The sequence below is a fragment of the Pristis pectinata genome, chromosome 12, assembly GCF_009764475.1.
Source record: "Pristis pectinata isolate sPriPec2 chromosome 12, sPriPec2.1.pri, whole genome shotgun sequence".
NCBI classification, from domain to species: Eukaryota; Metazoa; Chordata; class Chondrichthyes; order Rhinopristiformes; family Pristidae; genus Pristis; species Pristis pectinata.
The window spans coordinates 55,411,726-55,483,814 of NC_067416.1; the positions used below are offsets into that span (position 1 = coordinate 55,411,726).

The following is a 72,089-nucleotide window of genomic DNA, read 5'->3' on the forward strand; positions in this document are numbered from 1 at the left end:
TGGGGCAAGCTGCGGTGAGAGTTTTTGTGCTGCAAGAAGCCCAGACCAATCACAGTGTAACGGCTCCACCTGTATTCAGTTTGACAGTAAGAGGTGGCGTTGTCTTCAACTTTTAGATCTCGAATTTCCAGCTTAAAAGTCATCACTGTTTGCCTGACGGAGTCTAGAAAGTAAATAAAAGAAGACGTGACTGGGCATCACAGGCGAATCACTAAACGGGGATAAAACCCGGCAACTGTTTCAAGATCTAAACGGACTGGAGCAGTTTTATGTTAAACCCGCAAATTATTGGAGTGCGTGAACGGTACTTACGGCATAAACAGAGATATAGAGACAAAAGCAGGAGCATTCTTATTGTTCAGTTCCCGGTGGCGAATGTGATGGGGACCTTTAGCCCACTCCTGCAGACTGTGCCTCGCGTTCGGACTGGAATACCGATTTGCTTTTCACGCGATGGTGTGCAGGAAATTACCAAAATGTCCCAGTCCCTTGCAGTGTCCTGTTTGAGGAGAGGAGAGATTTAAAAGGAGAAATTTCAATACGAGGACTCTGCTTTCTCTCTCCGAGACGGATGTGAAATCCCCTCCCATATTTGTCTGTCGTTCAGCGGGGTGCGGCTGCTCCTCAGTTTGCAGAGGCTGCAGCTGCCCTGTGTTTCACAGCAAAGAACCAGGTGGTTGTTACAGGGACTATTTGTTTGATGAGGTTAGGCATCAGCCGAGGAAAGCTGGAGAGGCCAAGAAATCTCCTTTTCCATCCATGGAAAGAGATTGCGAGACCGAAGTGGGCCTGAGAGCTGGGATTACTCTGAATGGCTGCTCTTTCCATCAGCAACGCCGTGAAAATGACATCAGCGACACAAGGCCTAGTCATTGAGAAAGGCTGCAGCGATTTACAAACTGCGAACATCGCGTAGGGACCAAGGAAGTGGGTTCAAGGCTCGGATTATGGAATAAAGCAGCACGTGTCTTTGACTTAATAAGAACCTGGATATTAAACGCAGGATAAAGCGGTTCATCTCCTTAAAACTATTCTAACTTTTAATAAAATCGGGGATATCTACTTCCCCGCCCACTCTGTTGACTTATTTCGTGACCAAAACTTCCATCGGTCTCAACCTTGGGTATTCAATGATATAATGCGCACTGGTCTCTGGTACAAGTTATTGCAAAGATCTCAGTCAATTAACAAATAGCGAGGTTATTATCCAGAGACCTCATCTGCCGAAATTAAGGTTTATCAGAATAAGGAAAGAAACCTTTCCCGCATCTTTGCTCCCAGTTAGTTTCTGTATGTTGATTTCAATTCGTATTTCCTGATCTCGCCAAGTGCCCAATTCAATACCTCCAAGATAGCCCAGCTCCGGAAATCCGTCCATATTTCACTGCCTACGATGCTGGGAGACAAATTGGCATCTAGGAGATCTGCACTGGTTTGAATGTTCGGTCTACAGAGGGAAAGGCTGAGCAGAATGAATGACATTTCCCGCTTCGAAACATTTTGTTAACAACGTGCTTGCAGGAATAAGGCCCCTTCCTGTCTTCAGAACAACGTTTCTGACTTCTGGCTGCTAATCCAAGTATGTCGCCACCAAATACTGTGTCCGATAATCACTCTACCTGTAAACGGTGTTATCATTTGAGTAAACGCACTGTCATTTTTACTGAGTGTTTTATTTCTTCTCATTGGCTGCTCAGAGGGAACCTCTAAACACCCCTCGCCCCTTGCTTCCAATGGACAAGCGTTTGTCGCTGTTCTGGGCAACGCTCGCTCTGGTGCCCCCCCATTTAGAAGCTCTACGCTGAAACAGCGTAGATACTTTGCACATGAATTCACGACTAACAGGAGTAATCATAACTTCTGTGGCTGAAAACTGGTGGAACAGGGTTTATGTTAAATTGTTAAAAATCCATAAGTTTTAATTTTCCAAACTGGATCGCATTCCGATGACTAAAATTAAATTATAAATTAATTCCATGCAGCCACTGCTCCAAATTCGACAGATAAATCATGATGTACGTTTTTCCATTAATTCCATGGAGGGGTTACCCTTTATGAAATGTTTATTCTGAATTAAAACAAAAAAGAAGAATGGAACAGGGAAAATAAGTTACTCTTTGGAGGTGCAGTGGCGCGGCTAGTGGATCCGCTGCCTCACAACGCCAGAGACCTGGGTACAAAGCGGAGGGAGTTGCTGCCAGCTTAATGGAGTACAACCGTTCCAACTGTTCTAATTGCGAGTCAATTCAAACAGAGATTTCAGAAACGTGATAGCTCATTGGTTGTCACCTGACAGGACGTCTATAAGTTCAGCCGCATCCCTACTTTACAGCTGAGACTGAACGTTTCAGAGCTTATCACGATGACGGATCTTCGAACTGAAACGTTAACTTTCCGTTATTTTTACATATTCCGCCTGGCCCATTGAATATTTTTTTAAAAAATCTTTATTTCAATTTTACATCATCTGTAGATTTCTGATTTTCATTTGCTCCTTAAGCGTTCAGTTATGTTCTATATTTGAACAACGTACACATGGCATTGAAGGGGTATTTAAGAGCATCCTTCAACTGTTCTCTGAATTTAGACTGCGTACCGACATAAATGCATGTGTTAGTGCAGGAACTCAGAATCTCCAACATGTATCCGCTTTCTTGGAGAATAAACTTCGGGTCATTGGAATTAGAACCGCTCGGATAGATGCTACCGGTAGTCTGCACAAGTAGAAAATTTACAACATACGTCAACCGCAACAGAATAAAACTCCAGGAGATCGCCATCAGTAAAATGATAGACTTTCTCCTGCTCTCCATCTCGGGGTCACTCCGTTTGTCGCCAGTGTTCTGAGCCCGGAGCCTCCTACGAACTCGACTAGCCTCTAGAATCTGTTTGATCGTCAGAATACTGAGCAGTAAAATCAGAAGGAAGGGAACGCATGGATTTAATAAACGGTGCAGCCATTCATACACTCTCCATGCAATTGAAGTGTAAAAGATTGCTCTAATGCTGCAGAACCAAGGCACATTATTAATGATATACATGGGTTCATATTCGAAATACAGAGGGACGTTTCTCAAGCACGCCAGTACACAAATGGTCACTATAATTACAGCCGCTGTTTTCTCTGTGCAGTATCTCAGCTTCAGCGTTTGGCTGCCGATTGCTATGAACCGATCCAACGTGAACGCGACCGTTAACCAGACGGACGTGTCTTTGGAAACCCAGCTGAAGATAATAACGAGACTGCAGGCAGGAGTGGTGGAGAGGAAACTATCCGGGAAATAAATAGCCCGAAGCCGGCTGAATACGACAGCGGTGACAATGACGAGGATATCGGCCACCGCCATGAACAACAGGTACCGACTGATACACTTCGAGAGGCTGCATCTTCCTTGGGATAGAATGACAATCGTCGCCAGATTAGCTGAAAGGGAAAGGAAGAGCTCAGGTAATTAATAATCAATCAGGCCCCCATTTTGGATATCTGATTCTTGACATTGCTTTAAACATCTCAATTAGATGGTGAAATGACTTAGTAGATGCTAATTGTAGAACAACAAGGTAATATGATACAATCATCAGCAACAGTAGAGGACCCAACTTCCGTTCAGGAAACATCGGTGGAGATGTAGACAGCAATATAAAAAGCGGGCGAGTTATTGTTTTCCAAATTAAGCATCCCCAGCCAATGCGGGTATTATATTTATTGACCTATTGCCAATATGTAATTTTAAATTGTTGCCTTCCACGTTCATTTGATCCGTGGATAAGGAATCGCAAGAGACGTAGACTCATCGATAAATCGATTTCCAAGGAGTTAGCAAATCATCAGAGGTGATTTCAGAGTGGCACTTGGACGGAGAAAATTCTGAATTCCACTTGTAAATATAAGGCGATGCCATAAATCCAATTATTCTTGCAACCACGCCAAGACAATATCTATACAATAACTGCCTGGCATTAGGCGAATTGATTGAATTCGTCATTTATTACGATCACGGGGAACAAAGAATAGAGAACCGGGGACGACACTCACTGCAGAATGATGTGACCGAAAAATGTAAAATTGATAAAATTGCCGTATGCGTATTCAATCACAACGCAGTTGAACATTGATTATCCACACGCAAACACTGTCAGAATTTACCCGGAACTCCGAAAGAGGCAAGAAGAGAATAATAAATGGCGAAGACCAGTCCATTCCCAGGTGCGTGCATTTTCTTCCGTGAGGTTGATGCTGGCAAGCCAGCTCTGAAGAAGGCGTTTTCAGATATCTATTTATAGTGGAGTGCATCCTCTGGAGCGTAAATTAACTTGCATCGTCATTGTTGTTATGCATGATATCCTAAACAAAGAAATAACAACAGATAATTTCATGTTCTTGATGGTTAATACAATGGAATTCATTTATAGTTGTAACAACGTTGTTTAAGTGACCGACGGTTCAGATAAAATTGATACAATGTGAATTTCTTGAAAAATGTGTGCGATAAGTAATGAAATGGCTTTTGAAAATAACAATGCGCAAGTGAACATTCAAAATGCCCTCAATAAATTGCACTAATTGCGAACATAATGGTTGTGTGATTGAAGGTCGAAGGAAACAATGGTGGTAAACTGCTTAATGTGCAGAAAATTTAATATTTTAACACGGGAGTCAAATGTACATTGCATGCCAGGAAGTATCTCCACTAAAACGACTATTTTGCTGGATATTAATGATTTGGACAGTTATGGAGGGCATGACTTTCCAACGGCTGGCACCGATTTTTCAGATTTGTCGATAGCCAGCATCCTTGCAAGGAATCGACAGTGAAAGTCGAGAATTGTAACTACTGGATTCATGGAAACCATGCAAGCTTTCTGCCCAGTTGCATAATACAACTACTCATACACCTTGCAGCTTTGAAACCGGAGGCCTGGTTATTCAAAATATTTTTTTCAGAAAAGCTGCAGATACTGGAAATCTGACATAAAAGCATGGGGTGCCATGAAAATTCTCGGCAGCTCAGGCAGCATCTATGGAAAGAATGATCACGTTATTGGTCAATTGGATACTCACACATTACTGCCACCTTGTAGAACAAATAACATTTTTGCCCCGCTGTGTTCGATTCATATGTGCTGTTTTAACGCCCTCTGCCGCCATCCATCCGTCATCACCATTCTTATTCCACTTGTATTAAGTTTGTCAAACAGAGACAAACGAGACTCTCACTGCACAGAGATGGAAGACGAATTATTGAGAGATAAATATGGTTTTATGGTTTCTGTGCTAAAACACGTCCGCCAGAAATCAAGTTGAGAGATTATTGAAGGATATTAATAGCACATGCAGAAGTTTCTCCGATCCTTGCCATTCACCCCACCAGACTCCGCAGTCAATGGATCGTCCTTCACAATTTCTACTTGCAAAAGCAGTATTCAACCACGGTGCACTTTCCTATCCCTTTCCCTTTCAGCATTTCGAAGGGATAGCTCCATTCGCAACTCCCTGATCCGTTATTCCATACCCATGTACAACTTCCCGTGGACGTACACTCCCTTTGCAACCCCAGACCGATCCACACCTGTTCTTTCACATCTTATCTTCCCACCCGCCAGGGACCCAAACAATGTTCCCAGTTGAAGCAGCCATTCACGTGCACTTCTTCCAGACTCATCTCCTGCAGTCGGTGTTCACAATGCAATCTTCTCAGACTAAACAAACTCAGATTAGCTGACCGCTTGGTAAAGCACCTACGTTCAATCCGCTGGGGTTCCGCTCAGCTTCCCCTTGCCTGCCACTTTAATTCTCCATTGTCTTCCAGTTCTGAACTCTCTGTCTGTGGGCACTTTCACAGTTACAAAGAGGCCGTACACAAGCACTGGGAACAACAGCTCATCTACCCATTGGATACGTTTGAATCTCTAACTTTATATAATTCGCTCTTGCCTGTTGCATCAGTACCGGCAATTTTACTTGCCATACATTTTACCGCTTTGTCTTGCTCTATATAGTCTGGCCTGATGAGTATATTTCAGTGGGCCAGTCTACAGAACTTTAAACAGACCAAACAATATTAGCGGCGTATTGCAAAATAAATGAGACATTTGCCCTTTATTGCCATGTTATTTCCGCAAAAAAAAAAACATTTTGTCTAATCACTGCCTTCCGTTACGTTCTGCGTCACTTAAAATAAGTTGTTTCTCTCTTTCTCCGTTCTGAATACGTTTCCCCATCTGAAAATTTGATTGTTAGTCTTTCCACATTTACTGCCAGATCTGCTGACTTATTCCAGGATTGTCCGTTTTTATTTCAACTCTCCGGAGTCTGCAATTTTTTTGTCTCATTATTTTCATTGACTTGAACATGTGACCACATCATCTGGGTGTTGCAGGACTCCTGATCTAATCCACTCAGATATTCCCTCATGTGAACAGCGCTTTGAAGGAACTGTGGAGTCGACTGCAAGGAACCTGGATTGTCTTTCCTTCAGGTGTTGTTTGGACCACTGACGGATGTTGCTCCAATAATTCACTCTGCCGCACGGCCGAGGTTAATTTGTGGAAAACAAACACGTTGGCATCTCATATCTCCAATCAGCCTGCAACTTTTCAATTCTCTCTCTGACCACACTGCAAGGTTTATTGTACAACTGACTAATGTGGGAGGAGCTTTCAACTTGGCCTCACAGACGGAATGAAGTGAACGTCAGCTTCAAATTATCAACCTCCTGCTGATTTTCAGAGCACGAACCCGAGACCTTGAAACCGCATTGTGCTTCGAGGCACTTGGAGCGCCGCCCTGCGTTGAGAAGCAACAACGTGTAAAGTGTTTCAGTCAGGCTCTGACGGACGTTTACCGAGAGCATTCCAGTACGTTAATCCGTCACCTGAAATTACGTTCTTGGTATCTGAGTGGTGGACTTCATCTTGAGTTCTATTCTGTGGATCAGTTTACCCAGTGAGTAACGTAAACACCACTGCAATATTGCGTTCGTTGATGTAAACCTCCTCGAGGCTCCAATGAATCTTGGACATTGACCGTGTCAGATCATTTCTGTGGTTCGCCTCTTAAGCCTTTTGTTTTCCATTTTAAAATTCCAGACTCCTTCAGTCATTCCGTCGTGCAGATTCCTTCGCTGCTAACCAGAATGGAGTCTCTCAACATCAGCTGCGTTTTTCCAGGGAAATACGTGGGATTACATTCAAACTGGCGATTTCATCAGACAAACCAGCAGCGGGAGATCCACTTCAACGATGTGGATCTCCGGCGGAAGGCGACATTCCATTAGGTTAAATATAGTAGCAAACACCTTTACCCTGGAAATTAATGATGCAAAAATTGAAGAGAGCAGCAACTATTTCTATCAAGCTCAGTAACTGTTGTTCTCCACTGTGGCAAACCTGGCTACAACGCTGAACAAAAACTGCCCTTTATGGTTGACGGTGGAACAAATAAAGCAGCAGAAACAACCTGACCTTTGCAGTTCACAACTCCGCCTCGCACTCGCAGGCCTCAACCTTTACTTTATACTTTATATTATTGTTTGCCGGCAGATCGACACCTGTTTTTTCACGTGATTGTTTAAATTGTTGGAGGTCTGACGTTATTTCTTTTAAGAACTTCCAAGAGAACCGGATGCTTGGTAACCGACATGAATAGCACAGTCAATCTATGTCCCACCACGACCACAACGTTAAACAAGCCCCGCGATTCCACTTACTGTCATATGCAGCACAGCTGATGGAAGGACCAATGCAGTTCTTCACTCCCCCAGACATAATCTTATAGCACCAATGGCAGCACGTCTTCAGATGCTGTTGTGTATGACTCCGTAGTGAGATACCGAGACAAAGTCTGAACGATCCATTACAAAATCTCCCTCAGGGCCTTGCCAGACACAATTCTGCAGGACAAACTCTTCAGAACGTTTATAACGCTTAATGAGCTATTTATTCAGTATTTCCTCTCAAAAACTGTACATTGTTCACAACATATACAGATGGCACAATCGGGGCATGTCTTTCTGTAAGTTAGTCGTCTGATGATTTCAATACATTTTCTGAGAGTGCAGCAGCGCCACTCGTGTTTGTTCCGTAAAATGCATTCGTAAAGCATTTGAGAAATTGTTACACGGGACCCAGGCCCACGGTGCCAGGGCGACACGATTCTATACTGTTGCCCTTCCCCACAGAGCATTTACGGTGGCTGCGCCGAACTTCGATGCGATCATCAGCACGTACACTTGCACCTTTGAATGAGCCAATCGGCAACATTTGTTTCACACTGTCACCATAGAACCATAGAAGAATACAGCACAATGCAGGCCCTTCGGCCCACCATGTTGTGCCGACCTTCTAACCACACCTAAGACTATCTAACCCCTTCCTCCCACATATCCCCCTATTTTAAATTCCTGCAAATTCTTATCCAACAATCTCTTGAACTTGACCAACGTATCAGCCTCCACCACCACCACAGGCAGCGCATTTCATGCACCAACCACTCTCTGGGTGAAAAACCTTCCTCTGACATCTCCCTTGACCGTCCCACCCATTATCTTAAAGCCATGCCCTCTTGTACTGAACATTGGTGCTGGATGTCCACTCTATCTATCCGTCTTAATATTTTGTATACTTCTATCATGTCTCCTCTCATCCTCCTTCTCTGCAATGAAAACAGCCCTAGCTCCTTTAGTCTCTCCTCATAATCCATACCCTCTAATCCAGGCAGCATCCTGGTAAATCTCCTCTGCACCCTCTCCAACGCCTCCACATCCTTCCTATAATAAGGCGACCAGAATTGGACACAGTATTCTAAGTGTGATCTAACCAGAGTCACGAAGAGCAGTATCCCAGTTTCTCGTGTAATCATACTGACATGGAGCACAGCACGGGTCCAATGGAATAGCGTGTCCAAACAGAACATCAAAGTACCCATTTGTACGTCACGTTTTATCCATTCATTCGAGCCAACTGTAGATAGTACTTGAGTTGTAATCACATGTCCAGCGACGGATCAGTCCATATACAGCAAGTATCCTGCGGGCGGCCGAGCTGCATTTGCCACCCTTTCACTTTGAGGCGAAAAATCTCCTGACGTCAATGAACGGAGCTCGTGCACAATCGCGGAGCGCAACTGGTTGACATGACAGTCTCACTTGGAATCAAATAAAGAGAAGTGTCTTCAGTTAAAATGTCTTTCCGTCTTTGGAATGTTGTGCCCTGGAGGACGAGCGTTGCTCAGTCATTGATTGCATTCAAAGCAGAGCGAAATAGCACTGGACATCAGAATAATGAAGGAGAATACGGATGGTGCAGGAAAGTATCACTGCTCTAGGGAGTTGCTTACACGTTGACTGGATTCACACATCTATAATCACACACACAATAAATTAAAGGGCAAAATAAAATAACTGATAATAATAATTTATCATTCTCTTAATTGGATGGAGTTGTTCATATCTTCTGAAAAAATATTTCTTTTTCAATCACCTGTTGAGTTTCACGTTATCCGAAAACTTGGTGTTTATTAGAATATTTCAGCCACTGTAAGGTGCATCGCTCTGTATTTGTCGCCCCTCTTTGACTCACCATTGAAAGATGAGCCACACTAAAAATGTCCAACTGGATGTCATTCCATCCCAGCAGCTGATGAGCGATAACATAATGCTGCCGCTAGGTACTGGTTACCTGATTTTACATTAGTCACCAAAGAATGCTGAACTGTGTGCAATCGCATTCTGAACACCTCGGTCGGGTTAACTATCGGAGGAGGAAAGACAAGTCTGAAGACATCTAAGTAAGGACAGGGATGGAATAATATATTCACTGTCAGGATAATGTAAAATATTGCACAGGTCAGCACCCATCTGATATAAATGTTGCAGGACCTTGTGAAAAATAGGCATATGAAGGCCCAGTATTAAAAGCAGTAAGGCAATGTTTTATCTTATGTTCATGATATTATGTTCTTCAATAGGTAACGTGCTCCATAACAATGTACACAGTGGTTATACCGAGTGGGATAGAATAGATACAATACCTTGTGAATAGAGACAGGGTCCAGTGGGATATCAAAGGAATTATGGCAAAAATTAATAATAATTAGGACAGAGCCGTGTCCAAGTTCATCAGAGAAAGAGACCAGTGTGAAAATATGAACAAGCAGGACCAAACATGTTGAGAGCCTTGCGACAAATAGGTTGCAGCAGGGTCAAGCGGAGAACAGGCGAAAACAAGGTTTATTGTGACGTAAGTAACTTTGGGGCTTTGTTTAATGTACACAGAGTAAAGGCGTGGTGTAACATGAAGTTCCCTGTGGTATTCATGAGTTCAGGGCCCTGAACAATATAATTGGAAACTAAGACCATAACAGCATACAGGAGATATGGCTTTGTGTGATAAGATTATCTGAAGGGGAGATTTGTAAAAACAAAGACTGAGATAATTCAATCTAATTTTAGAAGTAAATATTCACTATGTTCTTGATAGGTACGGGGTCTACTGTAATACAGAGACAGGACGCCGCATCATATAGACGTAGAGCAAGGTTAGAGTATATAAACAGGAGCAGAGAACATTGCATAATAGAAACTGAGATAGCGCACTGCAGCAGACGTACAGAGGCAGGGCCTGATGATATTTCTAGAGTAGCGGTGCCTTGTGATAGAAAGACAATGACCGCATTTATATAACACATATAGAATCACTGTGATATAAACAGGTACAAGCCTTGTGTAATCTAGTCAGAGAGAGTGTCCAAAACAATAAGGGATAATGTCATGTAAAGACGTTCAATGAATTACATTGTATGAACATAATTCAACATGAAGAAGCAATTCCTGTGGTGTATTCGGTTGTGAAGGGCTCAGTCTAACATGAACCAGGACAGGGCTGAGTTACCAGAGCCATGGTCTAACACTGTATAAGTCGTGGAAGGAGTAAACCACCTCAGCCCACCCAGCCGTCCCGTCATCCACCTCTTGCCCCGAATGTGGAAGAGTTCGATATTCCCACATTGGTCTGCTCAGTAATCCAGCGTCCAGAGTGGAAAGAAGGCATCCTCGCCCGAGGGACTTCCTGATGAGAGCAGGACAATATGTACAAAGAATTGTGCAATAACACATGGGCCATTCAACGAAATATAAACAAACAGAATTGATGAGATGTTGACTGGCACGAATGGGAAGCATGAGTTCATAGCTCCACCCTCTGGACAGACACAGCGCCCAAAACTCTGTACAACATCCAAAATCCTGCAACTAACAGTCGGTGACACGAGAGGGCGGCAGATGCAGGGTCCTGGTGCGTTACTTGTGTTTTCCCAGTTGTGCAAAGTACTGAGAATCCGCAGGGTCCTAACACTCGCATCATGAATCGGCAGCGCGCCCACAGCACAGGCATGCAGGAGCACGCAATTTCCGAGCATCCAAAACGCGATGAAGTCACAAGGCTGTTGGCTGAATTGGTGGGTTATGGACTGACAAGGAACGAGGATTTTTAGCTTCGGCTCGTGCGAACAACTACCCCCGCCCCCAAGCCCCGACTGAAATGTTATGAATATTTAGAACTAAAGGAATGGGTTTGATTGCATGTTTCATAAGAGAAATCTTTGGAAGTTGAGATGGATTAGTATGAATATCCAATGCGTCAATATCTGTATGAACATAAGAAAAGGTGCCTGTGTAATATAAACAAGAACAGGACCTGTAAATTCAGAAACCGGCTGGTTTAGTATAAATAAGGACTGGGTCTGCAAGGGCTTAGACAGGGTACAGTGTGATGCACACATACAAAGCCTGGTTTAATATAAATAAAGACTGGTCCGAATATAATACAAAGAACTGTTCGCACTCCATGGCACTATAACTGTTAGTTTATGTTCAATAAAGGAGAAGAATAAATATTTATGAACTACCAACATTTCTAGCGTAAATCGGACAGAGGCAGGGGCAGGCCTAGGAAAATTCGGACACTGAATACCCACAGCAGCAGAGTCTGGATCAACTTCAGGAGAGACAAGACCTTGGATCGGAATTACATGATATTTTCCATTAATCACAGAGGACAAATACGGTTCTTTCGGAGCAGAAACAGGAAACAATGTAGTCAGAGTTATTCAGGACCAATATTAATAACTACAGAGGCAAGAGCAATTGAGTAAATAACAAAGGCAGTGTCTGATACAGTAATACACTCTCTAACTTTGACACTATGTTGCATACTGTGTTGACAACACAGGCCGTATCATTGGTTAAAAAATATATAATCATGGATTGGGAACCCGATAATCATGCGTGAGGATCGGTGACTGCAGATACAATTTCTTTAGGCTGATGTCCAACAAGACGGTTAAGCCCAACTTCAAGAGAAATAGGGGATAATTGGAGAACTGACTAGGACACGGCGAAAGAAATGAGAGATAGAGATTGATGGAATCAGTCTTGGTTCGGTGGAATATAGTGGGTTCCACTTCCAAGTTTGGGACCACAGACACTAGGCTGATTCCTCAGTGTCACTAGTGCTAGACAGTACCCTCAGAAATTTGGAGCTTTTCAGATGAGGTATTCCCTGGTGTCCTCTATGCTTCTAAGTTACATGAGAAGACAGGAACATATATTACATGTTGGTAAAGGCGATGTGTAACAATGGTGAAGAGATGGTGTAATTTAAACGAAGAGCGTAATTAAAAGAAATATCGTCTGGTCCAGCACAAATAGTCTCATCATAATGACTTAAACAATTAAGACACATAACATAACAAATAATTAAACAGTTATAACAATGTAAATATAATCAGAGACAACAGAACATACACAGAGTTCGTCTCCGCGGAAAATTAACAAACACGGGACTTGGGGTAATTCATGTTAAGAGCGCCTTGGGTAATACAAATGAAAAAAAGGGTCAAATCTGCAAACAGAGACACTGCTTGGACAGAGACAGGTTAACATACACAGAGATGGGATCCAGAGTAATGTAGGTCGTGGCATGGTCTGACGTAATAACATGAAGAGGCTCAAATGTAATGTGGCCAGAAACAAGGTTTAAACAAAGGCCGGATATTGTGAGTGGAAAGTGGAACTGGGTATACAGCAGCATATGTAGAGATAGTATTATCTGTGTAAGCAATGGTTAGTGCATTGGTCACTCAGTTAAGGCCTGGTGTAATAAAATGTGTGGCAGAGCCAAGTTTAGGGGAAATAGTCAGCAAAAGCTCCAGGTATCATGAACAGTGGAAGGGCAACTTCCGTAATTAAACAGAAAACGTCAAGTGTAATGTAAATCAGCAAACGCCCCGTTGAAGCATAATACACAGAAGACCACGGACATGACCCAGTGCAGTAACATGTTAAGCTAGGCCGAACTTAAATTAAACTGGTACACGGACTGGTTAAGTAATATTGAGACAGGGCCCTGGATTGCATTGTTCTGCTGTTTACATTGTACAGAACCATGGCCATTTTGACATGTCACTTCTGTCATTCGTTTCCAGATCATTGTTATATTTACTCGACAATTGCCCTCGTTAAAAAAAAAACTGACGTTGGAATGAGCGCTCGTTGTTCATGCATTGTAGAGACCTTTACTGCATTCTAATTACGGACACATTTCAAACACTACCGCAGCGGCTCCAGACCGGTCTGGGCAACTCGCAGAACAGACATCTTAATGTTCCCTAATATTCTATTGGATGTAAGTCACAGCTTGTTCTGTGTGCAGAAAACAAAGTCTGATGTTACTGTCCGAGAAACTTCAGTTCAATTTGCACCAGCTGCTAGTATGCTTAAATTAGCCCCTCTGGTCAGATAGGGTCAATGATTAATTAATTATTTTCGTTTATGTGTTTACTTCTGCCGGCAGCACAGCTGGACGCAATGGAGGCGTTGATGAAACTAATCTCAGAAATACAAGTCCCAGATTAGAATACAGAGAGACAGAAACAGAACAAAATTGTCCCCGCCAACGCAGAGCAGATTTCGAGAGAGCGAGATGCAAATCTTCAACCCATCCAGTAGCAATGGTGAAAGGTCCAAATGGTCTTCTGTCAGTTAGCGTAAAATAAAATGGGGATTAAATCCAGGCTCATATTGGGTGAAGTTTCCCAGTACTCAGCGGGAATGGGAACACACCAAATGGGGTGCAGGGAGATTTCCTGAAAACCTTGCTCTCTCTATGCAGCCTTTGATCGGCCTACCTGCTCATATCTTGGAGCAATGGCTTTACTGAAATCCTAAATGACAATGTCCAAGAGAATAATTTCTCTGCCTGAATTTCAGGCATGTGCAGAGTTACTGGGAGTGTACGGCATGAGTTTTGCACTAATATGTAAACTGTGCGTGCAATGCTCAGGCAGACGAAAACTCTTCTGAATCTGACCAATGTTGGAATCGCCCTGGGAGTGTTTGATTGTATAGGTGCCGTGGGAATATTTTTAGAAGCATAGAGGATGGATCTTTACTTTGTAAGCAATCCCTGGAAATGATTGATGAGATATTGTAGAAGAATTGGTTTTCGGTATCTATCCCACATCATGTGTTTTGGATATCTTTTCGGGCATTTTCAGGAGCCTCACTCTGAGCTGAATATGTTCTTCCACTGCCCGCGAGCATTTAACGTGGTGCTGTGGTCCATCCTTGGCGCATCTGAAGAGCGCTGTTCCTGCCTCAGCATATTTGATGGAACAGATTCAAGGTACTCTGGCTCTGTATCCAATCAAGGCTTACCCAGCCCTGGACGTAACCAATGAGATAGAGTCGTGGAGCTCCTTATCTGTTTATAACAAGTGCTTCCGTTTCCTCTGGAGGATTTCAAGGGAAAGTGCTGATGGAGATCATCTTGTATTTGACCAGTGATGTTAATGCCCACGGAGTGACTGGAGAGGAGATGCCGAGAAAGCTCAAATGGGATCACCTGACCATTTTCTAAAGATTTTATGGGCAGAAAACAGCAGGATCGTTTTTTCTGAAACTACAACTGAATAATAAAATGAACACACAATATGCAACATGATTTCCGTTTGCTGGATGCAATGAAATCGTTAACACTGGTAGGTTTACACGCACGGGCGCAATATAAATGTGGGCGAATAAAACATTCTTGTCAATCTCAACATTCATGAGTGGGAGAGAGATGACTAGTTCAGGAGGTCACATCGTGTCACTCTGAACTCAACATTGGTCAATGAGTAAAATCCCTCTGTCCTGTTGCTGAGTAACACACGCTCCAGACACCAGTGTTCATTCCAGACATGTTTCATATTCGACATGTATCCACTTGCTTTTATCCAGTGACCACAGAGAAGAGTTCACTCCATTAACACGGAGTCAGTGTGCGAGTGACGGACGATTGTGGACACATCCGGCCTTCTTTGAGCAGGAGGAAAAGCTATCTATGTTGTGTGTGACTTCCAGTCATTCCCAGTATCTGAGCTCCCTTGTACATCTGTGTCAGATAACCACCAAATTTGGATTTAATCTAGAATCTCAGGGTCTCTGAAAACCATTGTAACTGTGGCAGCCAATCCCAAGCAATACCTGCCGCGCGTTGTCCACTCGCTCAGAATTTGTAACCATAACAATTCAATCTGAATGATGCAGCAGGTAGCCAATTAGAACTTTCGTTGGCAGTATGACACATCTGTAACTGGGCAGATATTTATCTTGAGAGGCTGCATTCACCAAAAGCGATAATTCTCTCTCTGAGCAGCGGGCTGTAACCAACTCATTAATTTCTTTGCACAGAATCCACAGGTGTTTCCTTTCGGTTGCATTCTGAAATGACAGTAAAATGTTGGACTTTGAAGGAGAGATGCAGACTGTGGATCGATAGAAAATTAAATGCGATAATTCCATCAAATATCAATCCTTCCACAGTGCAGTTCTCGTGGAATCATACTTATAAAGCAGGACCATGGATAATCCCGTATTCAAAACAGTGCAATAACAATCAATTGGTGGAAGTGTGAGCTGTTAATATATGAAAGACAATTTTACCCTTGTTTATGTCATATCTCACTTCAGTCTTGCAGAATAAAGTGGGGGAGGGGTTGACTGGTCTCACATCTGCATCGTGTGTGACTGATATGAATAAGGGCAAGGAATATAAGAAACATTAATGGATCGGCCAGTCGACCCCTCGAACCTGTTCCTCTCTTCAGCTTGTTCATGGCGGATCGTCCAAATTCAGGCCCCTGTGCAAACTCCACATATCCCTTGATCCGTCTTCCCCATCTAACTCTTTTATAAACATGTTTAAACATTTGGCATTTAGTTTTATTTTAATTCTTATTCAGTGCACCTCTCTCCCATGTTCTGTGGGCAGACTCCAACATTTCACAGTCCGCCACGAGCAGGAGCTCTCAGTGTTACTGAACGGAAGCACTTGTGGATTCTGTACAGAGAAATTAATGAGCTGCTTCCAGCTCGCTGCTCAGGGAGAGAAAGCTAGTGATGTTGATTACTAACCAACGACTCCTAAATCTGCCCAGAAACACGTTTGTCATTCCGTTAACACGTGTTGCGATCGGTTACCCAATGGATCATTCTGATTAACAATGTCATGTTGCTGTTCTGAGAGCGTGGACAGAAGGCAACTGTGGATGGACTGTGTGGGAATAGGAGTGAAATCAAATACAAAACCATTAAGTATATTTAGAAAAGTTTTAGATTGAGTTCTTGGGGGCACATGGATAATTGGGCGAAAAGGAACAGGGGACAGAATTTGGATGATCAGCCATGATCAAATTCAAGGGAAGGACAGAGTCGACGGGCCAAATGGCCTACCCCTGCTGCATTCCACGTGTTTCTGTGGAGCCGTTCCTCGAAACGCATGCAATCTAATTACAGTATGGTATCTGAGCATGCGCCGCATCGTACTGTATGTGGGACCAAATGATTAGGGACAGAATTTAAGACGGAAAAAAAAAGAAGAATGATGATGTTCTCTTATTTAATATTGGATCCGTTCAGATTATTGCAGAAGGCCGTGGGAGCTTGACTGGTCCCACAGCTTTTAAGAGTGTTATGATACGTAAAATGGACAACAGAAAAATTACAGGAGGCGATTAGTCAACTGCGCGGACCAGCTCTGCACTTCAGTCAGATCACGCCAGACCCTGTCTTAGCATCAGTGCTGCTTCTCGTCTCATTCAACGGACCACTTTGCTCCCTTATGATTTAAATGTCCGTCAGCCTCAACCTTGAATTTATTCAATGTTTCTGCATCCATAGTTCTCTGGAGTAGAAAACTCCAAACTGTCACAGCACTCTGACAGAAGTTCCTCATCATGTTCGTCTTCATCGGCAATGACTTATCCTGAAACAACGCCCCCTAGTTCTGTACGCTCACTGGAGGAGACTGCCACTCAGCACCGTCAATCCTCTACAGAATTGTGTAACTTTCAATAAGACCATCTCTCGGTCTTCGAAACTCCCTTGAGTTTTTGTCCCAAACTATAACACATTTCTTTAAACGTCAACCCCTCACCTAGAAGTCAACTTGGTGAACATCTGCACCGCCTCCAGTAGAGGAATTCCATGCCATACACATGGAGATCAAAACCATTCACAGATGTGGTCCAGCCGGACCATGTAAATCTACCCAATGTTTATACTTCATAACACGTCATAGTCATTAGTATGGAATGTGAGCTATCAAGACTGATTTTTGTGGTACCCCATTTGATACTGAATGACAATCAGCAAACGACCCAACTCTCCATTTCCTCTGTTTTAGACATTCCCTGATCCACTCCAATGTATTCCCCCAAACCTGTAAACTCTTATTTTATGCAGTAACCCCTGTTGCACCACCTTATCAAATTGTTCTGCAAATCTAAACACAGATCAGGAAGCAATTTTATCCGCACTGTTTGCTCGGACAATTCCATTCAATGTGTTCAGTAACATTTCCTTTTCAGAAAACCACGCGAACTAAATTCTCTTCTCACTCATAGACTCCAGTATTATCCCCATGACAGATGTTCGGCTCTGTGGACTGTCATTCCCTGAATTATGGCTTCTTCTTCCTTTGAACCGTGATGCTACTTTGTAGATGTGGAATCCACTAGACGCTCTTCAGAACTCACGGGTGTTTTCATAGATTAATCCAAGGTCTGTTCCGAAAACTACTGGAGATAAGTCCCTATCTTCGTAAGACTAGCGATGGAGGGGTGATCAGTCTAAAATATAGTGATTAAAAGCAGGATGTGATATAAATGCAAACAGGGCGATTCGTTCGACAGACGAGAGCACATTATGCAAGGCCTAATGCGGAGAGAGGGAGTAAGTAGGCACTTTGCGATGCAAAGACACAGAGCGCCATATGAAATAAAAAAGGACTGGTTCTTGCATAACGTGAGAGGAAAGAAAACAGAATGGTGTAAGAAAGGTGCAGATATTTCTGTCATAGTGAAGAAAGAAAGTGAATTGCATATGATGAATGTGAATACAGCCATAAACACACCCAGTGTGATTTAAGCAGGTACGCAGGAACATGTTATCTAAACGATTACAATGCATTATGTAATATGCGGAAATCTTAAGTCCAAACAAGTATGGAGTGACAAGGCAAAATGTGTTGCACCAGACAGGGGAACTTGTGTAATATAAAATAAGACCAAGTGTTGTTTACAAATCTAGAAATTCGAATCCTGACGTGACAAGAAATTTGCAGGTAACGTCTAATGAATTGAGACAGATCCAGTGCAATGGAAACTGAAATACTGCCTCAGATAACGTCAGTGGATTCAAAGCATGAAAAACAAAAGGCAAAGGAAGAGCTCAATGCAATGTGCAGGGTTAGAAAGGAACGTTAAATAAAATTACAGAAACTTATGTGATAATTTCAGAGTTGACGTTGGGACGAGAAACCAACATTTTGCGTCGTGTGATGTACACTGATAGCAGATTATGATGCAATGCAGGCATAAATTATGCTAAATGCTTGAGATGCAGATAAAAGAAGCCAAATACGATGTTCTGAGTCCTGGATACCTTCGTAATCTTCATATGGGCATGATTTTATCTATCCATAAAAAAGGTCAAAATTGACACGCATAAGAACAATGACTTTTGAATTACCAACGTATATAGCGCAGAGCAGAACAACGTTATAACAGGTACTGCTAGGCCTCACCGTCCCAGAGATACGGGTTTCACCCTAAATTTTGGTACGGTCTTGCGTGGGTGTACACACCTGCCCTCGGCCCACCTGGGTTTCCCTCAGTTACTCCGGTTGCCTCTCAGATTCCAAATACCTTCTGGTTTGTGGGTTAATTGACTACTCTAAGTAACAACAAATGTAGGTGGTCGGCAGGGAAATCAGGGAAGAATTAATTGGCATGTACGGTGTACAGGATTAAAGGGAATTGAGGTTTGAGTTAATTATATTTTTCCGAGAGCCACTAGCGTCACGCTGGGCGAAAAAAAATTTCTTCAATATGGTGAGGAAATATAACATAAAAACATGAGGTTTGGGGCCAGTATATCACAGGGTTCGGTTCTAAGGTTATATAAAAGGGCACAGGGCTAGTTATGATACAAACCAGTGCAGGATCCAGTCGACTACAAGAAGAAACAAAGCTGAGTCTGATATAAACAAGCACAAGGCACAGGATCAGACACATCTTGGCAGATGCAAGCACAACAAGATACAGAATTAAGGTTTGATGTGAGATGGTCTGCTTTGCTCTGCGACATGGGATATACATGGAATTACGATGGTCTTGCAAATACAGAGACCTGGTTGCGTGCGGCCAGGACTAGCAGCTCCACGTTCCTGAGTTTCGTTATTTTCTACGTGATCGAGATAGGTGTAAAAGAGGTAGTGGGGTCTCACTCCTGTGAGAATGTCATAGCAGTATGGAGGACACACTGGAGAGGTCATCCACAATGAGAATTTTTATGGACTTCGGAAATAAGAAAGGTGCAATTATGTTGATGGGGACAACAGACCCCCCCCCCCCAATAGCCAGCGAGAGGTTGAGGATTAGACATGTGGACATATTATGGGAAGGTGCAGAAACAACAGGGCTGTCATAGTGGGTGACATTGCATTCACCGTTATTGATTGGAATTTCCTTAAAACCAGCGGCTTATATGGGGGGAGGGGGTTCTTCTTTGCATCCATGAGGGGTTCTGGAAACAGTTTGTGGTGAGTTCAACTGGAGGAGAAAACATTCAGGACCTGGTTTTGGAAAAATAAGCCAGGCCAAGTGACAGACCTGATGGTGCGTGAACATTTTCAGAACAGTAACCATAACTCATTATGTTTTAAGGTAGTTATGAGTAAGTATAAAATGGAATCATACAGGTAAGTACAAAACTGGGGGAGTGCAAATTATGGCAGAATGAGACAGGAGCTAAAGGGCGTTGATTGGGAGCAGCTGCTGTCGGACTAGTCCATGTATGGCCAGTAGGAGTTGTTTAAAGACCAGCTGATCTGAGTTCATGGTTGGCATGTTCCAGTAACGGGTAAGGAGAAGGATGTTCAGGTAAGGGAACCTTGGATGACCCGCCAGGTGCTAAATTAAGTCAGAAAGCAAAAGGAAACATACGTAACGTTTAGGAAGCTAAAATCAGACTGGGCCCCTGTAGAAGATAGAGCTAAAGCAGTCGATTACGTAGGCCGAAGGGGGCCACGAAATATTCGTGGCGAGCAGGATCAAGGATAATCTCAAGGCAAGTTATATTGACATTAATTAAAAGGTGATATCTTGTGAGAGGGTAGAACCGCGCAAGGATAAGGGTGGAATTTTGTGATTGGAGTCAGAGCACGTGGCTAATGTACCAAATTAGTACTTTGTGTCGGTATTTCCCGAGAAGAAGGATTTGGAGGATAGTGGAAACAGAATGAGGCATGCTAATGTGCAGGGCATTTTGGGATTCAGGAGGAGGTGGTTCTGAGTTTACTGAAAAGCATTAAGGTGGATAAGTCACCAGGGTTTGATGGCATATATCTCATAATATTGAAAGAAACAAGTGACAAGATTGATGGGACTTTGACAAATATCTTCGTGTATTCACTATCAACAGGCGAGGTCCCTGAGTACTGGAGAGTACAAATGTTACGCCTTTGTTCAAGAAGGGAAATAGGTATAACCCATGTAACTGGAGGTCATTGAGCCTCACGTCAGCCGAATGGAAACTTTTGGAGAGGATACTAGGGGATAGGATTCATGGCTATTTGGAAAGGCATGGTCTGCTTAAATACAATAGGCATGACTTTGTGCGGGGCAGTTTATGCCTTACAATCTTGATTGAGTAGTTTCAGGAGGGTAAGGCAGTTATCAACGTGGGCTTCAGTAAGGCATCAGATAATGTCCCTCATGGTAAGTTGATTCAGAAGATAAAGGTGCGCTATATCCAAGGTAGATTTCAAGTTTGAATTCGGAACTGGTTTGCCCATAGAATACCGAGAGTAGTGATGGAAGGATGTTATTCTGGCTGGAGGTATATGACCAGTTGTGCTCCGCAAGGATCAGTGCTGGTAACCCTGTTGTTTGTGATATACGATACACATTGATAATTTGAATGAATATGTAGATGGTTGGATTAGAAAGTTTGCAGATGACACCAAGATTGGTAGAGGTATGGACAGTGAAATAGACCATTGAAGAATACAGAGGGATATAGATCAATTACAGATATGGTCATAGAAGTGGCAGATGGAGTTTAATCCGGGCAAGTGTGAGATGTTGCGCTTCGGGAGGTCGAATGAAAGGAAAATGTATGTAATTAATGGTAGACCCCTGCATAGCATTGAGGTACAGAGACATCTTGGTGTCCAGCTCCATAATTCATTGAAAGTGGCTACGCAAGTGGATAAGATGGTAAAGAAGGCGTATGGTATGTTTGCCTTCATTGGGAGGGGTGTTGAGTACAAGAGTAAGGAGGTCATGCTGCAGCTGTATAAAACTTTAGTCAGACCACACTTGGAGCATTGCGTGCAGATCCTGTCGCACCATTAGTGGAAGGATATAGATACTGTGCAGAGGATGCACAAGATGTTTACAAGGATTTTGCCAGGATTAGAAGGTATAAGCTGTCAGGAGAGGTTGGACAATCTTGGGTTGTTCTCCGTAGAGCCTCGGATGCTGAGGAGAGACCTCATAGAGGCATAGCTAGGGTAGACAGTCAGAATATTTCGCCAGGATCGGCCTGTCAAACAGGCGAGGACATGCTTTTTAGGTTATAGGGGGCAAGTTTAAAGGCGTCGGGAGGATCAAGTCTTTTATGCAGAGAGTGGTAGGTGCCTGGAGTAGGTTACCAGCCGCCATCCTGGAAGCAGGCAGTTTCGTGGAACTTAATAGGGTTTTAGATGGACGCATGAAAATGAAGGTAAGGAAGGGATTATGAATGATACACAGGAGGAGGACATTTAGTATAAATTGGCATCGACATCGGTGCAACATCGAAGGTTGAATGGCCTGTCCAGTGCTTTGCTGCTATATTTTCTTTGTTTTAGTGAGGCTTATCTTATATCCCTGGACGGACCCCCGAGAATATACACTCTAAGTACCACCATGATGTTCTCCTTAATCAATACCGTAACTCCCCATTCTCTCTAACTTTTACCTCTATGACGACGGAAGCATATCTGCAGCGGAACATTGAGCTGCCAGTCCAAGCGTTCCTCAACAATTTTTGAGTAACAGCTGAAATATCAGACACCCAAGTGCCGATCCATGAGCTGAGCACCTCGCAAACCTGACAGCCTTCCTGAAGTAAAATAAATTCTGTTTAGCTGATTGGAGCATCTTCTATCCATGCGCTCCGCCGGCCTCATCTGCCTACTAAAACTTGCTCTCTTTAAATGTTGTTTATTAATCTGTGACGATATTTATAGATAAACATATTTATATCTATTTATTTGTTATGATCTGTTAGTTATCTGTAACCCTACTGGCTTTGCGTCCAATCAAAGCTGCTGTGGAATACTACCACAGAAGGTTTCCAGTCTAATATCTGGTAATTTCTGTTATAATGTGATGCAAAAAAGGTGATAATAAACAGGAATATGATTTGGCATGGAATAAACTTGGATAATAAGGTTAAGCACATAGAGGTGGTCGCAGAATAAGGATTTTCTTTTTTCCTGGTTAACTTATTTCATTCAATATACAGTTAAATGCTTTGGGATTCGGTTAATCCTGTCCATCTGTATTTCACCCCCCTTTTTTGCCCCCCTATTTTCTCTTTAAGGACACACCCGACACTTTCTCTATTCCTGAAGAGACTAACCTGTTTTATTTTCTCGATAAATAACATATACTTTTTTTTTTGACCGGTTCTTGACATCGCTTAACATGAAGGGTGCCTTGGATTTGCTGTCGCTATCTTTGACAGAGACTGGAACATTTTGGCCTTAGGATTTCTCTTTAAAATGACTCCGAGGCCAGAAGTCAACCTACTTGCAAGTAGCTGCTCCCAGTCTATCTTTTCCAGGTCTGACTTTAGGATACTGCAATAGACCTTCCTCGATTCAGGACTTTAATCAGAAAATCACAGCTGGAAGCTAAACATTCAAGGACACGTCCCATCGAAAAGACAGTTAGGTGGGCAGAGGGGGTGTGGTGGTTCTGTTGATAAAAATAAATGAAATCAAATCCTTAGAAAGAAGTGACGTTGGATCATAATGCCAAAGGATTCTGTATCAGAAGGTACAGAATCCTTGTGGGTCGAGTTCGAAACTGCAAGGGGGAAAAGACACTAATTGGAACAGTAGCCAGTATGTAGGGTACAAATTATAGCAGGGGGTAGAAAAGGCATGTAAGAAAAGCAACGCTACGCTGGCCATTGGGACTGAAAATATGCGGGTATGCTGGGTAAATCAGATTGGCACTGGATGCCAAGAGACGGAATTTGTAGAACGCCAACGAGATAGCTTTTTAGAGCAGCTTGTGATGGAGTCTGCTAGGGAAGGCAATTCTTGAATTGGTGTTGTGCAATGAACCAGATTTGTTGAGGGAGTTTAAGGTAAAGGAACCCTCAGGAGGCAATGATATAGTATGATAGAATTCACTCTGCAGTTCGAGAGGGAGTAGTTAAAATCAGATGTATCGGTATTACAGTCGAGTAAAGGTAACTACAGAGGCATGACAGGGGAGCTGGCCAAAGTTGGAAGGGGAACCCGACAGGGATGACGGCAGAGCAGCAATGGCAAGAGTGTCTGGGAGTTATTCAGAAGACGCAAGATCATTTCATCACAAAGAAGGAGAGGTATTCTAAAGGGACGATGCAGCAACCGTGGCTGACAAGGGAAGTCAAAGACAGCATAAAAGAGAAAGAGAGCGCGTGCAATATTACAAAAATTAGCCGAAAGCTAGAGGATTTGCAAGCTTTTCGAAACCAACAGTAAGCAACTAAAAAATCAATAAGGGGAGAAAATATGAAATATGAAGAAATGTTATCCAATAATATAAAAGAGGTAACAAAAAGTTTTTTTCAGATATATAAAGAGTAAAAGAGAGACAACAGTGGATATCGGACAGCTGGAAACTGACGCTGCAGAAGTGCAATGGGGAAGGAAGTAATGGCGGACGCACTGAATCACGCTTCACAGTGGAAGATATCAGCAACATGCCAGAACTTCGATAGAGTCAGAGAGAAGAAGTGAATGTAGTATCTATTACTACGAGAAGGTGCTTGGGAAGCTGAAGTGTCTGAAAGTGGATATCTCCTGGACCGGATGGACTACACCCCAGAGTTCTGAAAGAGGTAGCTCAAGAGATTGTGGAGACATTCGCAGTTATCTTTCAAGAGCACTAGATTCAGGAATGGTCACTTCATTCTTTCAGAAGGGAGGGAGACAAAAGCAGAAAATTATATGTCGGTTTTCCTGACTTCAGCGGTTGGTAAGATTTTAGAGTCCATTATTAAGGATGAGGTTTCGGGGTACTTGGAAGCATATGATAAAATAGGCCTAAGTCAGAACGGTTTCAGGGGAGATCTTTCCAGACAAGTCTGTTGGGATTCTTTGAGGAATTAACAAGCAGGACGGACAAAGGAGAGTCAGTGGATGTTGTTTACTTGGATTTTCAGAAGGCCTTTGACAATGTGCCGCACATGAGACTGCTAAGCAAGATAGGAGCCCATGGTATTACAGGAAAGGTACCAGCATGAATAGTAGGTTGGCAGACTGGCAGGAGGCAAAGAGTGGGAATAAAGGGGGCCTTTTCTGGTTCGCTGACGGTGTCTCGTGCTGTTCCTCGGGTGTTGCTCTTGTGCCCGCTACTTCTCACGTTATATGTTAATGATCTGGATGCCGGAATTGGTGGCTTTGTGACCAAGTTTGCTGATGATACAAAGATAGGTGGAGGGGCAGGTAGTGTCTAGGATGCAGGGAGTCCGCAGAGGGACTTGGACAGGTTGGGGTAATTGGCAAAGAGGTGGCGGAGAGACTTTGGTAGAAGGAATAACGGTGTAGACTATCTTCTAAATGCGTAGAGAATTCAGAATTCGGATATGCAAAGGGACTAAAAAGGCCCAGTGCACGATTCAGTAAAGTTTAACTTGCAGGATGAATCGGTAGCAAGGAAGGCAAATGCAATGTTAGCATTCATTTCGAGAGGACTGGAATATAAAAGCAAGGATGTAAAGCTGAGGCCTTATCAGGCGTTGATTAGACCACACTTGTGAGTAGTGTGAGCAGTTATGGGCCGCATATCGAAAGAAGGATGTGCTGGTATTGGAAAGGGTCCAGAGGAGGCTTACGAGAATGATAACGGAGACGAATGAGTTAACATATGAGGACCGTTTGATGGCTCTGGATCTGTACTCGCTGAGATTTATAAGGATGAGGGAGGATCTCATTAAAATCGACCAAATCTTGAAAGCCCTGGATGGAGAGAACGTGGAGAGGACCAGAAAGCGTAGTCCTTTCAGAATACAGATGAGGAGGGACTTCTTTAGCCAGTGAATCTGTGGAATTCATTGGCACAGATGGTTGTGGAGGCCAAGTCATTGGGTACACTTAAAGCGGAGGTTGAGAGTTTCTCGATCAGTAAGGGCGTCAAAGGTTACGGAGAAAGGCAGGAGAATGGAGTTGAGAGGAAAATCAGCCATGATCGAATGACGGAGCAGATTCAATGCGGCGAATGGTCTAATTCTGGTCCTATGTCTTATGGTTTTATGGTCTAATGTCCGGACCATACTGACCACTTCCGACAACCACCTTGAAATTTAAAGAGTTATCTTCAAAATGTTCTTGCAGTGACATTTCATCAGTTGACGGGCGACATTCCATTTCCATTACTGCGTGTTCACTGCGCGTACTATCTACGTTCTGGCTCATAAAGTTCTCTGGGGTGCATCGTAAAGTTCCTTCCCGCTGCCTCTCGAACTTATGAGATAACAGTTCGTACTGGTCGGTTAAAATTCCCTGCCGTTGTAAGTCTATTACTTCTACATTTCTCCATCATGTGTTCACGAATATGCTCCTCTGTCTGTTTCCTGCAGACCACATGGAGGCCTGTACTCCCTGAGACCAGTAAAGTGGTCGCGGCCTTTTTTTGCTCCACAGCTCTACTTGTACGGCGTCATTTGGAGAGCCTCTTTCATTATGGCAGCAATGGATTTCTTAATCAATATTTCAATGTCACCTGTATTTTTTCATTCACCAGTTACGATGGAACGTTCTATTCCACGCAACACACTGGATTTCAGTTCCTTCCTCATTTCAACCATATCTCACTAGAAGCAGCGGCATCATATTCCTTGGCACTGAGCAATTCTGTTAGTTCATCAGCCTATCGAGTCAAACTCGCTTGCACTAAAATAGCTGAGTTTCGCCGTGCATTTCTCCCATATCTCCTGTCACGGCCATGTCAGGTCCGTACAATGAACTCCCTTGGTTTATATTTTATATTTCGTTGAACCACCGCCCAACAATACATCTGTGCCGAATCCCAATCCACTCCGAAATTATGTTAAATACTCCGCAACCGCTGTTACAAGATCCTGTCATATTGACCATTACAGAGCAGGGTGTAGTATTAACAGATATAGGGCCCAAATCTAATATATAGAGTAGGCCGCATGTGTTGTAACCAGCTACCTTGTCCAATATACCCAGCATGACCCAGTCGTATAACTAGAAAGACGAGGTTTAATATATTACAATCAGTGCCAGTGTACTGTATAGCGGAGGTAGAAAGTAGTCCTCATTTGAAGGTGGTGGGGGGGGGGGGGAGATTGTCATGTGACACCGAGTCATAAAGTTTAAGTGCATCCCATATAATTCAAACAGGAGATGGACCTTCTGTGACAAAAAATATAGTCAAGGACCCGTGTGCGTGCGTGCGTGCGTGTGCGTGTATGTGTGAGCGTGTGTGTGTGTGTGTGTGTGTGTGTGTGTGTGTGTGTGTGTGTGTGTGTCTGTGTGTGTCTGTGTCTGTGTCTGTGTCTGTGTGTTCCAATATATGATTAAGAAACGAAGAGAGCTGTCCAAGAAACGTGGCCTCTCCTCTGGTCGTGTTTATCCTCAATGAGTGCACGTCTGTTCAACCTTCCTTCAAATGGACATTTAATTTATTTGGGTACATTCAGAAATGTCCCATCGATTTCAAATGCAGAATTATCAGAAGTGATTCGTTAATTAAAAGTTTAACCTTCTGGGGACAACTCACAAAATTTTAATCGAACAAAAATAAAACAAGGCATTATCTTCCAGAGAATCCAATTCATTTTGTACGAACTGTCAACATATTTAAAGTAAACTCTTATCGCAGTTGAGACGAATCGATAAAACCTTAATTGACATGTTTCTGTTGATCTAAAAGCAGATAGAAACCACTGATGGCCGGTATAAATAAATACTGAATATACCAGCCTCAGACGCAGATTCGATCACTGAGGGACAGAAACAGAACCAATGTTTCCCCAACAGAACAGAAATAACGAAAGAGAAATGCAAATTTCTCAACTGCTTGCATCAGTGCCATTTTTAACATGTCTAATGATCTCTTCCCGACAAGACAAATGGAGAAGTTTGGACTCCATGTTCATTTTAGTCACTCTTTCCCTAAAATGTTAAGTCCGCTGAGAAAATGTTTTACATTCCACACTTTACTTCCTCAGTGGCATTCCATGCGCAACATACCAACGTCACGACCACTTCAAGAGAGTAGCTACACATGCCTTGGTGATTTTAAATCCAAGTTACAGAGTAATGGAACCTCAGAAAGCAAAAGAATTTCATTGCGTTATTCTCTGCTGTTTAAGAAATTGTAGCTTTATTCCCGCTCGTCTGTGCTTTTGTCACAGCCCGGTCAATCATTCATGTTCACAATTATCGATTTAAATACTTATATTGGATGCTTGGCACCATTCCCTTGGTTAGTGCATTCAGGATCGGTTCAGCACGCCTGGCCAAACATCCTCATTATGCTTAATTATTTTGTGAAGTGTCTTCATTTTCTCCCATTTATCTCACCAAGCCTTCAATCAGTGGAAGAGCCACCTGACGGGGAACACTCCTCGAAATCTTCCGAATGCTGAACGATAAAACTTCTGTTCATCTCCTCTAATTTTGGGTCAAATACTGAGTTTCTCCAGTCAATTCCCGATACGAAGTCCCTCAGTCATGCTCAGTGCAATCGAATCATCGCCTTCCGAGGCCTTGATGACATCGTAGTAATTTATTTGTGTTCGTTCATTTTTTCTCTGTTTAATTTCTCCTGTAGGTTATCACTGCAACCCCTCCGAAAGACAGTAGACTGGGCAGCAACCTCCCGAAAGTATTAGTGGAATAACCGATTATAATAAATGCTATATGGAAGGTGGGAAGGAGAAGACAATGGCGGGGGAATAAGTGTTGGCCTCCAACTTTCGGACATTCAACCTTTACAGGCATTGAGATCTGTCTGGCTTTCTTTCTGTCTGTATATATATCCATCTATCTATCTATCTATCTATCTATCTATCTATCTATCTATCTATCTATCTATCTATCTATCTATCTATCTATCTATCTATCTATCTATCTATCTATCTATCTATCTATCTATCTATCTATCTATCTATCTATCTATCTATCTATCTATCTGTATGTATGTCTGTCTCTGTCTGTCTATCTAACCATAATTTTATCTCTCTAAATCTATCCATATCTGTACATCTATATGTCAGTTCATATTCTCTGCAAGATTCTCTCCCTGCATCTGTCCTTCTCTGTGCCTCTCACAATCTCCTCCACCAATCTATCTCCCCCTCCCCCTCCAGTCTGTCTTTATCTCCATCTATCATCTGTCTATTATTGATCTATGTATCCACTTGTGGTTTGCTGGACACGTTTTCCAGTTGTTGACTTTACTGATTGTGAGCCTGAGCCCTGTTCGTTTTTAATCCTGGGATTTGGAAGCCGATTGACACAGCTGGACAATGAAAAAAGCAAATAAATCTGTTGCCGTGTAGATTTAATATACATTATAAATTGTTGACGACGTTGACTGTTTGAGCTGGCTTTACTCCAATTAGTTAACAGCAAGGAAACAGGTTTTATTTACAAAGCCGAAGGCTGTATGTTTCCTGTAGCAGATGTTAGTTTCTCGAGCTGAAGTCACACCACTCATTGAGTAGCTGCCAATTTTCCTGTGAGACAGTTTGACACTATTAAATGGGAATCCTTGACTTTTAACTAGTTAATTAATGGTATTTTTTCAGTGGTATTTCAACGTGGAATATACTCCTTAGATTCTGCAACAGATATAACTGCATGTGTGTTTTTCCAAACAATTTATAACACAGAATGAACAACATCAGTAAATAAAAACCCTGTACTACCTTATCAACTGTGATACAATTAACTTAAGAAGTTCAGACGGTTGGATAGGAAGGATTTACAGATTTGAAGCCCCTTCCATAGCCACGCATTTAGGAAACAAAAGGAAAGGAAAATAACAACATATTTATTGAGGAATGAAACGTAACGGCTGCAGTTATTGTATTTTCTTGCTGATCTGAGTGCCCTATTTAAACTCAGGGCTTCTGTATCACCGAACATATGCCACGAGGCATCAAGTTTATTTTACTTCGCATTGCTTTGATCAACAACAGCGCTCGGATGTGGCTAACCGGGATCAGGGATACGGCCACAACATGATCAGTTTCAGAAACATTTTGCTACTGATACTCTCTGACGTCTATCGATGCCCAGAGTGATAATGATAATGAGGATTGTGATGATATACTCTGTGGACCATGCGGTAGGTCCCTGCTAATGTTAGCTGTACTAATGTACAGTCTATATGTACTAGTTTCCAAGCGTAAGGTTTGACTGCAGACCACTGATGATTTGGTGTAGGGTCTTAGCTCCGATAGGCGCCCTCTCAGTTGATTGTCGCCGCCCAACAACCCGCCCACCTCTGCCTGGTATTTAAACGTTTCATCGAGGCTCTACAAGCCACCTTCCCTGCAGGAGATTTGATGAGAGGTTCTGCGCAGAATCACTCCCGTCAAAGTTCCCAGTGCGATGAAGTTAGCGACTTCACTGAGTCTGTTTCTGGTTTTCCTATCCCGTGAGTAATTCTGATCTCTCTCTCTCTCTCTCTCTCTCTCTCTCTCTCTCTCTCTCTCTCTCTCTCTCTCTCTCTCTCTCTCTCTCTCTCTCTCTCTCTCTCTCTCTCTCTCTCTCTCTCTCTCTCTCTCTCTCTCTCTCTCTCTCTCTCTCTCTCTCTCTCTCTCTCTCTCTCTCTCTCTCTCTCTCTCTCTCTCTCTCTCTCTCTCTCTCTCTCTCTCTCTCTCTCTCTCTCTCTCTCTCTCTCTCTCTCTCTCTCTCTCTCTCTCTCTCTCTCTCTCTCTCTCTCTCTCTCTCTCTCTCTCTCTCTCTCTCTCTCTCTCTCTCTCTCTCTCTCTCTCTCTCTCTCTCTCTCTCTCTCTCTCTCTCTCTCTCTCTCTCTATCTATCTATCTATCTATCTATCTATCTATCTCTATCTATCTATCTATATTGAAAATAAGAGTATCAGAAATCATTGCCAAACTGGTTCTGGACTCATCCTTGGACATCTTTTTTTTTCCCCTCAGGGGTGCAGTCCGATGTCGTGTTGACTCAACCAGAGGCGGAGACCGCCAGACCCGGAGGATCCCTCAAACTGACTTGCCAGACCAGCGGGTTTGATCTGAGCAGCTACTACATGCACTTGGTCCGTCAGGTTCCTGACCAGGGGCTGGAGTGGCTGCTCGCTTACTATTCTTCTTCGTACCAGTATTACGGACAGGGGATCCAAAGCAGATTTACTCCGTCCAAAGACACCTCAAGCAGTGTTTTTTCTGTGGAAGTGACGAGACTGAAGATGCAGGACACCGCCGTCTATTACTGTGCGAAATATCACGGTGAGAGGATTCAGGGCCGGACCCGTACAAAAACAATGTACTAGGAAATCCATCTTCTTCTGTCATAAGCTGATGTTACGTAATTCTTCAAACACAATATCGATCGTCTGTAAAGTGAGCATTAACATTCTTTCAATAGGTTAACACAAAATCTAACATAATAACTAGTGCAACAGTGAACTGATGTTAAATTTTGTTCTTTTCTCTCCTCTTTAACACCAAACGTGTTTACAGTTGCAGAGCGGGATACTTCGTTCGGTTCAATGTGAACTGTACATTGAACAAAAACCATAGAACATTACAGCACTGTACAGGCCCTTCGGCCACGATGTTGTGCCGACACTTTCTCCTGCTGTATAACTACCTAACCCTTCCCTCCCACATAGACCTCCAGTTTTTCTGTCATTCATGTGACTATATAAGAATCTCTTAAATATCCCTAATGTGTCTGCCCCTACAACCCCTGCCGGAAGAGAGTCCCATGTACCCACCACTCTCTGTGTAAAGAACTTACCTCTGACATCCCCCTTATACCTTCCTTCAACCACCATAAAATTATGGCCCCTCGTGTTAGCTATCTTCACCCTGGTAAAAAAAAGTATCTGACTGTCCACTCGATCTATGCCTCTTATCATCTTGTACACCTCTATCAAGTCACCTCTCATCCTCTTTCTCTCCAAAGACAAAAGCCCCAGCTCACTCAACTTATCCTCATAATATATGCTTTCCAATCCAGGCAGCATTCTTGTAAATCTCCTCTGCACCCTCTCTAAAGCTCCCACATCCTTCCTATAATGAGGCGACCAGAACTGGACACAATATTCCAAGTGTGGTCTAACCAGATAAAGCTACAACATTACCTCGCGGCGCTTTAATTTAATGAAGGCCAACACACCATATGCCTTCTTAACAACCCTATCAACCTGTGTGGCAACCTTAAGGGATCTATGGACGTGGACCCCAAGATCTCTCTTTTCTTCCACACTACTATGAGTCGCGACATTAACTTTGTATTCTTCCTTCAAATTCGACCTTCCAAAGTGTATCACTTCACACTTTTCCCGGTTGAACTCCATGTAGGAAGATTATTGGCGTTGTGCTTATTTTCAATGTTCATTGTGAACAGTTGGATCATTTTTAAACATGTTAGAAGTCTATTTCAAGTGAATCCTGACCCTGAATAATGTCTTTAGTTTTTGTTCAGGTCTATTTCACTGTGGAATAGTGGTGGATCACAGTGCTCTAAACCGCGAGCTCCCCGTACACAAACCTCGGCAACTGGTTTACTCCTGCTTGAACTTACCAGCACAGCAGGAGACACCAAGTTCCGGAGATTCAAATAAACGTTAAGCATTTGAAGTTACATAGATAGGTAGAAAGGATTGTACCGGTCTTCTCCATAAATAATCTGAATTTACATGTGCTGAGCAAGGACAACATTGAGCTTTATTTTGGACAGTGAACAATACACAATGTTATATCTAACTAGTGCACTCTGTCAGCAATGCCTCGCTCAGGATTCTCAGAGCAAGGTGGAATTCAACCTCGTCATTCTTCAGCAAACAACCTGCGGGGTATTTGACATGACTTCGTCCCCTGTGTATACTGGATGGCACAGCGGTTCCCGTCAATACAAAAAGCCTGTCAGACTCTTATTCCTTTGTTCTGAGTCAGTGTCCATGTTACAATCCAATTGCTCATGCAATGAGGTCTTGATTATGTCCAGCACTACCTCAACAAAGTTAAGTGTATACTTTACCAGGAGTAATTCATCATTTACTTCTGAATGATTTAAACGCAACCTCGCAAATATGTCTGTTACACAGCACCATTGTACTTTATGTGTATTGAAATGTTATTTTCAAAGCATCCACAATTTAGAAAGAACAACGGTCGTTTTAACTCTCATTTTGAAATATGTATTTACACAGATGTTGGATTTTTGCCTGTCCTTTCCTGCTCTGGTTATTGTGTGACGCAGGCCAGGGTAAGTAACATTGTGACGGCCTTGAATACTGGGGACGAGGCACCATGGTGACGGTGACTGACGGTAAGAACCAGGTCCTTATTCAATCGTTGTTCCAATTGTGATTTTACTCTATCTTTAACATAATTTGGGAAATATGTTACTGCAGTTATATGTTGTCTTCTGTGCAATCCTGGAGTGATGTTGTGTTGCACAGTGTTTTGTGATTCTGCATAAATATTCCCGAATTAAACTTTTTTTTCGTGATGCGTCCTTTTGATGCACTAGCTCGAAGTGATTTGGTGCTTTTTTACTCAATAAAATGTGTGGGCTGGTTCCTTTCAATAAATTGATGCTTTTAAATTTTTTGATATTTTTGCAATGCTTAACATGGGAACAACTTGACAAATGTCTTCCCTGAGCAACATCAGACGTTATGCTTCGCTATGTTTTCTATAAGTAGTGAAGGAAGCAACAAAACAAGAATAGGTAATTTCTGAGTACAAGTCTGCTACGTTTTTAAATGTATGTATTAATTAGTGGAATCACATTGCCGCCCATTAATCCAATCCGCAGAAAATGTTGCATGAAATAAACAGTGTTTTCTTATAAACGAAATGACAATGGTTCAAATTTCACAAATTGGGGGAGTTGTACACTGATGTAAGTTGAATTACCGTGAAGTGGTAACTTGAACCAACAGCACAGTAATGCAAAGAAATCACAATCCGTTAAACATGATCCATGAAATTAAATGGATTGTCGTTGTATATTCAGGGTTAATCAAACATTGATTGGCAACGCGAGGCATTCGCTGGACTATGAACATAGGTTTTTTTTGCAAGTTGAATATAGTGAAATAATTTCTTAAAGTTCCATTAAGAGAGTGAATCCATCGGTGGTAATACATCGCGAATGTTTGCGGGAGACAAGGTGTGTTCTAAATTTGTGGCACCAGCTGGCGCTTGTGAACTTGTTGCCGTCTACTAAATGTCGGAGTAGATTTTGTGAAACAACGCAAACAAGTTGTGTGCTTAAATATGAACATCTTACAAAATGGTAGATGCTAGAAACCTGAAATGAAAACAAGAAATTTTGTGAACTCGCAGGTCAGGCAGCACGTGCGGAACGTGAAAAAAATGTTGATGATTCAGGTTGAAGATCCTGTGACAAAGCTAGGCTTCGAACGGTCTTTGACCGAAAACTTCAACATTGTTTCTCTTCGTCCAGATGCTGCCTCGCACGATAAAAGTTCGCTCTGTATTTTGTTTTAAGACACGCATGTAAGCTGTTTGGAGCAAAATACGTTGTTGAAAAAACGTGCCGATTTTGGAACTCAAATATCATTTAAAGATATCTGAATTAATTCATTTATTGAAGAGACAATTTGAATTGCAACTGTTAGTCTATGACTCTCCATGACACCTAAAATATTTCTCCCTTTACGATGGCCATAGGTAACAGGTGAGCAGCTTGAAATATAGTTACGGTAATCAGACTGCAATATTGGGGAAATACGAGAAATGTTTTTCTCTGTTATTTCAATTGTACGTCAACAGGCTTTCGCTGTTCAGTGAGTAATGGGAAGAATACAATAGATAGTGAAATAGGAGGATCGATTGCAATTGTGTTTGCGTTTAACTATTTATAAGTTTATTGGTTTCACGTCACGGTGCAGTTTAAACATTAAAAATATCCCCTCTCTATTTGAGTCAAAGACAGATCATTTTGTGTTTAAAAGCAACGAATTAAAACTATAAATCTTAAATAGATTGAAGTTGATCATTTAAAATACTCAACGTTTTGTTCATTTTTGAACGAACTGTGACACGATATTAATCCTGGAATATTGTTTCCCGTTCAGTGATTAAGCCATTATAAAGTAGTTCCAAAGCTGTTGGTAACATAAAAAATGGCATTGGCATCAAAACGAATTTCCATTTGTTTGTACCAGGGACCCTGTACATTGTCATTGTACATTGTCATGTTGTACACAGTTAAATAACCAAAACTGATGATTCTCCCTTTAATTGTGAAGGATGAACCTGAAATTAGAATTTATTCCCTGTTTTTATTTTACAACAGTTGTGTTGCCTCATTAATGTTGATTCAGACATTATGTTGAGAGAGTTCCTTTAATCCTCATTTAGACAATCTCTCCCCCTTGCTATTTGGTGTAAATGAAATGTTATCCTCCAATTTCCCCTGACAATTCTGGAGTTTACTTACAATAACTTTCAGGATATAATTGATGATTATTTCTTCGGGCATAAGAAAATCTAGCGAACAAAATATTTTGTAATTTGTCATCTCGTAACGGGGCTCCCACTCAAATTCCGTTCATTCTCTGAGTCCACTTCATTTGATGGAAAGTATTTGGGACCGTGTCCATTACCAAATTTATCATCGTTTATTTCTGGGTCCTCCCAGGTTATTGTCGACCTGGGCAAACCGCAGTTTAGCACCCCTAGTAGATTTTACCCCACTAAATTTTCAATTTCCAACACCTACACATGTCATGCAAAATGTACTCGAGTATGGACTGAAACTGTTAAGTCGGAAACACGCAGAGTCGATTTGCAGCTGGAAGGAAGACAAATAAAAGTTCCTAGATGTGTTGAATTATATTTTAATGTACCGCTCTGAAACTAATAACGTATTCATGTAAAATTTGATATTTTCAGCTGTCTTCGAATGTTCTGCCTGCCCATTCAGAAACGTGATAAATTTGGACCTTGTTACACAACAGTGTATCTGCATGAATACATAGTTAACGATTTTTGACACTCGCGATTCCTACCGGATAGAATTGCACTGTAAAATATCAAATGTTGGAGAGTATATTTAATGTTATCTCAATTGAGACATCTGTCTCTTTCATTGCATTTAGCGACGTAATCAGCTGCTCTGCCTTAGTGATTTGCAAAAGTGCATTTAGTCCCCAAGACTGAGTTCACCGGCTTGTAATTTAATCACACTTTGAATATTAAACCCGGAGCATGTCCCTGAGTTCGGCGTCACGGCAGCAAATTATCATGGGATATGAATGACTGGGTTTGAACACTTCCAGATAATGGAATTCTGTGGGTCTTCACATTCAATGACAGAGCAGAAAAATTGCTGGTTGTTCAGGATAGTCTGCTCAATTAAATGGCAGCTTACATCGAAACAATCTTCTGCTTTGAGATGCCTGGGTAGAAAATAGAAATCAACAGATCTGGAAATGGCAGATTCTTCATATATATCTGCCAATTTTGCACCATCTGTGCTTGCCTATTTCCGCGGCACTGCTTCCCGGGGGAGAATCATACGTCTTTCTCCGGAGTTGTAAACGTTTTATTTCTTTCTATTGTACTCCAGTACAGTCTGACTTGCAAGTTTATTGAATACTGCTTGCGAGTTGAAGGTAAGTGTTTCACCTGGACCAGGCAGGCAACTCAATGCAGTAAAGCAGCTGGTGGCATGCAGACGGAGAAGGTCAATGGGACCTCTGTCAGAGTTTGGAACAAATGCACATCTCTGACAGGCAATGCTCTGTATGAATCAGGTGTGGCGGGTGTGGGAAAGACAAGGGAACATTTCGATCACAGCGCAGGACAGCTGAACAATTACTTCGCATTCCTGTCTTGCCTTCATTCGCCGACAATGCCAGACAGTGAAGTCCAGCGTAGTCTGTGCTCTGCACCAAATTATTTCTATCACTGAAAAGCCGTTTTAACACCTAGCGGTGAACAACATTACATTTGTCTTTTCTTCTGATTTGCTTGGAATGAGTACCATGACAGAATTATAGGATTTTAACCCGTAATCCATTGCTAATTGTAGCTTCAGGACGTTACACATTAGCAATTCTCTTTGGGAAGGGGTCAGTTGTTTGTCGTGGAAACCCAACGATGTGTCTGCAACGTGTGATGTTGCACGGATTTGACCGTGATTTGCAGATGACGGAATCTCAAGGAGCCTGCAAAAATGTGCTTCCAGGCGGAAGATTTCGTAGATTCTCCTGTTGAGGAAGAATCCTTTGCAAGTTCCTCCAGTGCATTGCAGAGATAGTGCATACTGCGGGCACGGTGCACAGCTCGGATCGGGTGACTGAGTATTGAGTGGTGGAGAGGGCAGCAACAAAAAATCGAGGTGAATTGCCCAATGATTGATGGTGCTCGATAGCCTGCAGCTAAAATGGGAAATATCCTCGCACACAGCTCGATGGCGCCGTGTAGGTTAAGGAAATTATTTGCCGCGTCACGATGAGTCACTCAAGGCAAAATAAGTTAGACCCCGTTTTGTTTATGTGCCTGGTTAGTTTATGTATAACCCGTGATATTTCACAAAGTATTGCTGGCAAAGACCTCGGGCTTCACACGGTGGATGGAACATAGGGAGAGAAGTGACCGGGAAACTCTTGGAAATGCCCATTCCATTAACTTGCAATTGTATGTTTGGAAATAATTTTGTTCTGATGAGACCAGGTCTGACTGTTGTATCGATATATAGGTATATGATTACGGCAACTTTATAAACCAAACATCTACGAAATTAATTTATGAATACTGTGTCGTCGATTTGTTTGAATATCGGATAAGCATGGAATAAAATGTTTAACATGTTCACGTGACCATTCTTTTACAGCGGCATCGTCCGCCCCCTCTCTCTACCCTCTTCTCTCCTGCGACCAACGCAGCCCCGCCGACTCGGTCACCTTCGGCTGTTTGGCGACGGACTACTCTCCGAAGGACATCAGTGTTTCCTGGAGAAAAGATAAAGTGCCGATCACCACCGGACTGAATAACTACCCAGCAGTGTTGAACAAAAAGGGAACTTACACCAGCAGCAGCCAGTTAACCATCACAGAGTCAGAGGCCGGGAGCAGCGCAATCTACTGCGTGGTTCGATACCTTGATACGGTCAAGGAAGTAAAAATGCCCGGTTAGTGTTGGGGGATAGAGCAGGTCCGCGCGTTGCGGGGAGATTGAGAGGTGTAAGAATTGGAGGAAATATGCAACAGAACATTCGTCATACTTGGTTTAACGCTTTATTAATGTTCGATTCCCCATGCTCCATTGAACCTTCGGCGCATTGTTCTGACCTCCATGTACTGATTTGGGAATCAGGTACCGTTCTGGTTTCCATATAACTGTTCAAGTGGAGTACACACATCTGGAGCCCATATGGCATCTCGGGCACTGCTCACAATTCTATCTTGAAGGTTACTTGAGTTTTTTTTCCCCTAGAACAGAGGGGCGAGAGTGACCCAGAAAGATCCAGCAATTGTTTTTTTTCTTTTTGCGGTAGAAGGAGAAGCTGCACCTGATATTGTAAGGTTCCCCGCGAGTTTGCAAGATAGTACAGATATTTGTATGGGGAGAGACTTCATAAAGAGTAAGCATAAATGTAATATAATAGTGGATATATCCATATTAGTCGCATCTATCCAGAGATAAATTAAATGGTTGAATTCGGCAACAAACAGAAAAGTTGATGTGCCCGTATTGAGAAATTAACAGGGACTCTAAGAATCATAGAGGCGTAAAGGAAACAACCCTTCGGCCCATCACGTCCATACTAGCAATGGAATACTTTCCGACACTATTCGCATTTACCAGCACTTCATTAGGGACACTGATAAATCCACGACGCTTGTTTCTTGTTTGTATTGTGCAATCTGTGTAAAGAAATTGTTGTCTACATTGATGATCTGTTGCTTTTTGAGACCAATTCCAATTAAATTTGTTTTGTTCAAGATCTGGAGGTGCATCATCCAATCGTCGTTATCGCCGTGAACTCCCTTGATGAAATCAAAAGGAGCAGAAAAGTGACGGCCGTGTGTTCGATCACTGACTTCCGTCCGGCACAAGTGACCGTGAACTGGCTGAAGAATGGACAGCCCCTAAATTCCGTCATCGCCACTTCTCCCGCCTTTCAGGTGAACGGGAACTTCTCGGCGACCAGCCAGGTGACATTCTCAGCCGCAGAGTGGTTAACTGGTTCAGTCTATACCTGCCAGGTCACCCATAAAAAGGACACGCAAAGCCGCAACATCAGCATCTCTCAAGGTAAGAGTCGTATCCCAAGAAAGCCCTAAATCTCACTGTGAGTGCCGACTTCAGTCCAAGTTGGACATTCACTGACATTATGACAACCCACGACACAGTTCAGCTGAAAATTCAGTAGTTGTGTTGTTCCCTTGTCAGAGACAGAAGGTGGTTGCAGTCCAAAGAACTGGTGCCAGGAAGAGATCCTGTCCAAAATACAGCTTGGAGTGTAAACCTTGCATTCATGTTTCTACTCAGGATTTTTGGCTTGATTTTTATTTGTCACAGATGCCAACTCCTGCGAAGAAGAGCAGATTACAATTCAGCCACCACCACTGGAGCAGGTCTTAATGGAGGCAACCGTGACCTTGACCTGCGTCATCTCTTATGCACCTTATGGCGTCCAAGTGACTTGGAATGAAGGAGAGAAGCAATTGAAATCAGAGGTTACCTACCAGCCCGGAGAGTCCCTCGACAGCGTGATCAGCACCCTGAACATCTCGACTCAAGCTTGGCTGAGTGGGGCTGAGTTCGAATGCGTCGTGAGCCACGAGGAAATGCCAACTCCAAAAAGGGCTTCGATCCACAAGGAAGAAGGTGAGCCTATGTTGACGGAATGGGGTTTGTGGGGTGGGCGAGTGCACGTTTCTCAGGGTTACAAAAGAGAAATAGCTGAGAACACTCAGCAGGTAGGCAACAGCTGCTTCATGAAGCAGGCTCATCAGGACTGAAAAAGAGAGAAAGCAAGTGATACATTGCAGAGGAGGCGAAAGAGGTTTGGATGGGACAAATGGAACATCTGCAATAGGGTGAGGTCGTTGTTATCATAGGGAAAGGTTGTTGTAGTGATACAGAACAATGGATTAATAGGGGCATCTGTGGCATGATAACGCAAAGAAAGAGGCATGATATGCTGCAAATAGCAGAGATGTAGGTTCTGTCCAGCAGATCAGGTTATGCAAACGAAAAGAGAGAAACTTATCCAGTATCATTTGCAGCACAAATGGCCAGTTCTTAAATAGACTGATAAAGCAAGTTACAGTACTATCCAAAATAAAACAGCAGATGCCGGATATCTCACATAAGTTGCATGAAATTGGATATTTCGATATTGATTCCAAGTATTTTCACCCTGTTCAGACGGCATGTGATGTGTTCTTCCCCAGGCCTGAGTTTGGCCTCGATACAACCGTACAAGAAGCCATAACCAGACAGCTCAGAGTGGAAATTGTTCATTTGCCCGTTCGTTGGATGATCACTCTCTGAATGCCCAGCCCTGGATGCTCTTTCCTCAATTAATTCCTCTCTCACAATCTCTCAATATTAAGAGTAATCAATTGTCCTTCTTTCCCACTTCTTATGTAGATCCTGCGACCTGAAACGTCAGCCTTTCTTTTTCCGTTGCGCACACACTGTCGAACGTGCGGAGCGTTTCCTGCCATTTTTGATTTTATTTGATATTTACAGCGACTGCAGTTTAAAATAATATATTATTTCCTTTAGCATTGGTGCATATTCAAAAATTAAACACACAGAAAACCATTGTGGTGATTGCACGAAAGAACCCGTCGGGGCATTGATAAAGTTTAAATAAGGGACTGCTCATAAATGTAAGGAATAGATGGTCCAAGCAAGAAATGGAGTTAGCGATATCTGATAAACATGGCAGCAGACGACCATGAAGCATCAATGATCAGATGGGCCGAATGATCTCATTCTTCGGCTCATGCAAAACATTAAAACATATCTTCCACCTTGTACAGGAAAGGATCACACCTCTCTGCCACTCACCCCCAACAACCCCCCCCCCCCCACCCAATACAAGACTGGAAAATGGAGACCAGTCACAGAAGTGACACATAATTCCTTTAGTATTTAGCCTGAATCATATTTTCTTCATATCTGAATCTATTAGCTTTTAGTCTCGTTAATTCCCGGTGTAATGAATTTTCTCTCAATTGTTCCATAGTTGCCCATCCTCGGGAACCGTCCCTCTTTGTCCTCCTTCCGCCGGCAGAAGGTGTCTCCGCTCAGAAGTCCGTTGCCCTCACCTGCTTAGTGAGAGGTTTCTCCCCTCGCCGGATCTTCGTCAAGTGGACGGTGGATGACAAACCGGTGGATACACGCAACTACAGGAACACAGAAGTGGTGGAGGAGAACGGCAACAGCTCTTACTTCATGTACAGCCTACTATCCGTCGGGGCAGAGCATTGGGCCAGCGGCGCTTCTTTCTCCTGTGTGGTGGGACACGAAACCCTCCCCATGAAGACGATCGCCAGAACGGTCAACCGGTCCAGCGGTAAACCCAGTTTTGTCAACGTTTCCCTTGTACTGATGGACACTGTCAATTCTTGTCAATAAGAGTACCTCAATTGCATTAAGTTCTTAAATAAATAAAATAAATAGCTTTCTTCCAATTTTGAACTGACCCCAAGACAACTTAATTGTTTCACAACTTTGCCAAAACGACGGCTGTTTACCTGAGGGCGTCGAGGTTTGTAATAAAACGAGTGCCCAGGAGACAAAGCCACCAGGCGTTTAGAGATAATTTACAGTACTGTCGTTGTACGATTCCCGGACGCACTTGAGCACGGTTGCTCTTTTCGGGGATTCAGATCTAAATTTCTGGAACTATGCCTTCTGGTTCTCTCCTGTTTCCCATCCATTCAGAACTGCAGAAAGATCTGAGCCACCTTGTTTTGTAGGGAGCGCCGCATCCGACAGCAAAGTGTAATTTACACTTACCTGCTCTGGGAGGAGAAACGAACAAGTGTCCACCTACTGTTGCTCACAGTTTTACAGCAAGGGCAACCAGAAATTTCACACGTACTTGCAAATACAAATGCACTCCAGATTTATAAAGCAAATTGACGGAATCACATAAAATAATATCCTGACACGGATTATGATAAGTGCCATCAAAGTGACATCCATATCTTGCAGATAAACCCTTCTTTAAAGGTTTTTTTCAGATTTTTTTTTACCAGTCACGTAAAGACACGCACAACACAGCAGGCGGAGAAAAGATGGTTTCAGAATTCGGTCAACAAACATACATATGCACATCACAATGACACATAACGAAGGTATACAGTATGAACAGAGTTTCAAGAAATCTCACGCGCGCGCACACAAACACACGCAAGCGCACACACACACACTCAAATGCGTACAAACGCATATACACACATCTATATAAATGTCCGAGCAATAATGGTATACAGATAATTTGTGTAAGTGTGATTATATTTATTATATTTGGGGCAGCTAGGAGCAGAGAAAACCTCCAACAATCCCACAGTATCAACAAGTGTTCATGTATACAGAACTAAGTGCTATCGAATAAGAATATAGGGCCGCTACTTGAGACTAAAATATCGAGAGATCTCGTGATAGAGGGCTAGAAAAGTGTTCGATGGTCCTCACATCGAGAGTGTTCCAGTAATTAAATTTACTCCAGACTGTTATATAAGGTTAGTCGATTGGAGGACGTAACGGATACGAAAATCAAGTGGGAACGTGGAGTTAGGGCCAAGCATCACACGAGGCGATATATTTAATGTCGAGTCGGTTAGAGTATTAGTTCAGGCTGATCTTGTTCCCAACCCTTTGCATCCACGTCTACGCAAGGTATACGAGCAGGAATATGTTAAGAACATACCGAAACGAAATAAAACATAGCGTAGTTTAGGAATAAATACACATTTTCATGAAAAGAGTTAATCACATGCGCAGAAATGCATGAAATTGCACTGCAATGCAAACATATTGTTGCATAAGGCTCAACGAAATACACGCATTTGCGCTTACAACTTGCAAATACACCGCGCAACATCATGCACGCACACTCTTACCCATCAATGCGAACCCAAGCCAAAATCTGCACATCCATTGCACATCGACAGACATGTTGCGCAGGCCATTCATTTATTCACAAGCTAACACTGACACTACAACGGATGCTTCACAACCTCAGACACCCATGTACGGAAGCTTACTCGCGATCAAGATCAAAGGGTCATTTATACTCAAACGCGCGCGCACAGACGCACACATACGCAAAGCTACAACAATGCACTTAAACGAAAACGTTGAATCAATACTCACACAAGCTTAGACTAAAAAACAAGATGCTGCAACGCATTTGCAGGAACACGAAGGACAGATTGACTCTTATAACAGACAACTAAGCGTTCGATAGTAAAGGCGAAATCTCTGTAAAATAGATTCAGGAAATACATGACCTAAATCATCTTATCAAATTCTGTCAAATTTCTAACTTAAATGCATATTGTTGTAGCCAACCTTTTATCGTTTTCTATTCTGGCCCCGAAAATTGCCCAGCGCGGTTCTCGGGTGTTAACTATTACAAGTCAATGGTATCAAAAGTTTTGCATCCAATGAGATCTTCCCCCAATAGCATTTACCACTTCCAAGTAAGTTTTCGAAAAACCTCGCATAAATAACTAGCATCACAAGGTTTAAGAATTCATAATACTTAAGAACTAGACCTTTAGAGAGTTACCAACTCATACATATAAATTGCTATCGCTGGAACCAACATTAATTGTTGAAAGTTATTATTGGGGATGATGACCTTTGAACATCAAGATCATGGACAATTAAATTATCGGATAGAATAGTTTGTTGGAGGGGATAATAAAAAAAACAAGGAAGAAACAATGTCCTGGACTAGACGACTATGTATCTCCCTTTCTGCTTTCCGCAGATTTCGCAGACAATATCCGGATTGAAGTCTATGAGGAAGACAGAGACAACATCTGGACAACCGCTTCCGCATTCATCATCCTGTTCTTCCTGAGCATTTCCTACGGCGCTGCCATAACCTTAGTGAAGGTGGGAACATTCAGTCCATTCACCCTTCCACGTATGTGAAGATCATGGGCAAATATAGAACATTTTATCCATTAAAGGTCCTGGCATGTATGTCCCAGACCATTAATTCTCTATTCTTCTTTCGTAGGTCAAGTGATAGTTTGAAACTACGAAGCCGTGGATTTTCCTCACTAGTCTCTTGACATCTGAGTTGAAGGGAATGAAAATATCCCAATCTGCAGTAGGCAATATCGTGAACTGGATTTCACTCCCTCTGTCTGAAATGTTTACTATTGTATGAACTGCCCTTGGCCACAACGTTAATGCAATCAGTTGTGTGACATTAACAACCTATATGCCATGTGTAAATAAGTCGACTTTTTCGTAGATTATTCGCATGTGATCCTTACCTTTAACCAGGACACCTGGATTCCGTCCTTCTGGTGCGCAATACACTTGTAAAGAGAACTGACTATACAGTTTATTCGCAACGACATCTTAATTTGTTATTTAACTTCAGCAACATAGAGATAATAGAATCATTAAATTGTTCCCTGTGGAACATTTGACACATCTCTGATGGAAAAAGTTATAAGCTGGACATGTCTGAGTTCCTTTCTTCAACGTTCTGCACATATTCTGATTTCCCTCACACGCTTTCTATCACTTCTCTGACTGTCCTGTCTATGATGTAAATAAGTCACAGATAACCCAACTTGTGTGTAGAAATACGATTTTTCACCTTATGCATATCCAGGCCCGTCCTCCACCGTTACACCCTTTCCTTCCTCCGTTTCCTTTGAAATAGGACAGAGCATTGTCCGCTGAAACTCTCTGCTCTCAATGTGCTGTGCGCTTTACCTTAACTTTTCCAACCATTCTCTGTAAGTAGTTTTGTGTGAAAATATCAATAAAAACAAACTTCCAAAGAGACCAACTTGGTTTGTTCCATTCCTTTCTCCATGGCGCCTCCACATTGCGCCAGTTTCACTCTTACACTGGGATAACATTCCTCGGTTACAGTTTACTTCTTATCTGGTTGGGTCTGAATCCAAATTTTGACGATGAAGCAGACACCGTGGCATATGCTGTCCGTGTGCACTGAGGGAACTTTTCCTTGAACCATTTTATTATAGGTCCCAAGGATGAAACGATGACCAGGACACAGCTCACAATCTCCCCTACAATTAAGGTCTGTCAAAATCAACTTGTATGTAACCACGAACGGCCTGTTCCAACAAAGAATAAAATACCTTATGGATTGATGCAACTTCGTTTTTAGCAAAGATATATCGTCCCGTAAAAAGTTTCCCAAACAATAAGGGCGCACATTGTGTGCCTCGATTTGAAGCACCAACCTCCTTGGAAATGATTCCGAAAGTCCCTAGAAAATGGGACAGTGGGTGGGAAGGAAGCTGCGAATAAATAAGAATGCACTGGCCATTTGGTCCCGATATTCCCACTCAATATGAAGTGACCACAAATCCAGTGTGTAACGTATTTCCTGAATCTATTTTACGACGATTTTGTCTTTATTATCGCACTCTTGCTTATTGTTAGGAGCGTCAATCCGTCCGTCGTTGACGCATCGTTTCCAGGATAATTTTATGTGAGTATTGGTCTTGTGTTCGTGCATGTGCACAGTTGTAAGTTTGTAAGTACACTATCGGACAATAAATTCATGCTTACACGAGGCCCGTTTTCATCTGCTGCAGCATTAGAACACATCTCTGTTTGTATTGCACCACATTCACTTATCTCTTGCTTATCTCTTCAACTGTATTAACAAGAGTGATCACCTTGAATTTCTCGTGGTGACAAACTCCAACACCTGCAGACTTTATTTCGACAAGGGGAACTGAGCCCCACGGAATCGACAGTGAGCTCATGAAATTTAACCAATAATCTGTCATTCCCAATCTACCTGCTCCTAATGGATCGAATTTCGATCAACTTTCTGAACACCCTATTTTGCCTGAGATAAAATTCTTTTCCTCACCAAGTCTCTCCTGTCCTCTGTCCTGTCACTTTCCGCGTTTTGTTTATTGGTCTGTCTCCCTTTTGTCCACTGGATCAAGAAACTGGTTGTTTCAGTTTTCATCAAACTAGATACCATGTATTCGTCCATAGAGCCACATGTTTGATCGTGTGTGGGTCCTTCTCCAGGACTGCGGCGCCATCTGCGTCTCAGGTGGGAGCAGTTCCTTGCTGCTGTGGAGTGTGGACGTCACAGCCCCTCAGAATAAGATAACTACCTCAATTAAATTAAACCCAACCTTATTCCATGCAGGATTTACCCCCAGGGCTACTTAATAGGAGAAACTACTTGAATGGATTGCATTCCTTGAGGACAGTGTAATCTCAATTCGGCGCCTGACCTTGGATTTATTCAGAGTTGCATTTGTCAACTGTTCATTTGGTATTTATGGCCATTTTATGCGAGGTCTCTATTTATATAACTAATTTTGAACAGTAAATTTCATTAAATGGAAATCCTCCCTGTTGTACCGGATTAAATCTCTAGTCACATTATGTTATTCTTTGTCCTGATAACTGAAGTCACGGATGAAATTGAACTCCTCGCTATCACAAAAAACGCGGATGCTCCTCATATTACTCCAAGCTTTATTACGCGAGGCCCAATCATGGTCAGCATTAAGCGTGTTCATTACACCAGACCTGATCTCTGTTTCCATTCCTCGCGTCCCTTATTTCATGAGGCCCTCTCACTTTATTTGTTGCACTCGTCCACATAGTGATTTTTGACGCATCTGTGCTCCCAATAACACTGTTTCGTTTACCCAGGTCCATTATATTCGAGAAGTGTTGACCTGCTTTCTATGGAGCTCTCAACACGTTTCCTTCAGTGACTTTACGAAATACCCAAGGATCAATAATGTAGGTGGATCCCGTTTAAACTAAACAATCTTCTCTGAGTATAAACCCACTCTCTGTACATTTTTGCAATTGTTCATTTTGCAATGATTTTGTGGTTGCTTAAGCAACGATCGCAATTATATAATTTGTCCACTCACGTTCAAGCTGCATGTAAATTGGTTTATTATTGTCACATGTTCCGAGGTACCGTGAAAATCTTTGCAGATCATTTCAACACATCAGTGTATTGATGTACTACAAGGGGGAACAATTACAGAATGCAGAATAAAGTGTAACAGTTACAGAGACAAGACATTGCAGGCAGACAATAAGGCGCAAGATATGCCGGTGTATAGAATATGAAGTCCTTATTTAAACATATCCACTCGAAAATAAAACACTCCCCACAACCCTCATTTTATATCTATCCATAAGAATCTGGACACAATCCCTGTAACGAGAGCCGAACTTATATTAGAGCAAAACTTTTGAATACACTTCCCCATTTTAGTCAGCGTGCAATAATTTTCATATAATATGCTCATTATTCATGTTGCAACGTGCCCAATACAACAGTAAGAGATCTGTAAACATTTACACGTCAGTTAATCACTGGTTACAATCTCGGCTCCTAATATACGTATCTCAAGTACCCCGGCTGAGGTCTCTATCAACATAAAGCAGGTGTCTAAAACATGACTCTGTCTCCTATCATACTATATTGATTTCTACTGTAATAGCCAACATCACTGTTCACACCACTCTTGTCCGTTTTCCATCAGGCCCATTGACTACCTGTATTGAACGACTCATGGTTACATGATGTAGTGTCTCCCTTTACATTAAGTGACCCCAAGAAGAAAAAAATTCTTTCTTTCCTATCACGACAGTTCTTATTACATTCGGCCATGTCGTTGTCCTTTCCACAACTGTGTTGAAAAGCCACGAGTGTAATCCATTTTATCCTAAATTAGTGGTCATTACAATGGGAGAAACCCCTTCTTATTTTAAATAGCGGAAAAAAGAGAAAAGCAGCCACCGCTCTAACCACAGCGCATTCACACCAGGTAAGATCTCTGCCTTAATTAAGTTAATCGCTACAACACTATGTGTTACGAACCAGCAACAAAAGAAACACACTGTCATGATTCAGTGTTAAAAACTACTTTATTAATCACTACTTATGATAATAAGAAAAATAAAAGTAAAAATGTTAGAATGTTGGAAGTAAAAATGTTAAACCTTGAATATTAACCCCAAACCTAAACTCGTCGTGTGTGTGTGTGTGGCAAAGTCCCAAACTCCAAGTCCAGGAATCTTCAAGTTTAGTTCAACAAGCCATAAGGTGAAACATGAGCAAAGGCTTCTTCAACAACCACCGTTGTCTGAAGATAAGGCGTAGATGTAGATAACATAGAGAGAGTAATTACGAAATCCAGATGTTCCACAATGGAACCCAAACGACACCTCAGTGTTTACTCGGTAGTGATTTCCTCGCCCCGAAAAGCATCCGAATCGTGGCCGTCCACACAAATACCTGTTTCCTTCTACAGGTCAGCAACAAAGTGAACTCCACCGGATTACTCCCAATTTCCATACGTGGATTGTAGTAACAGACACAGTTATTGTTTCTCATCCATCGATAGAGAAAACTAGCAGGCTGGTGTCTCTCTCCCTTTTCTCTCTTTCTCTCTCTCTCTCTCTCTCTCTGATTGACTTCGACTGACTTCTTCAACAACGTCATTACGTCCTTTGTCTTCTGTTGACGTAAGCACGCCGCGCGCGCGCGTGCACACACACACACACACACACACACACACACACACACACACACACACACACACACACCACTATGTTCTCGCTTTAAGGGATTTTCACCTAGGCCGTAACATACGTCAAGCCTCGACTTGTATGACAGCGCTCCTTGCCGCAATATGTTAAACACCAGAATACGTTAAGAATATGAAAGAAAATATCTCTGTCTGCTGCATCATCAGGTCTGCCCTCGGTTCAGATTACCAAGGACTCAAGGAGAAGTCTGGGGAACAAACGCAATGAAGGTAAAAGTTATAGGAGCTTCGAATTACATCATGGAAGCTCTGTTTAGGAACGTAGGAGGACGCAGCAAGTGGGGAAAATGGCCTGGGAATGAAAATATATGAAAGGGAAATAAAAATATGTTACTACATTCGTTTGTTTTTACTTGAAATCCTTACAACATATAAAATATAACGTGGCTTGCATTTTGCGTTGTACTATTGCACAAGTTGATCAGCTGGTGCATGTGCAAGGAGTGATCGTCTTCATGTGTGCAATGACTGAGCATCACATGCGACCGATATTTTGTTTTTGCGAGACTCCGTTAGCGATGTCTACAGAGGCTGATCTCGTTGTCTCTCTGGACTTCTACTCCTATTATGAGTACGTTCGGGTTTTACCTGGTTTTTTGACTTCTGCAGTCGTCAGACTTACAGCGCCTGACGAGGAGAAATGAGCTTGGTTCTGGAATGGGTGATAGAATCCGTGCATTACGCAATTCTGGCAGTAATGGGAGTACCGGGTAGGTCACTGGGAGTGGTATGGTAGAATTCACACAGAATTGAAGGATGTGTTACTGGGTCTGGAAACAGCAGTGCTTCCAATTTAAAATGAAAGACAGGAATGCTCAGCAGGTCAGGCAGAATCAAGGGAGAATAAAACTGTTGTGACATGTTTAATCGATAACCTGCATCAAAAGTAGGAGACCGTCACTCACTATTATTCTGTGGTTCAGGGAAATAATATCGTCTTTGTATATGGAGCGCATAACTCACCCGCTTCCTAATTTGAGCTGATAGTTCAAATTCGTCTCAATCGGTGAAGTGTCTCTGACATCATCTGCAACATTAAATACATGTAGAGACTGCTCTACTTCATGCAGTGGTCAATCCATCCCTGAGAGACTCTTCTCCGGACATTTCACGAACAAGCTGGATAACAGGTGAATTTTCGCGTCCAGCCCAACTTTGATCCCAGTTTAATTAGCGGAAGATTCGACAATGCGCGTCCTCCGCCCAGCAGACGAGACATTTACCCCCTCAAGTCGCTGACTGTATTTTGACGTGTCTTTGCTTCTGATGCTGTGCATACGTCGTTGGTGTATACTTCCAGGGACATTGCTAAAAAACGTACATGATTTTTGTGTATCAAAACAAGCAGGATCAGTCCTCACCTGATGTCGCTGCCGGTAAAGATGGCGAATGACTTTAGAAGAAGGACCCGCGTGTGCATGACAGTTTATGTGCTGGGGGAGTGGGTGAATCAGTGAATACCGAAGCAAAGTATTCATTAAGGACCTCCCCTACCTCTTCCGACTCCAGGCACATGATTCCTTTTTTATCCCTGATCGGTCCGACCCTCACTCTCGTCATCCTCTTACTCTTCACATTCGTGTAGGACGCAGAAAAGTTTGGAAACATGAGAAGGCCATAAGAAGATAGCAGAGCGTTTTCAGGTAGCCGTTTCCTTAGTTCGTAACGTAATTATGAAATGGCAGATAACAGGAACAGTCGAGGTTAAGTTGAGGTCTGGAAGGCCAAGAAAACTTTCCGAGAGAACTGCTCGAAGGATTGCTGGAAAGGCAAATCAAAACCCCCGTTTGACTGCAAAAGACCTTCAGGAAGATTTAGCAGACTCTGGAGTGGTGGTGCACTGTTCTACTGTGCAGTGACACCTGTACAAATATGACCTTCATGGAAGAGTCATCAGAAGAAAACCTTTCCTGCGTCCTCACCACAAATTTCAGCGTCAGAAGTTTGGAAAGAAATATCTAAAGAAGCCTAATGCATTTTGGAAATATGTCCTATGGACTGATAAAGTTAAAATAGAACTTCTTGCCGCAATGAGCAAAAGTATGTTTGGAGAAAAAAGGGTGCAGAACTTCATGAAAATAACACCTCTCCAACTGTTAAACACGGGGGTGGATCGGTCATGATTTGGGCTTGTGTTGCAGCCAGTGGCACGGGGAAGATTTCACTGGTAGAGGGAAGAATGAATTCAATCTAATACCAGAAAATTCTGGAAGCAAACATAACTCCGTCTGTAAAAAAGCTGAAGATGAAAAGAGGATGGCTTCTACAACAGGATAACGATCCTAAACACTATGGACTACCTCAAGAGGCATAAGCTGAAGGTTTTGCCATGGCCTCACAGCCCCCTGACCTAAGCATCATTGAAAATCTGTGGCTAGACCTCAAAAGAGCAGTGCATGCAAGCCCAGGAATCTCACAGAATTAGAAGCCTTTTGCAAGGAGGAATGGGCAAAAATCCCCCAAACAAGAATTGAAAGACTCTTAGCTGCCTACAGAGAAGAGTTTACAAGGTGTGATAATTGCCAAAGGGGGTGTTATTAAGTACTGGTCATGCAGGGTGCCCAAACTTTTGCTTCGGGCCCTTTTAATTTTTTTGTTATTTTGGAACTGTAAACGATGGAAATTCAACAAGTAATCTTGCTTAAAATATTAAAGAAATGTGTCATCTTTAACTTGATGCCTTTTGGAAATCAGGTCATCTTTTACTCGCTTAGCTATTCACAATAACATAAATTTTGACCGGGTTGCCCAAACCTTTGCATGCCACTGTATTTAATATTTTAGAATACCAACAATTCATTTTCAGCAGAAAATTAAGGAATTCCCAGAGGAACATTGAAAATTGTCCACTTTAAAGTTGATTTAAATTGACTGGGTTGTTGGTAAATGTCATTTTTGATACAGAATTTTTCTCAAATAATATAACAAAATTAGAGTCATGGCATAATACAGCACGGAAACGCGCCCTTCGCTCCAAGGCTCCAATCAAAGCTAGTTCCACTCTCCCGCGCTTCACCCATATCCTTCCAAACCTTTCCTATCCATGTCCTTATCGAAATGTATTTCAAGTGCTATTATTGGACCTATCTTAACTATTTTCATATACGGCCCATATACGAACCCCCATCTGCGTCATGTCCCTTTTTAAATCTTTTTCCTCTCACCTTAAACCTATGCCCCCTTTGATTCCCACGTGTGCATTTTGAAGGTTTCTTAAAGGAAGACAGTTTGACCTCATCGCCATTGCTAGATTCAGCAAATGTTTTTCAACTTATGCTGTGATCCGAGCGAGATACCTCGGACAAAAACAGAGCTCTCTCACTGTTTTTCGATTAATCCCATTAAATTATTACTACCAGCTGAGAAGGTTGAAGATGGAACTCTCGTCTAAAATCTCTTCCAAGATGATGATTGCGAAGATGCGTTCCCGAAGTCCGATATTATTTGCTGCCTCAAACGAAGGCCTCACCATTACCAGCTCCAACATAACGTTGTTGTTCTGCTGTTGGACATAATGAGTCAACGATCATTCTGGAAGAATAAGTAATTATCAATGTTTGTTTTCACTCCTGTATTTCGACTGCAAAGTCGATCGTGGTCGTTGTATTGCCTTTACCATTTATTAATCACACATTCTGGCTTGTTCCGTTGTTCAAGATAGGACTCTGGGTGTTTACAACAAAGTGCCATGTGTCAGCATTCTTGATCTGACAAATCTTCAGCTTACATTCCTTGGGCTGTCTTACATTGTAACAGGAGCTCAGATACCGCGTTGCGGGAGAGAGGCTGCGCCGGTGGAGCCGTCCTTCAGAAGGAATCTTCCTTTAAGTGGAATGTACAAAGTGCTTCTGCTCCGTAGGCGCTCCACACCGTGTACCCAACGTCCCCCTCATCGATGTGGAGCAACGGGAAGTGAAAGTATTGGCGACGGAACGGCTCCCAGCCTCCACCTCCTTCTCTCCTCCGCGGACCGTCATTACCTTCGATTTCTGCAGGAAGGGCTTTAATACGATGTTCGCGGAGCCAATGACGAGGTACAACACAGAAACACCCACAAACATGTCGCGTTGTGCACACAACGCAAAGCCAATGCTCTGATATCATGGCACAATATTGAACACATCCGGAACACTGTCCGGTGGAACTCAATCCCAGCTATTAAGAAGAATCTCCCAGCTCTGAGGAACTGTCTGTCAAAGAATTCCGAGTGCGCAGAGTCCAGTACACCGTCAGGCAAACCATACGCTCCCTGACGGAACGATGGACATCCTCCTTATTTTCATCTTTTCCACACGTTTTCCCCGTGAGTATCTTTCAGGCAATCGTGGGATAAATTGAGAAAATATTTAATTCATTCTGCTTCATGTTTGTACCAAGTCTTAATTGTTGTGAAATCTCGGAGTGATCAGAGGTCGGTGCTGTTAAATGGGCTGTGCTGTCAGGGCTCTGCAGCGGCAGAGAAAGCTTGAAACACGGGTTGTTTTCAGGTGTTTATCTTCAGTGAGGGAACTCCAGACCCAGAGACTGTTGAAGGCTGGACTGCTAACATCGACTGCTTCAGTAAATCTGTTCTTCTTGCCAAAAGATAATATCCGTGCTCTGGGTTCGATTCCCGTCACACTTAACGGGTGTCCTGGAGACCTCGATGACTCTCTTCTCCCACAAAGGAATTTTAAGGGACCCTGCAAGGAAAACAAATCTTTAATTGTTATCATACCAAAGTGTTCTTTGTTCACACAAGTCGTACTGAAGTGTAAAAGGTCATTTTACACGGGTGGCTATTTCCGGTTTCCGAAGGTCTTAAAACTTCAATGGTGTTTCGCTGGCAGTGTCCAATGGTAGGTATTTTTCTCTTGACCCTGAACCCATTTCACAGGTCAGAGTGCTGGGGATTCTGTAATTCAGACGGAGTCTTCAGAGAGAAGGACAGCTGATCAAATGGTGACCCTTACCTGCACCTACAGTACCACAGCACCCGACTATTACTTGCATTGGTACAGACAACGGGCAGAGGAGAAGCTTCAGTTTATTGTGTGGACGCGGTCTTGGATCTAGCAGGAAAATAAAGGAGAGTTATTGGAAAAACGTTTCTCTGCGGATCTCCAGACAGCGTCTTCGGGCTCCAGTTTAACTATCTGGGGTCTCCAGCTGAAAGACACTGCTGTGTATTACTGCGCCCTGAGTCTCACGGTGAATTAAAACAGTCTTCTCCCAGTGCAAAAACTGCCTTTATCTGTGGTCAGGAGATCTTGTCTGTTGTGGGTTTTGTGGGGGATCGCGGACCCAGGTGACAGTGTATTGTTCAGAGTGCTGGCAGGAATTTAGACGCACACTGAGCGGAAACCAGAGCAACTTCCGGCCCATGTGTCAGCAGCTGTTTCGCGAGGCATACAAGAAAAAAAAACACAGATGTCAAACTCCGGGTATTCTTCGAAGATTTGCCGCATCCTTTGACCGTCAATAATACCAGAACAATCGCCGATCAATTCAAAACCAAAATCCATTACTTAAAGGCAAAATGGTGAGAAGGACGGGGAGGAAGTTCAGCAATGGAACTTAAGGGCTCCGGCTCTGCTGGATGCAGGTATGCTGGCTGGATTCAAAGGAACGCACTATCAGTTAACAGAGAGAATTAATTTAGTTGATGCTTTCGGTATGGTCGAGTGAAAACCAAAATACTGTTCCTAATCCCAGGTTATCTAGTGGACAACTGAATTTGGAGAGGGTTCAGAAAAGACTTACGAGGATGATTCCCGGAATGAAAGGGCTTACATACGATGAGCGATTGTCGGCTCTTGGACTGTATTCATTGAAGTACAGAAGAATGAGAGAGGACCTCATAGAAACATCCAGAATGTTGAAAGGACTGGACAGAGTATATGTGGTTAAGCTGTTACCCCTGGTGGGTGAGTCCAGGACTAGAGGGCACAATCTTAGAATTAGAGGGTACCGGTTTAAAACAGAACTGAGGAGAAATTTCTTTAGCCAGAGGGCAGTGAAATTATGGAATTCTTTGCCACATACAGCTTTGGAGGCCCGATCACTGAGGGCGTTTAAGGAGGAGATTTATAGGTATCTAATTAGTCAAGGTATCAAGGGATATGGGGGTAAGGCCGGAAATTGGGGCCAGATAGGAATAATATTAGTTTAGCACATGGAGCAGACTCGATAGGCCTAATGGCCTACTTCTGCTCCTTTGTCTTGTGATCTTGTGAACTTTAGGTCAGGTTTCCCGGAGAACACGACTGAAACGTTGAAAGAAGTAAATGCAAGAACGACATTTCGTTACCACGCTTACTTCATTTCACGAATTTATCAAACAAAGCAAATAGATTTTACAGCTTACGGAACAGAACCTCGTTCGACTTCCTTTCGGTCAGCGTGTTAACCCACAGCCATTCACCTACTGACGAAATAGATCCACGGTGGACAGCGTCTCCCTGGCCCTGCACTCATCTATGGGGCATCTGGACAGTAAAGTCACCTACGTTAGACTATTATTTGTTGACTATAGCTCCGCCTTTAATACCATAATTCCAAGAAAACTCATCTCCAACCTCCTCCAGATGGGACCCAACACCTTTCTTTGCAACTGGATCCTTGACTTTCTGCCAAACAGACCACAATCAAGTAAGGATAGTCAGCAACACCCCCGCCACGATTATCCTCAAACATTCGTTGCCTACAAGGCTATGTTCTCAGCCCCCTAAGTCTACCGCCTATACACCCACGACTGCATGGCCAGAGCCTTCTCAAACTCCATTCAATAGTTTACAGCTGACAACGGCGTCGTGGGATAAATTTGAAATGACGAGTAGCCGTGCTATACGAAGAAGATATAGAGACTAGGATCATGTTTTCATGGCAACAACTTTTCCCTCGATGCCATCTAAACAAAGAGCTGGTCAGTGACTTCAAGAAAGGGGCAATGAACGTGCTCTCGTTTACATCAACGGTGCAGAGGTCGAGAGGGTTGAGAGTTTCAAGTTCCTAGGAGTGAGCAAGGCTTCTCCTTGTTAAATGGTGGTCTTGTCTCGAGGGATCGGTGATCTTCTCTTGCTCCTATCTTCTCGTGGATAGAGCCAGTGTGCATGAGTACTGTTCTCCGTTTATAAATCATTTCTAACGCCCTGGCCCAATACCCTCGGGGCTAGAACATTCCAAAGACTCACTACCCTCCCAGAGAAGAAATGTCTGCTCACCTCAGTTTTAAGTAACTGTCTCCTGATTCTGTAGCTCAAAGATCCGCAACGTTTTATTCTTTGATTGATAACTTTAACGTGAAGCACGCGTGAAGGTTCCTTGCAGTTAAGCAAGTGGAAGCTATTTTAGACGTACTTTTCAGCTATCCAATGATGTGGTATCGCTGGTTAATTTAGCCATATCTTTAATATAAATCAATTAAACCAGCTACTGATGAATTTAATAGGAATGGGTTGTTCCCACCAGCCAGTATAATTCAAATAACTTAACTAAGGTAAGAGAGGCCATCAGATGTATGGGTATAAGGGTGCGATTGATGGGCTATATTTCAGCCTGGATGTATGCAACAATACCTGGACCATTACAGCGTATATCGGCCATTCCAAGTCATGCAGCGCAGATTCTGTCATCGACTTGACGGCAATAGTGAAAATATTGATGCTGTTCAGTGAAAACTTGAGTGAAGATCAGAATAGCGGAAGGGAAATTCGAGGCGTAAAACATCAGGAGCAATGGCACCACCTCCAGAACCGTTCATCAAAGTGAATATTTGGGTAGTCTGCCCAAAAATAGAGAACACAAAAACAACAACCTCCCGCTGACCTGAGTAAGTCGCTGCCTGTTTCTGTAGTAAGAGATTGCGGACTACTTCTGGCTGTACGAAATTAAAACTGGAAAATGCCCAAAACCAAACTATTTAAGCTGCTTGGAAACTGAGATAAAGACAAAAATTTATAAAGCCGTGAATAAGGCATGAAGCAACCCTTTCAGTCCAACTAATCCATGCCGACCAAGGTGTGTTCCCCAGCTTTTCCCATTTGCTTGCATTTGGACCATTACCTTCAAAATCCATTACTCTGTTCAAATGTCTTTTAAATAGAGGAAATGTTCATCCTGTCGGTCAGCATCTGCACAGGGGAAATAAAATGGATGGCAGGTCGTTAACCTGAAAGGACATTTTTTGCTTTTCTCTCCACGATGCTGGCTGAATTTCCAGTTGGTCTGTCTACTACTAAATGAGATTTGAAACATTTTCTACTACATGGCAGCGGCGTTCCAACAATATGCATCAGGATCTGATATCAATCAGTATGATGAAATAGCTTGCACCGAGAACATAAGAATTATGGAGTAAAATAGCATGGATACAGGCTTTTTGGCCCAACGAGTCCATGCAGACCATAGTGACCACACAACCAGTTCATTCCGACCACAGTTCCCCTCCAGCCAGTCTCAATATCCTGATTTCGGCCCGTATCTTTCCAGGCCCCGCCCCTCCATGTACCTGTCCAAGTACTTCTTAAATGATACTATTGTTCCTGTTTCAACCACTTCATCTGACAGATCGTTCCATATACTCACCACGCTCTGAGTGAAGAATTTGCCCCTCAGTTCTCTTTTAAATCTTTACCCCTCAGCCTAAACCTATACTCCCTAGTTTTGTAGTCCCCTGCTCTGAGGAACAGACTTATCTACGTCTCTCAAAATTTTGAACAGTTCTATAACGACGCCCCTCATTCTCCTATATTCCAAGTGATAAAGACCTGGCCTAGCCAACTTCTTATTATAGCTCAGGCCCTCTAGTCCTGGCAACATAGTCCTTGCACCTTATTGTCTACCTGCACTACACTTTCTCTGTAGCTGTGATACTTTACTCTGCATTTTGTATTGCTTTACCTTGTACTACCTCAACGCACTGTGCAACGAATTGATTTTGTCACGAACCAGCAACACACTGAGTCATGATTCAGTGTTAAAAACTAATTTATTAACCACTACTTATGATAATAAGAAAAATAAAAGTAAAAATGTTAGTATTTTAGAAGTAAAAATGTTAAACCTTGAACATTAACTCCAAAAACTAAACTCTTTGTGTGTGTGTGTGTGGCAAATTCCCAAACTCCAAGTCCATGAATAGTTTTCAACGTTCAGTTTAGCAAGCCGTACGGTGAAACATGAGCAAAGCCTTCTTCAACAACCACCGTTGTCTGAAGATAAAACGTAAATATAGAGAACATAGAGAGAGTAATTACGAAATTCAGACGTTCCACGATGGACCCAAACGACACCTCAGTGTTTACTCGGTAGTGACTTCCTCACCCCGAGAAGCATCCGAATCGTGACCGTCCACACAAATACCTGTTTCCCTCTACAGGTTAACGACAAAGTGAACTCCACCGGATTACTTCCAATTTCCATACGTGGATTGTAGTAACAGACACAGTTATTGTTTCTCATCCGTCGATAGAGAAACTAGCAGGCTGGTGTCTCTCTCTCTCTCCTTTCTCCCTCTCTCTCTCTCCTCTGACTTCGACTGACTTCTTCAACAAAGTCATTCCGTCCTTTTCTTTGGTTGACGTAAGCACGCCACACACACACACACACACACACACACACACACGCACACACACACACTAGTAACTTTATCTTAAAGAGACATTCACCGAGTCCGTAACAATTTGCATGAATGATATACAAGACAAGTTTTTCACTGTACCTCGGTACAAGTGACAATAGTAAACCGATTCCAATTCCAATCCCATTACACTTGTGTGTAGTCCCCAGAGGTATGTTAGCTGATATCAATCCATCAGATGGTGGAGCATTGGCAGATAGAATTTAATCCTGACAAATGCGAGCTGACTCATTTTGCGAAGTCAAATAGGGGTCAGACACATACAGCAAATGGTAAGGCACTATGGAATGTTGATGAACAGAGAGAACGAGGTGTTCACGTCCATAGTTCACCAAAAGTGACAACACAGGTGTTCAGGGTGGTGAAGAGGCATATGGCATGTTTGCCTTCATAGACCAGAGAATAGAAAAGTGGGGATGTTACGTTGCAACCTTACGAAACACTAGTTAGGTCTCACTTGTGGAGTTATGTGTACAGTTCTGGTCACAACAGATTCGGAAGGATGTGGTTGTGCTGGATAGAAATATTGAAGAGATTCACAAGGATGCTGCCTGGATTAGCGATTGGGCCGGCTGGGCTTGTGTTCCCCGGAGTGAAGGAGCCTGAAGAGGTGTGCAAGATTATGAAAGGCAGAGATGGGGTAGAGAGTCAAAACCTTTTATCCCATGGTCGGGGCATCAAAACCAAGAGGGTATGGGTTCAAAGTGAGAGGAAGGAGTTTTAAAGGGGATCTTATGGGGAGGTTTTTGTTTACACAGAGAGTGGTTGGTACATGGAACGTGCTGCCAGAGGAGGTGATGGGATCTGATAAAATCATACATCTAAGAGGCATTTAGACAGACAGATAAATTGGCAAGGTAAATGAGGATAGGTTGAGGGAACTAGGCCTTTTCTCTTTGGAGAGAAAGAGGATGAGCAGTGACTTGATAGAGGTGTACAAGATGATAAGAGGCATAGATTGAGTAGACAGTCAGAGACTTTTTTTTCCAAGGCGACAAAGTCTAACACGACGGAGCATAATTTTAAGGTGATTGGAGGAAGGTGCCATGGGGATGTCAGGGGAGAGAGAGTGCCGGGTGCATGGAACGCACTGCCGACAGAGGTGGTGGGGGAAGATACATTAGGGACATTTAAGTGACTCTTAGATAGCCACATAAATGATAGAAACATGGAGGGAATGGTTAGATAGATAATACAGCAGTACAAAATGCCGACACGATATTGTGGGCCGAAGGGCTTCTACTGTGCTGTAATGTTCTATGTTCTAACATCCTCGTAAATAGAGCGATTTACCACTTCAAACCAGAAAGATGATTCGAACCAATACCTGCATTAATAGAAGTGCTTATTTTCTTCTTCCCGTTTTACTGGGCCCCTTCAGCTGCCAAACGACCTTCCTTTCTTTTCTTCAGCGAATATTATTTTTAACACGGAAACAAGCTCTTCAGCTTATAAATCGGCGCCGATATTTAGTCACAGATTTACAGTAATCTATAGCGATCCTGTTTTATTCATACCATATTCCAATAAATCTCCCCCTCCTCTCCCCTCCCCACCCCACTCCCATCCCTGCATCAAGTTGTACCATTTACCGATACATCAGCAGCGATTTACCGCGGCCAATTCACCAATCAATCTGCACACCTTTAGGATGTAAAAGGAAACAAAAACACTCGGAGGAAAGCCAAACGGTCACGGAGAGGACGCGCAAACTCAACACAGTCTCGCCAACTTGAATTTAACATTTTATATGTAATCTTATTAAATGCCTTCCGAAAACCTAAGTCGAGCAGATACGCTCATTCCTCTTTATCATGAACAAACGTTACTCCCTGAAAGAACGTCAATAAAACGAAAAAATGACGTATGTTGGACTCAGTATCCCGTTATAACATCTTTAATAAACAAAACGCGGAACATTTCCCTCGGGACAGATGTTAAGGTATCTGGACTGTAGTTTTGCGTTTCCTGCACCTCCATTTCCCCTTTTGGAACAAAGTACTTGTATTCGCTGTTATTAAATATCATGGAAACCGCTCCGATTCCGTGTAATTTTGCAACATCATGAACAATGCATCAATAATTTCACGTGACACCGCATTTCATACAGTAATCTGAAACTAGTCAGGACCCAGGTACGTGTTGTCCATATCTCCAGCAATTTGCTCCGAGTGCTGTCAATTTTCCCCTGCCTTGCAACTCTGAAAGCTATTTCTGGGATAATGCATGCAGTCAGTAAAATACAGCATGTCTGTTCAGCTGTTATCACTTTATTTCCATTATTAAGTCGCTATATTCAATTCCTAAAGGACCAAAACTCATGGAATTAACTCCTATTTTTTAAAATATATTTCGAATCCTTTCCTACCTGTCGTATTGTTCGAGATGACTTTGTTCTGTACTGTATTTCCCCCCTGCTTTTTCATCTTTTGGTCACTCTTAGTATTTTTTATATTGTCTCAAATCATCTGACCTGCAACTTTGTATTTACATAATGCCATGCTTTTGCATTTACGTTTAATGTTATCTTTAAACTCTTAGCCAACCACAAAGTTGATCTTTCCCACTCTGGGACTTTGGGACGTAGTATTGACAGTGAGGGCGAGGATCAGTTGGGTTTCTAAATTAGCAGCTGGGGGAAAGATGCTCAGCGACACCCAGCCTACGCGTCATTGTGGGCAGAGACAAGGAAAGATATCTAAAACATTGTCGACTTTACATTTGCAGAATCTTGCTACGAGAATTGTGCACAGTACCAAAGTGATAACATGCTTCTTTCATTTGTGATGAATGTATAATGTAATATACGTCCATAGATATTTACAGGTCCTGGGAAAGAGCAATAAGTAAATTAACAAAAGGCAGACGGGATGCTTTGCTATATTAGTCAGGACACCGAATACAACAGCAGAAGTGTAATGCCTAATCTGTATCTGGACGGTAACTTAAGGTCAACATACATTTCTGGTACCTATCTCAAAGGAAAGCGTGGGAAACGATTTCAGGGAATGTTGCCGAGACCGGAGAACCCCGACTCGGGTTATCGCATCTGAGACAGATTCTTCTATCGATCTCGCCCACTACATGAAGTATTTGCCGATTATATTGAAGGGATATTGAACAGCAAACTTCAATTTCTCCCTGAATTTAGACTGTGTACCCACTAAATACACGTGTTGATGCAGGAACTGAGGATCTCCAACATATATCCGCTTTCTTGGAGGATAAACTGCGGCTTATTGGAATTGGAACCGCTGACATATTTATTGCTTGTAATTTGCACGAAAAGAAAATTGACGATATACGTCAACCGCAACAGAATAAAACTGCCTGAGATCGCCATCAGTAAAATTATGGACTTTCTCCTGCTCTCCATCTCCGAGTCGTTCTGATTGTCTCCAGTGCTCTGAGCGCGGAGCCTCCTGCGCGCTTTACTGGCCACGAGAATGTATCTCACCGTCATCACATTAAGTAATAAAATAAGGAGGAAGGGGATACATGGGTTTAACATAAGGTGCAGCCACTCATAAAACCTCCATGCAGCTAAAGTATAAAATATTTTCTTCAGGTTGCAATACCAAGGTACTTTATCAATGAAATACATCGGCTCGTATGCAAAGTAAAGAGGGATGTTTTTCAAACTGTCAACCACCCAAACTGTTCCAATGAGGACAGCGGCGGTTTTCTCCGTGCAGTACCCGAGTTTAAATTTCTGGCAACAAATAGCGATGAACCGATCGAAGGTGAACGCGACCGTTAACCAGGCCGAGGCGTCTTTGGAAATCCAACTGAGGACAATAATAACACTGCAGGCCGGAGTGGTGGAAAGCAAAGTAACTGAGAAGTATATTGCCCGAAGTCGGCTAAATATCACTGCGGTAACAATGACCAGGAAATCCGCCACGGCCATGAAAAAGAGGTAGCGAGTGATACATTTCGAGAGGACGCACCTGCCATGGGACAGAATCACTATAGTCACCAAGTTAGCTGTAACAGAAAGGAGAGACAGCGGGAAATTAATAGTCAGTCTGCCAACTCGGTTGTTAGCTTGTTGAGAGGCTGGAAATAAATTTATATTTTTAGAGAATTTAGCCATTCAAGCCGATCGGATTATCAATGCTTGTTTAGAGTTTGAAGTATGTCTTTTCCATACATAATGGAACTGCAGTTTCTCAGAACTAATTATTCAATTAGCTGTTCAAACTGCCGAATAATAATGGTAGCGATGTCAGATATGATATCTCTACGTCCTCATGGATGCAAAAGAAATTTGGCATCTCCCCTTTGACCCTCACCAATTTTTATCGATGCACCATAAAATGTATTCTATCCGGACACACAGTGGAATGAATTGATTTGTATGAACGGTATGCAAGGCAAGTTTTTCACTGTTCCTCCGTACTTGTGACAATAATAAACCGATCTACCATTTTGCAGTGCTTGCGCTCCAAGATAAATATAGCTATTGAAAAACAAAATAGTTTTAACAATAAAACGGCGAGCATGAATGGACAAGATATGCGGAAAGGTAGTCAACAAATGATATTGATAGAGCACTTATTCTTGATAAAGCAAGTAATTCAAAGAGGATCTGAAGTTTGATTGCAAACATTCCTGCTGTGGAGCGAACTGGATGAGCTAGCGCGGCGTGGTAAACAGCAATGCACATCAAAATATTTTCCACAAACATTGTAGTTTCGAGGATGAGCGTTCTCTCTGACGGGTCAATTGATCTCTCTTGACATCCCGTGATACCGCGCGATCGATTATCAGAAGGATCAGAGGTCACTTGAACAACTCAGTATGAAAACGGCAGAAGAGTGTATTGCTGAGTTAGGTACTGGGAATGTGGAACTACACAAATATCTACGTATTGAGATAAGGATAGAAACATTGACCTTCTGAGTAAGCGTTCAGATTTCAGCATGTAAATATCAAAAGAAATGTCCCGCTTCTGTGGATAATGACAATCGGCATGCGAAATTCCAACACCCCCGGGAAGCAGAAAACGCTATTGTTGATACTGATTTCAAGATTTAATAGCACAGAAATGAGAGAAAGGAATGACATCCTGATAAAATTCCATTGCAGAAAATCTGCCATAACGTGCAGTGAAATGTAACCAAAATCCGGATATACACTCCATATAAATGGTCGTAATCAACACGAAACATCTATGCAAGGAGAAATAAGCATTGATCCTGGTGTATGGGTAGGAAATGTACACTGGTATAGATACTCGATAATCCTTTCTTTTTCCAGTCTCACGATAGAATTCTGGCTAAAATAAACCAGCAGTTCACTTCAGAGAAATTTGCCCTCAACTTTTATCTGCATCGCAGAGAGTGAACGGGAGAGAGACAAACTGATGAATTTCCAACCAAAGATTGGAAGCAGAATATCTTGCAGGTAACTTGAAAACACAGGACGCGGAGCAAATTCTGTTGCAATAATATATCTACAATAAATTGCAACACTTTCTTTGTGAAGGGTAACTTCATTAGCTTGAGACTTTCTTAGAAGATAATAATGAACAAGCTGTGGAGAACCGGGGGACGGTGCTGGTTGCAGAGTAAGAAATCTGGAAAGGAAAATTAACGCAGGTAAACTGTAATCGTTAGTATGTGATGACCTCAGTTATACGTTCAGTACACACGTGCAATACTTCGACACTTTACCTGGAACTCCAAACGTTGCAAGAACAGAATAGTATACGGCAAACACTGGGCCATTCCCGGGCGCATGCATTTTCAGTGAAAACGATGTGCCGGCAGGCTGTAACTGTGAGACAGGCAATTAAGCACACCAATTTATACGAGAATTTAACGTCGGGATCCGCAATTACCTTGCATCATCAGGACTGTTAGTTGCTGTACAATGAACAAACAAATTAAGCATACATATTCACGCGCGTAATTATTAAACAATGAAAAGTGGGCAAAGTGCTGATATCATGGTTTAAGATTCAACACAGTGATTCGTTATAATCAAGTGACCTGAAAATAGTTTAAGGTACAAGCGAATGCAATAATAGATGATGATAACATTGAGTAAAAGCATTCAAAAAGCCTTCAATAAAGTCTACAGTCACCAGGAATAAAGGAAAACTGGTGGTTCGCAACAAACTGGTTAACGTCCAGAATGCATGAAAGGAATAGCATTTATTCAGATCGAAGACGATTGTACAATGGAGTTCCCTGGGTATCTGTATTCGGATTATTGCTTTACTCAACCAACTCAATGGTAGTACGAGGAATTTCTGCCAAATTTGAGGACGAACACAATTTGTGAGTTGTCGTAATCTGTTACAGAGATCGGAATGGGAATCGACGATACACCAAGTCTCAAAGAACTGGATACGTGGAGAATTACTTTTAATGTGTGGAAATGTAGTGCTGCAACATATTAGCAAGAATGTGAACAGGCGATGTAAACGAGTGATATGAAGTAAAAGAGGGACAAGGAAAGAAAAAAATTAGGCGTGTGTTCTTAACAATAACAGGTCAGATCAAAATGCTTTGGAAGGCATAAAAGATCATTTCCAATCAGAAGTATGGAATGCAAGGAAATGGAGTTATTGTGAAATGTTATTAAAGATTGTTTGATCGTAAAGTCTCCCTTCGGTGTTCTCTTGCGGAAAGATGTAAATTGAGCCTAATTGGGAGATTTACTGAAATATTTCGCGGGACTGGTGACTGCAGGAGTAGGGATTACGCAAGCTGCGATTCTTAATCAAGATGATTTTGCGAGGGAATCTGATATTTAATATCATGAAGTGCATAGGCACAGAGAAACTGCTCCCATTGGAGGAAGCGTGAGGAATGAAGAAAAAGAGAATGAATCGGAAAAACCAACGTGACGTGGTTTTACTACACAGGGAGTGTTTTGTTCTGGAACATATTACAAGCTGTTTCAGTTGCAGAAAGTTCAAATATAAGTTTCAAAAAGGAGCTGGATAAGTAATTTAGAAAGAACTAACCCGCAGGAGAAGCAAGACGTGGACAGGAACAAATACGATTGTTTATTGTCCGCTGTGGGTTTAGCAAGCTCAATTGCCCCCTTCCGTACCGTACCCATTCAGTAATTCTTCGCACTAATTGACAGCAATGAGTGGTCTGACCCGGGGGACAACAGTTAAATGGCAGCTGCGTTTCAACTGTGCAGCAAAAGTCGTTCACTTGTATGCAGGGCGGGTTGGACTGAGAGTGGAAAGGTGCACATCAGCATCTCTTCCAAGTAGCTCACACCATTCTCCATTTGTTGTGGGTGACTTCTCGCATTTAACGACATGGTTGCTACTACATATAATTGTCATAGAATCACAGAACTATGCAGCACAGAAACGGGACCTTCGGCCTACCGCAATCACAACAAGCATCAAGCGTCCATCTGCACTGATCCAACACTTAATCATCATTTATTCTCCCCATGTCTGCGTCAATTCTTTCCAGATTCTACTGCTCACCTAAAGAATCTTGGCAATTACGCTCCGAACCGGCACGACGTCGGAAAGGAAACTCTCATCAGATGTCATTTACTTCTTTCAACACAAAAGACGGGCTGCACCCAGAACACTCTACGCAAAGATGCATTTCACTGCGTGTTTCGATGTACATGTGACTAATAAAGAAACCTTATCTTAATCATTCAGTCTACCGGCCCATGCTGACTCCCACAAGAACTAACCCGGTTGTCCCATCTACCCTACCATTTCCCTCTAAACCAGCATTTCGATTTTCGCAGATAACAATCAATTCCCCTTTGGATCGTTACTGCCACTCACTGTCACTAAGTGTAAATTAGAATCGGCAATTAACCTACGCTGGAACACAGGAGAATACAGGAGATTCCGGTAGAAACCTACACCTTCCGATGAAAAATATTTATGCTCCACGGAGCAAACTCCTGATTTCAAGGTCGAGTTGGCGCCCATGGTAATGGGAGGAAATAACACAAATTGTTCATTTAACAGTTTTAATCGATGATTTTGCATCAGGATTGGGGAAATGGAAGAAAATATGTTCAAATAGTGCAGAGAAAATGAAAAGAAAAATCCGGGACGTGGGGGGGGTGGGGGGGAACAGGTACCAAAAAACCGACAGTGGCGGACTTATTATATAATCATGGGCCAAGTAAAGAAGTTATGTTGAGATATAAGTTAGAATAGTAGTATAATGAATTAACTCTATTGAATTCAGTATCGAGTCTGGATTGATCTCTGGTGCCTATTCGGGGGATAAGGTGTTTTCCCCTCTAGTGAAAAATGGTCGAGGCCGGGGGTTGCCAAAGCGTAGCGTGGATGTCTAAGTTTCAAAGTCAACATTTCAGGGGAAGAGCTTTGTGCCACAATGGGAACTCCCAAGCAGAGAGCACGTTGCGCGTCTCATAGTAAATGGAAACGCTGCTGTAAATGCCGAGGAAGCGACAGCAACAAGTGACGAACAGCATATCAGGTAGAAAGGACCAATGAACAAAAATGCTGCCACAAGCTCTTTCTCGCGTTCGGTTATGCAAATTTTATAAGATTGATCAAGAAACAGGTAACGATCTCGCCTCGGATCCGTACACTCGGACATTCCGAAAGAAATTCATGAAGAAAACAATGAAACCATGGGTTCTCCGTTCCCAACTGACACCAGAATTTCCTAGTACACGTGAGAAGAAATATAAACACGTGTGGGTCATTTTCCCGGAGCCAGTTCTGTTATTGAACAAGATCATGGTTTGCTTTATTCCTCATTATTATTTTCAGCGTTAACCCTTAATATAATGAGTGACTTAATGCCTCAAGGTCTCTCGATGAAGTGGGTTCATGGGCAGAGGTGTTTAAAGGGAGAAGTGAAGATAAATGTTTTGTCAGCTGGAAATGCCTACCAAGTCAGAGGGTCACACTGCTCGGAAACAGGCCCTTAGACACAATCTGCCCATGCCGACCAGTGTGTCTGTCCGAGCGAGATCCATTTGCCTGCATTTGGCCATGTTCCTCCAAATCTTTTCTATCCAAGTACCGCAATTATGTCTTTCAAAGAGTCAAATTGTACTCGCCTCGACAGCTTACCCTGGCAGCTTGTTCCATGTATTCCCCGCCCAAACTGCGAGAAACGTACCTTTAAGTACCTTCTAAGTCTTTCCCCCTCATCTTAAATCTACGTCAACAAAAGCAGCGAGCGTTGCATGGTCCGTAACTTCCATCAGTTTCAGGTTGCAGAATCACCGATTTTTTTTGTTCCCTGAACGGACATTGATCCCGGGCCTGGGTGAATGTTGACCCCCCCCCCCCCCCAACCACGAGAACACAAGAACACTTCTCAAATCCAACATGCACACTGTCATATCAATATTGTCTTTACTGTTGGTTCTTATTGAAACAGAGTCCCGCACCCACCAGCCCAATTGATCGCATTACACTAACGTTGTTTTTGCTACCTTACTTTTTTAACATCAATTGTGTGGAGTTTGCACTTTTTTCCTGTGACTCCGTTGGTGTCCTTCTGCTGCTCCGGTTGCTTCTACATCCTAAAGAAGTGCAGGTTCGTGCGTTAATTTGGCGCTGCACGTTTCCTTCGTATGCAGGTGAGTTGTAGAATCTATGAAGTGTTAAATGGAATGCAGGTAGAATACAATGTGGGTTCAGTGTGGACAGATAGTTGAATACCGGTGGCCAATCGGGATGGAGACCCTGTTTCTGAGCTCTGTGACTCTTTGACTCCGCAAAAATTACAGGAATCAACCTGACATGTTTTTTCGCCCACGAATTCCAGCCATTTTGATTTGTCAAGTCCTCAATATCAGTGCGTCAGCTCTTCAGCCAGTTATCATCGCAATATTTCACTGGCTTTCTGTGCTGTATCAAGTACTGAATTTTGAGCTGCCTTTGCTCTGTTCCCCGGTAGAATATCTATTATTTATTTCTACCTCTGTTTGCAGTGGGATTTCTTAGAACTGTTATTACTTGAACAAACAGCTTCTGTTCTTAGAACTCCCATTCTAACAAACGTTACGATTAACACCAAAACTGTTGTTACCTGAGCAAACAGCAGAAGATCATCCCTTCAGCTCATCAGCATTCACAGTAACATAATACACTATTCAGCATTTTAAAATGGCACTATTGAACAAAGATGAATTCTCCACTCCACATGCGACCTCCGAAAATATTACAATGAAGCTCAGGGAAAGGACGACAAGCAGCACTGGATCCTCCTGCTTGGAAGTCTACAGCATTTAGAACTCAACTGTTTAAATACAAATACTGCTGTTCTCATTTATAACTCATCGAATTCCACCTTTGGATTCTGTACGTTCTTTTGGCTTGGACTATCATCTCCATTACTCGCATTAACTCTTCTGCTTCTGCCTTTTCTCATAAATCTTACTGTTAAGAATAATCGGCATGGAGTCGTGCAGCACAGCAAACTGGCCGTTCGGCCCATCGTGCCCATGCCGACCTTCTTTTGCCCATCTGCAGTTATCCCAATTGCACCTATTAGGATCGCATCCAATTTCTTGTCATTTATGTGTCTGTCTAAAGTTCTCTTACACGGAGTGTTCGTATCTGAATCCACCGTTCCTCTGGTAATGCGTTGCAGATATCAACCACATTCTGTGTTGAGAGGAATTCCCCTCCTATCCATATTTAAACTCCTTCTCACCTTAAATCCATATCCTTTACGTCAATATCCGTGTCATGGGAAAATATTCTTACCACCTTCCCTATCTTTGTCTCTTCTAATCTTATATACAACCGTCGGGTCACACTATATCCTCCGTCGTTTCAGGGAAAAACAGCCCACGCTACCCAATCGCTCCCTCTTGGCTTTCTTTGTATGTTGTAACATATTACCATCTGCTTTATATCCAATCCTTATACAAGGTCATCGAAACTCTGCTTCCATATCCAGGGATGCTGCCATTTCTTTTTTTCTATTTGTTTGTTTTTAACTGCAGGCGAAATAACTTGTTGCTCCTGTGGAAGATTGGAACTAGGTCTATGGCAGAACAGTTGATACCGGGTAACTATTATCCAATGTGACAGCAGTTATTCGGTCAGTTCGTCCACAGTTAGTTACACATTAAAATGAAACAATACAGTCAATCAGATTTTCATCCGCTCTGAAAACAATATGGTCCAACACCCTGTTAGGCCCCCATTGACCTTTAAATTCGCTCCCTTCAGCCATAGAGTAATGGAGAGATGAAGCACAAAAACAGCACCTGGGCCCATCGAGCCCATGCCGACCATCGACCAACCATTGACGCTAGTCCTACATCCATGACATATTTTTCTCCGAACATTCTCATCAACTCCACCAGGTTCCACCACTCACTTACAGACCTTGAAGTTTACAGCAGCCAGATTACCTACCATCCCGCAGGCCTTTAGAATGTGGGAGAATGGGAGGAACCACAAGAGATCACAGGAAGAACGTGGAAACTCTACTAAGAAGGCACCGAAGGTCGGAGTTGAACACTGGTCTCAGGCTTTACGAGGCAGAGGCTCTACCTGGTGTATCACTGTACCCCACCCTCAGTTAACCACCTGCCTTCTGGAAGCTACAAGTGATACTTCCCAAGTAAAAAAGAAACAACTTCAGTGCCTTCCAGAATCTAACAGGACAGTGCGTTAAGAAGATTTTTTTTTACCGGCCACCTTGGGTTATCTTTTCGGTTAGCTTCATCTCTCTGTTGTTGAGCTGGGTTCCATTTGGGATTGATCATCGCTGTACTTCAAAATCAGATCCCCTTTCAGGTCTTCTACCATAGGTCTTGTCTTGTCTTCCCACATAACTGAAGTTGCTCATCCATTTTAGTCGATTTCCTCTGCTCAATTTATAATGCCTGTTCATCATCCATGAAATGTGACCCCGAGGTCTCCCCCCAGTACCACGATGTGGATGAGCCAGTTTTTTCCAAAGGGTTGTCACGATTTCCGTCACCTCCGTTCCATGGCACTCTTCGTACAGAGCAGTACTCAACTGTTTTTAAACAACTGCCACAATTTCTCGGTCACTTCCAAGGCACTATCAACAAATACCCCAGACGTTGTGTTCGTGTAACGTTTTAAAGTGCTGTCCTCTATTCTATGTAGAACAGCACGGAAACAAGCCTTTCGGCCCAAGATGTCTGCGCCGACCACAATGTCAAATCATACAAATCCTGTATGCCTGCCCCTCCATTCCCTTCATGTTCGTATGCCTGTCTAAATGCCCAACAAACGACACTATCGTGTCTGCTTCCACCGCCATCCCCGGCAGCGCCTTCCAGGTACCTAGCACAAAAGGTTTCCCCACACATCTGTTTTAAAATTAACCCCTCACCTTAATGTCATGCCCAGCTGAAGTCTACATTCCTACCATGGTAAATAGACGGACTATTTGCCCTTTCTTGCCTCTCATAATATCTTAAACTTCTGTCAGGTCTCCTCTCAGTCTTCGACCCTCCAAGTAATCGATGTCTGTCCAGCTTCTTCTTATTGATAATACTCTCTAATCCAGGAAGCATGGTGGAGACTCTCCTCTGAAACTCTCCAAAGCCTCTACTTCCTTCCTGTAATGGGTCGACAAAAACTGTATATGGTACTCCAAGTAGTCTGCCCAAATTTTAGACAGCTGCAATATGACTTCCTGACTCTTAAATTCAGTGTCCCGACTGATGAAGGCAAGCATGCCATATGCCTCCGTTTCCACCTTAATTTCTTGTATTACCACTTTCAGAGAGCTATGAACTTCAACCCCAAGATCCCCCAGCCCACTAATGTTGTGAAGGGTCCTGCCATTTACTGTTTGCATTCTCTTTACATTTGACTTCATGACGTGCAACACCTCATACTCGTCGGGATTAAACTCTACCTGTCATCTGTCCGCCCACACCTGCAACTGATCTATATCCTGCAGTATCCTTTGACAACTTACTTCAGTATCCACAATTCTAACAAAGTTTGTGTCGTCTTCAGACTCAATAATCGGCAGCCCATTTCTATTGTATACTCTCCGGCTCTCTGAAACGTCACCTGTGGCTGAAGGGATACACATATCTTCGTCAAGGCCTTAGCAATTTTCTCTTTTGTCTCCCTCAGTATCCTGGGATCGATCCCATCAGTCCATGGGGACTTACCTACCTTAATTCCCTTCCATAGACCCATCGCCTCCTCCTGCTCCAGGATATCAGCATACCCTCTATGATCTCACTGTCCTTCATGTACTTCTCCTTAGTGAATACCAATGCGAAGTATTCTTTTTGTACCTCGCCCAAATCTGGCTCCAGACATAAATTCCCTACTTTGTCTTTCAGTGATCCTACTCTCTCCCTTGCTTCTTTATTTTTTTCAAATTCCTTTGTATTTTTCTTAATCTTGCTTCCCAAGGACATTTCATGATTCCGTTTGGCCCTCATAATACACTGCTTGAATTATTTCCTGCTTTATTTATATCCCTTAAGGCCCTGTCTGATTACAGCTTCTGAAACCTTACATCCGCTTCCTTTGTCTTTTTGACTAAATTTCCAACATCCCACGACATTCCCGAACTTGGGATCCTTGTCTTTCCTCCTTCATTGAGCACGCCGGTGCTGAATTCTGATGAATAGGTCT

General features: G+C 42.6%; 1 gene segment (V, D, J or C); it reads left to right on the plus strand.

Annotated features, from left to right (window-relative positions):
• The first annotated feature begins 30,384 nt into the window (after positions 1 to 30,384).
• Positions 30,385 to 41,739, plus strand: LOC127576383 (Ig heavy chain C region-like). The segment is given in 7 exon segments: positions 30,385 to 30,505; positions 31,013 to 31,329; positions 33,326 to 33,371; positions 37,917 to 38,213; positions 39,029 to 39,340; positions 39,608 to 39,916; positions 41,289 to 41,739. Coding segments are annotated over 7 exon segments (1,719 nt in total).
• The last annotated feature ends 30,350 nt before the right edge of the window (positions 41,740 to 72,089 follow it).